This window comes from Coregonus lavaretus, assembly GCF_964263955.1.
Source record: "Coregonus lavaretus genome assembly, chromosome: 9".
Taxonomy (NCBI): Eukaryota; Metazoa; Chordata; class Actinopteri; order Salmoniformes; family Salmonidae; genus Coregonus; species Coregonus lavaretus.
Genome location: NC_139996.1, coordinates 14105215 through 14159915, shown reverse-complemented (window position 1 = coordinate 14159915; position 54701 = coordinate 14105215). Strand labels below are relative to the sequence as shown.

The 54701-nt window shown below is 45.7% G+C and overlaps 1 protein-coding gene across 1 annotated transcript; it reads right to left on the bottom strand.

Moving 5' to 3' along the window:
• Positions 1 to 10943: 10943 nt before the first annotated feature.
• Positions 10944 to 53498, bottom strand: syt9b (synaptotagmin IXb; the record flags this gene model as incomplete). The annotated part of the gene is made up of 7 exons (XM_084168132.1): positions 53303 to 53498; positions 36875 to 37238; positions 36233 to 36773; positions 16444 to 16564; positions 15987 to 16158; positions 13706 to 13835; positions 10944 to 11018 (listed from the first exon to the last, which is right to left on the bottom strand). Exons 1-7 carry the CDS (start codon positions 53448 to 53450, stop codon positions 10944 to 10946), a joined length of 1551 nt encoding a protein of 516 aa, XP_084024258.1. The 5' UTR covers positions 53451 to 53498.
• Positions 53499 to 54701: the final 1203 nt, after the last annotated feature.

Below are 54701 nucleotides of genomic sequence, written 5' to 3'. Positions count from 1 at the left end.
GGACTTCACGTTACGTTGTTTCTTGTTTTGTTGTATGTTTATTGAGGTAATAAACATGTACGCTTTTCACGCTGCACCTTGGTCCTACCCGTCTCTCAACGATCGTGACACACATTTACTCATCTTCTTGCATGCTCCTCCCCTATCAAGGTGTTTTGGTACTTCCCTTATGCACTACGCTTTTCCGCGCGCTTACTATACCACAGGTCAATACAGTCTACCAGTCAACTGTCCGTCCTGCCCTCTATTCATAGTGACGATAGTGGTAGTTGGATCATTTGTCCAGATCTGCAATAGGTTAACTAGAAATCATACCACACATAAAATCATATCTGCACCAATGTTCAATCCACAGATTGGATAGAGGAATAGCTGATAGGCAGCAGAGAGGCCAGGTGCGTCATTGCACATGAAAGAACAGTGAAGACACGGAACTGAAAAAGCTCCCCTATTGATCTTGTTTAGGGACAATAAAATGATCCTACCTAGACTAGCCTACAACACCACAATCCAATGAATAATTGCATTATTGTTTTCAAGTGAGTACAATTGAGGACAATTCTACTCTAGGCTGTAAACTGCAGTAAAAATGTAATTTCAATAATGGCCTTGTTATTTGAATGTTTCATTCCATTTGGATCCGTTGTGGGTCTACTCTCAACAGATTATAAGGAGACACAGTAGTAGGCCAGTCTGGCTGTATTTTTAGTTCTGATACTGATGTGCTTTCTGTTGCCGATCATCATTCTCCCAAGTCGTCCTATATACTGTAGTGTGGCCACATAGGCCTATGTTCCCAGCAGGCCCAGTTATTCAGGAAAGCATAACACTGCGTTCTGCCTCCTTTCCGATCCGAGCGGGTATTCTTCGATTTAGAAGGTAACGTTTCAATATACCCTAAATATTTCTCAACTTTTAAAATACTGTATATTACCTTTTATGTGGGGCATAAACACAACTATTCACAATATTTTAATCTGATTAGGCTACTTCAAAAGTCTCTTGTAGGCTACCTGCATATGTTCATTCACTCCACTCTAATATAATTCCAGCATCCAAACTGCGCAACGGCCATTTGATTAATGGAAAGAGACATCTGTTACAAAACACAAAAGTTTAATGACGTTCAGAGATTGTCAAACCAAGCCTTCAATACTGAGTAGGGAGGGATGTATTTTCTGTTTGTTGAGATTGACATACTCTACTTGATTGTGGTGTTGAAAACGCAAACCATGATGATTAGTGCTCAAAGTCGGTAATTGGTATATGCAGTTATGCGTTGCTTATTGGTTGTCTGTGGTGCATTTGCAGCCAAGGGGCATCTCAGGTCTGCCAACATATCACCTGGCTCTGAGCAGACAGCATCCTGGGAGCGCCTCAGGTCGCCCAACATATCACCTGGTTCTGAGCAGACTGCATCATGGGCGCGCCTCAGGTCTCCCAACATATCACCTGGCTCTGAGCAGACTGTATCCTGGGAGCACCTCAGGTCTCCCAACATCTCACCTGGCTCTGAGCAGACTGCATCCTGGGAGCGCCTCACGTCTCCCAACATATCACCTGGCTCTGCCTGTCTGATGGGGGATTGTCATCCACACTCTCTCTGTTGCTCTGACACAACATTAGGCAAACCAAGACTGAAGGCCAGGGGAGGGGAAAAGAGCTAGATAGATTAAATTACATTTTCATTAAAGTAAGATTAGACTGAAGGGTAAAGAGTGGGGTGAAAAGACACATTTATACATGGATAAAATGCTCTGTCCGTATTCCCTCCTTGCCCCCATGTCCCTTTTCTAAAGAGCGGGTCCTCTCTGCTCTCTGGTGGAGGCTGTGCTGTTAAGGAGCAGTCATGAGAGCACACCCATTTTGGCACTGCTTTGCACTTCAGAGAGATCCTGCTGTTAAACAATTTATTTTCCAAACTGTAATTACTGGAGCATGAGGGCTGGATGCTGTAGTGATTAGTAAGACCGGAGGCACACCACAGACCCCAACCCCCTTCAGTTCTTGCACGACTGCATTGCAGCAAATGCCAGGTCTTACAATGCCTGGATAGATATTAACATATCAGCTAACTACATAATTTGACATAACAATCTGATGCCTGATTGCACAGTCGATGACGTGGCATGCAACCATTGGTTGATGCAATGCAACACCTGCACATCTAGTTGTTTAGGAATTCAACCATTAATTGAGCTCTCCATCTGGCTGCTGGTGGGGTCCCATCCTCCTCATCAGAGTTCACCTGATGACTACCTGCTGACTGATTGATGTGATTTCACTGAGGGAGGGGAGTGGTTCTAAACCTGGCTCCAGCACTGCAGATGGAACCGTCTCCGGTCCTGTGTTGTGTTCCCATCAGCAGCCCAGTGTGCAGCTCCGACACTGATTGGATCACTCCCCACTGGCCTTCAATCACACCAAACACATTGCGTACTTTTTCATCTTGCATCACCCTGCCTCAACCTCATTACTGTTTATTTATTTTTTTAATTAGGGGGTAGATCAGCTTTTAATATTGCAGATAGATTGTGGGTTCTATCAATGTAATTGTTTGCATCATTTTACGGGCACGGTACATTTACCTTAGTTATCCCTCTTTTTCTTCAGTCCTACCCTTCAGCTACCCTCAACCCCTCCCATCTATCAGCTACCCTCAACCCCTCCCATCTATCAGCTACCCTCAACACCTCCCATGTATCTCTGAAAACCATCCAGTTTTGATTTCTACTTGCCATATCTTTTTCAACTGTGCTGTGAGGAAGTTCTGAACCTTTCTATTCTCAGTTTCTACAGATTCTAAATAAAAAATCTAGATTTTTACTAAGAGTATTATGATATTATTGATCGAATGACTATGGTTTTTCAAATCACCCAGCAGTGCTATTCGCAGAAATAGTTTTAGGTAAATGTTGCGATTTTTCATCCATTCCTGAACCTACGACCAAAAAGAAGCTACATATGGGCAGTACCAAAACAAGTGATCTAATGATTGTCTCTTCGCAGCAAAATCTGCAGAGCTGGGATGATTGTTCCCCCATATACAGTAGCAGTCAAAAGTTTGGACACACCTACTCATTCAAGAGTTTTTCTTTCTTTTTTTACTATTTTCTACATTGTAGAATAATAGTGAAGACATCAAAACTATGAAATAACACATATGGAATCATGTAGTGGAACCAAAATAGTGTTAAACAAATCAAAATATTTTATATTTGAGATTCTTGAAATAGCCACCCTTTGCCTTGATGACAGCTTTGCACACTCTTGGCATTCTCTCAACCAGCTTCAAGAGGTAGTCACCTGGAATGCATTTCAATTAACAGGTGTGCCTTCTTAAAAGTTAATATGTGGAATTTATTTCCTTCTTAATGCGTTTGAGCCAATCAGTTGTGTTGTGACAAGATAGAGGGGGTATACAGAAGATAGCCCTATTTGGTAAAAGACCAAGTCCATATTATGGCAAGAACAGCTCAAATAAGCAAAGAGAAACGACAGTCCATCATTACTTTAAGACATGAAGGTCAGTCAATACGGAACATTTCAAGAACTTTGAAAGTTTCTTCAAGTGCAGTCGCAAAAACCATCAAGCGCTATGATGAAACTGGCTCTCATGAAGAACGCCACAGGAATGGAAGACCCAGAGTTACAGTTGAAGTCGGAAGTTTACATACACCTTACTCAAATACATTTAAATTAAGTTTTTCACAATTCCTGACATTTAATCCTAGTACAAATTCCCTGTCTTAGGTCAGTTAGGATCACCACTTTATTTTAAGAATGTGAAATGTCAGAATAATAGTAGAGAGAATGATTTATTTCAGCTTTTATTTCTTTCATCACATTCCCAGTGGGTCAGACGTTTACATACACTCAATTAGTATTCAGTAGCATTGCCTTTAAATTGTTTAACTTGGTTCAAACGTTGCGGGTATCCTTCCACAAGCTTCCCACAATAAGTTGGGTGAATTTTGGCCCATTACTCCTGACAGAGCTGGTGTAACTGAGTCAGGTTTGTAGGCCTCCTTGCTCGCACACGCTTTTTCAGTTCTGCCCACAAATGTTCTATAGGATTGAGGTGAGGGCTTTGTGATGGCCACTCCAATACCTTGACTTTGTTGTCCTTAAGCCATTTTGCCACAACTTCTTCCTCATGATGCCATCTATTTTGTGAAGTGCACCAGTCCCTCCTGCAGCAACGCACCCCCACAGCATGATGCTGCCACCCCTGTGCTTCACGATTGGGATGGTGTTCTTCGGCTTGCAGCTCCCCCTTTTTCCTCCAAACATAACGATGGTCATTATGGCCAAACAGTTCTATTTTTGTTTCATCAGACCAGAGGACATTTTTCCAAAAAGTACGATCTTTGTCCCCATGTGCAGTTGCAAACCTTAGTCTGGCTTTTTTAAGGCGGTTTTGGAGCGGTGGCTTCTTCCTTGCTGAGCGGCCTTTCAGGTTATGTTGATTTAGTCTCCCGAGTGGCGCAGTGGTCTAAGGCGCAGTGGTCTAAGGCAGTGCAGGCTGTGCCACTAGAGATCCTGGTTCGAATCCAGGCTCTGTTGTAGCCGGCCGTGACCGGGAGACCCATGGGGCGGCGCGCAATTCGCCCAGCGTCGTCCAGGGTAGGGGAGGGAATGGCCGGCAGGGATGTAGCTCAGTTGATAGAGCATGGTGTTTGCAACGCCAGGGTTGTGGGTTCGATTCCCACAGGGGGTATGAAAAAAATAACAATGTAAGTCGCTCTGGATAAGAGCGTCTGCTAAATGACGTAAAAAAATATAGGACTCGTTTTACTGTGGATATAGATACTTTTGTACCTGTTTCCTCCAGCATTTTCACAAGGTCCTTTGCTGCTGTTCTGGGATTGATTTGCACTTTTCGCACCAAAGTACGTTCATCTCTAGGAGACAGAACGCGTCTCCTTCCTGAGCGGTATGATTGCTGCGTGGTCCCATGGTGTTTATTCTTGCGTACTATTGTTTGTACAGATGAACGTGGTACCTTTAGGAGTTTGGAAATTGCTCCCAAGGATGAACCAGACTTGTGGAGGTCTACAATTATTTTTCTGAGGACTTGGCTGACTTCTTTTGATTTTCCCATGATGTCAAGCAAAGAGGCACTGAGTTTGAACGTAGGCCTTGAAATACATCCACAGGTACACCTCCAATTGACTCAAATGATGTCAATTAGCCTATCAGAAGCTTCTAAAGCCATGACATTTTCAATAATTTTCCGAGCTGTTTAAAGGCACAGTCAACTTAGTGTATGTAAACATCTGACCCACTGGAATTGTGATACAGTGAATTATAAGTGAAATAATCTGTCTGTAAACAATTGTTGGAAAAATTACTTGTGTCATGCACAAAGTAGATGTCCTATCCGACTTGCCAAAACTATAGTTTGTTCACAAGAAAACACTGCCTCCTACTGCTCTCTCCTCGTCTGACCATGTGTTCTCGCATACCCGAGAGCATCTGGTCAGAGGGGTGGTGGCACAGGAATCCTCATCTCTCCCAAGTGGTCATTCTCAATTTTTCCCCTAACCCATCTGTCTATCTCCTCATTTGAATTCCACGCTGTCACAGTCACTAGCCCATTTAAGCTTAATATCCTTGTCATCTATCGCCCTCCAGGTTCCCTTGGAGAGTTCATCAATGAGCTTGACGCCTTGATAAGTTCCTTTCCTGAGGATGGCTCACCCTTCACAGTTTTGGGGGATTTCAACCTCCCTACGTCTACATTTGACTCATTTCTCTCTGCCTCCTTCTTTCCACTCCTCTCCTCTTTTGACCTCACCCTCTCACCGTCCCCCCCTACTCACAAGGCAGGCAATACGCTTGACTTCATCTTTACTAGATGTTGCTCTTCTACTAATCTCACTGCAACTCCCCTCCATGTCTCCGACCACTACTTTGTATCCTTTTCTCTCTCGCTCTCCTCCAACACTACTCACTCTGCCCCTACACAGATGGTAACGCGCCGCCGCAACCTTCGCTCTCTCTCTCCCACTACTCTCTCCTCTTCCATCCTATCATCTCTTCCCTCTGCTCAATCCTTCTCCCTCCAATCTCCTGATTCTGCCTCCTCAACCCTCCTCTCCTCCCTTTCTGCATCCTTTGACTCCCTGTGTCCCCTATCCTCCCGGCCGGCTCGGTCCTCCCCTCCAGCTCCGTGGCTTGATGACTCATTGCGAGCTCACAGAACAGAGCTCCGGGCAGCTGAGCGGAAATGGAAGAAAACTAAACTCCCTGCCGACCTGGCATCTTTTCACTCCCTCCTCTCTACATTTTCTTCATCTGTTTCTGCTGCTAAGGCCACTTTCTACCACTCTAAATTCCAAGCATCTGCCTCTAACCCTAGGAAGCTCTTTGCCACATTCTCCTCACTGCTGAATCCTCCCCCCCACCCCCCCCCCCCCTCCTTCCTCTCTGTGGATGACTTCGTCAACCACTTTGAAAAGAAGGTTGACGACATCCGATCCTCGTTTGTTAAGTCTAATGACACTGCTGGTCCTGCTCACACTGCCCTACCCTATGCTTTGACTTCTTTCTCCCCTCTCTCTCCAGATAAAATCTTGCGACTAGTGACTGCAGGCCGCCCAACAACCTGCCCGCTTGACCCCATCCCCTCCTCTCTTCTCCAGACCATCTCCGGTGACCTTCTCCCCTACCTCACCTCGCTGATCAACTCATCCTTGACCGCTGGCTATGTCCCTTCCGTCTTCAAGAGAGCGAGAGTTGCACCCCTTCTCAAAAAACCAACACTCGATCCCACTGATGTCAACAACTACAGACCAGTATCCCTTCTTTCTTTTCTTTCCAAAACTATTGAGCGTGCCGTCTTTAGCCAACTCTCTTGCTATCTCTCTCAGAATGACCTTCTTGATCCAAACCAGTCAGGTTTCAGGACTGGTCATTCAACTGAGACTGCTCTTCTCTGTGTCACGGAGGCTCTCCGCACTGCTAAAGCTAACTCTCTCTCCTCTGCTCTTGTCCTTCTAGACCTGTCTGCTGCCTTTGCTACTGTGAACCATCAGATCCTCCTCTCCGAGCTGGGCATCTCCGGCGCGGCTCACTCCTGGATTGCGTCCTACCTGACCGGTCGCTCCTACCAAGTGGCGTGGCGAGAAGCTGTCTCCGCACCACGTGCTCTCACCACTGGTGTCCCCCAGGGCTCAGTTCTAGGCCCTCTCCTTTTCTCCCTATACACCAAGTCACTTGGCTCTGTCATATCCTCACATGGCCTCTCCTATCATTGCTACGCTGACGATACACAACTAATCTTCTCCTTTCCCCCTTCTGATAACCAGGTGGCGAATCGCATCTCTGCATGTCTGGCAGACATATCAGTATGGATGACGGATCACCACCTCAAGCTGAACCCTGGCAAGACGGAGCTGCTCTTCCTCCCGGGGAAGGACTGCCTGTTCCATGATCTCGCCATCACGGTTGACAACTCCGTTGTGTCCTCCTCCCAGAGTGCGAAGAGCCTTGGCGTGACCCTGGACAACACCCTGTCGTTCTCCGCTAACATCAAGGTGGTGACGCGATCCTGCAGGTTCATGCTCTACAACATTCGGAGAGTACGACCCTGCCTTACACAGGAAGCGGCACAGGTCCTAATCCAGGCACTTGTCATCTCCCGTCTGGATTACTGCAACTCGCTGTTGGCTGGGCTCCCTGCCTGTGCCATTAAACCCCTACAACTCATCCAGAATGCCGCAGCCCGTCTGGTGTTCAACCTTCCCAAGTTCTCTCACGTCACCCCCCTCCTCCGCACACTCCACTGGCTTCCAGTTGAAGCTCGCATCCGTTACAAGACCATGGTGCTTGCCTATGGAGCAGTGAGGGGAACGGCACCTCCGTACCTTCAGGCTCTGATCAGTCCCTACACCCAAACGAGGGCATTGCGTTCATCCACCTCTGGCCTGCTGGCTCCCCTTCCTCTGCGGAAGCATAGTTCCCGCTCAGCCCAGTCAAAACTGTTCGCTGCTCTGGCACCCCAATGGTGGAACAAGCTCCCTCACGACGCCAGGACAGCGGAGTCACTCACCACCTTCCGGAGACATTTGAAACCCCACCTCTTTAAGGAATACCTGGGATAGGATAAAGTAATCCTTCAACCCCCCCCCCCCCCCAAAAAATAAAATAAAATAAAAAGTAAAGTAGTTATCCCACTGGCTATAGGGTGAATGCACCAATTTGTAAGTCGCTCTGGATAAGAGCGTCTGCTAAATGACGTAAATGTGCCCTTGAGCAAGGCACTTAACCCTAATTGCTCCTGTAAGTCGCTCTGGATAAGAGCGTCTGCTAAATGACTAAAATGTAAATGTAAATGTAAACAAGAAATTTGTGGAGTGGTTGAAAAACGAGATTTAAAGACGCCAACGTAAGTGTATGTAAACCTCTGACTTCAACTGTACCTCTGCTGCAGAGGATAAGTTTATTAGAGTAACCTGCCTCAGAAATTGCAGCCCAAATAAATGCTTCACAGAGTTCAAGTCACAGACACATCTCAACATCAACTTTTCAGAGGGGACTGTGTGAATCAGGCCTTCATGGTCGAATTGCTGCAAAGAAACCACTACTAAAGGACACCAATAAGAAGAAGCGACCTGCTTGGGCCAATAAACACGAGCAATGGACATTAGACCGTGGAAATTTGTCCTTTGGTCTGGAGTCGAAATTGGAGAGTTCTTATTCCAACCGCAGTGTCTTCGTGAGACACGGTGTGGGTGAACGGATGATCTCCGCATGTGTATTTCCCACTGTAAAGTATGGAGGAGGAGGTGTTATGTTGTGGGGGTGCTTTGCTGGTGACACTGTCTGTGATTTATTTAGAATTCAAGGCACACTTAACCGGCATGGCAACCACAGCATTCTGCAGCGATACCCCATCCCATCTGGTTTGGGCTTAGTGGGACTATCATTTGTTTTTCAACAGGACAATGACCCAACACACCTCCAGGCTGTGTAAGGGCTATTTGACCAAGATGGAGAGTGATTGAGTGCTGCATCAGATGACCTGGCCTCCACAATCCCCCGACCTCAACCCAATTGAGATGGTTTGGGATGAGTTGAACCGCAGAGTGAAGGAATAGCAGCCAACAAGTGCTCAGCATATGTGGGAACTCCTTCAAGACTGTTGGAAAAGCATTCCAGGTGAAGCTGGTTGAGAGAATGCCAAGAGCGTGAAAGCTGTCATCAAGGCAAAGGATGGCTATTTGAAGAATCTCAAATATAAAATATATTTTGATTTGTTTAACACTTTTTTGTTTACTACATGATTCCATATGTGTTATTTCATAGTTTTGATGTCTTCACTATTATTCTACAATGTAAAAAATAGTAAAAATAAAGAAAAACCCTTGAATGAGTAGGTGTGCCCAAACTTTAGACTGATAGTGTACATACCATTCTATTGGTTGCAAGAATTTTGTATAATAATTTAAATAAGAAAAACTCAAAGTTTTGAATCAGGCGTTGTTTTGTGTATTTGTATTTTTTATTTATTTATTAAGGATACCCATTAGCTGCTGTGTATCAGTTCATAAACCATGTGCCATGGATTCGGCACATCGAAAATCTCTTCCCAACTATTTTGCAACCTGTATGGCGCAGCCGTTCATTTTTTGGTCCTTAAATGGAACTGGTATACTTTTTTATCACATTATTTTTGTAAAAATTTTGGTCTTTAATGTAGGGCCGACAGACAAGTTCCTTACCTTCTCCCCTTTCGATTAGCCTCCTCCATTTTTGGTTGTAATTTTGGATAGAGAAGACATTTCCATATATTTTTGTTAGCTCCATGTGTGACATAACTCCACTTCATTACTGTTTGTTTGGCTGTCAACAGGCTCGGCATCACTCCCCCCCCCCCCAGGACAGGCTCTAAGGCCTGTGCGTCTATTCAATTATATTTACTCTCTTCTTCCTGACACAGCAATTCACTGTTGAGATTACCTGTCTGTCTTTGTGTAGTAAACTTAATTAACATACTTTTTTTTGTGATAGTCCATCTTCTCTACAGACTATCACTAACGTTTCAGCTAACGATCCACTAACCCTAGCCCTAACCCTAACCCTTACCCTAACCCTTATTCTAAACCTAACCCTAACAGTGCCTTAGCAAGCAGTTGCTTATCAACAGATAGTTTGCGGATAGTATGAAAATCCGGACTATCCAAATAATGTGTGACCTTTTTTTCTGGCAGAATTGCACTTTGGGTGAAGGTTGGGAGAGTATTGTTGTGTCAAAGCTTTCTAAAAGTATGTGCATTCTTCAGTATGATCACTGGAACTACTATATAAATATTTATTTAGTAACATCTGAATGGACAATTTACATACTAGGTCTTAGTTTCATGGTACATTTTGTGTTTACAGTATGCTAGTATCTCACATGTAATCAACCAAAGAGCATTAGAAATGACAACATTACAGAAAAAAAGAACCCATGCACAGTACCCAAAGAACAAATATCAATGAATTGTAACAATGTGTGATAAAACAAGACATAAACAAGACTATACAGTTACCTCCCAACTGAAACTGGAACACTTTTCTTTTTTTCCCAGTTGTTTTTTAAACAAATAGTACTAATGAATGGCCACTGGACATGCAGTTGACTAAACATGGTCCCCCATGCAAGAATGTCACAGACTCAGCGGTGGGAGCACATAGGGCTGGTTTCCCAGACATGGTTTAAGCCTGGTTCTGGATCAAAATCACTTTTAAATGGAGATTCTCTATTTAGCATGTTTTTTAGTCCAGGACTAAGCTTAATCTGTGTCGGGGAAACCGAGTGTAACATCTACCATCAGCTTAATGCTCTCTCCTCCTCTTTTGATGCTGAGGCTCTCTGCTGTTCCTCTTCTTCACCACCCTGTGTTCTCCTCATCATAATAATAATAATAATAATAATAATAATAATAATAATATCATGGTGAGGGAGGAGTCTTCAGAGAGTTGGTGGAACCGCCCTGACTTCCACCTGCAGTCCCCTGGCCCACCCACTAGAGAACACACAGATAGGAAACAGAAACACAGTCAGAGAGATGAACACAACAACCAGGTTACAGTATATGAGGTCTGGGAATACAATGGACAGCTGAATTGCACAAAGAGGAAAGATTCAGAGGTTAAATCTAATTTCAGCAAATGGAAACGGGGAGGCTGAAGTCACATAATGCACTCTGAAGATTGCATTCGTTTGACCAAAAAATAGTCCTATGTGTGTGTTCGGCCCCCCTTTGCGTTCTGTCGCGCCTCTGTCCGCAAATCAATTGTCACGCACTGTGCCTCAGAAATGCCATGCTCCGTTTAATAAAAATCACACACTAATTTCTCTACTTTCAGAGGACCTCCAATTCAGATTGCAGTTAGTTTAATAACTAGCAAGTATTTTTCAGCTGGCATTTAATAGCTTAAAAAAGGAGAGAGGGAGAGAGGGAGAGAGACTCTGTGTAGAGAAGATGAATAAAGAGGGTGTGGCCGGGGATGTGAATTATTGATGACAACTGTCTGTGGTCTTGAGGGTCAGCGAGTCTTGCACAAAGATTTCAAAACACCAAAGTATGAAAAGCGGCGAGGGAAAATAATGAAAAGTCAAGTGTTTGTGTTTGTGGTTGATGGGTTAGTAAGCTTCCGCTTGGTTCTAGTGAATACACCCCAGGGCTTCTGACTGTGCAGCTACAATGTTAGTCAATGACAGGCACTTCCGTTATTTCATTGTGTAGGCTGCATTACTGTAAACGTTGATGTAGTCCAGGAACTGTTTCTGGTCTCCATTAATGAGGGTGGAGGAGTAGTGTTTTTAAATAGCTTAGTGAATTAAGCCTCTTCCTCTCCTCCTCTCCCACTACATGGATGGATTGTTTTGTTTATACACTGCTCAAAAAAATTAAGGGAACACTAAAATAACACATCCTAGATCTGAATGAATGAAATAATCTTATTAAATACTTTTTTCTTTACATAGTTGAATGTGCTGACAACAAAACCACACAAAAATGATAAATGGAAATCAAATTTATCAACCCATGTAGGTCTGGATTTGGAGTCACCCTCCAAATTAAAGTGGAAAACCACACTACAGGCTGATCCAACTTTGATGTAATGGCCTTAAAATAAGTCAAAATGAGGCTCAGTAGTGTGTGTGGCCTCCACGTGCCTGTATGACCTCCCTACAATGCCTGGGCATGCTCCTGATGAGGTGGCGGATGGTCTCCTGAGGGATCTCCTCCCAGACCTGGACTAAAGCATCCGCCAACTCCTGGACAGTCTGTGGTGCAACGTGGCGTTGGTGGATGGAGCGAGACATGATGTCCCAGATGTGAACGGGCGGGCCAGTCCATAGCATCAATGCCTTCCTCTTGCAGGAACTGCTGACACACTCCAGCCACATGAGGTCTAGCATTGTCTTGCATTAGGAGGAACCCAGGGCCAACCGCACCAGCATATGGTCTCACAAGGGGTCTGAGGATCTCATCTCGGTACCTAATGGCAGTCAGGCTACCTCTGGCGAGCACATGGAGGGCTGTGCGGCCCCCCAAAGAAATGCCACCCACACCATGACTGACCCACCGCCAAACCGGTCATGCTGGAAGATGTTGCAGGCAGCAGAATGTTCTCCACGGCGTCTCCAGACTCTGTCACGTCTGTCACATGTGCTCAGTGTGAACCTGCTTTCATCTGTGAAGAGCACAGGGCGCCAGTGGCGAATTTGCCAATCTTGGTGTTCTCTGGCAAATGCCAAACGTCCTGCACGGTGTTGGGCTGTAAGCACAACCCCCACCTGTGGACGTCGGGCCCTCATACCACCCTCATGGAGTCTGTTTCTGACCGTTTGAGCAGACACATGCACATTTGTGGCCTGCTGGAGGTCATTTTGCAGGGCTCTGGCAGTGCTCCTCCTGCTCCTCCTTGCACAAAGGCGGAGGTAGCGGTCCTGCTGCTGGGTTGTTGCCCTCCTACGGCCTCCTCCACGTCTCCTGATGTACTGGCCTGTCTCCTGGTAGCGCCTCCATGCTCTGGACACTACGCTGACAGACACAGCAAACCTTCTTGCCACAGCTCGCATTGATGTGCCATCCTGGATGAGCTGCACTACCTGAGCCACTTGTGTGGGTTGTAGACTCCGTCTCATGCTACCACTAGAGTGAAAGCACCGCCAGCATTCAAAATTGACCAAAACATCAGCCAGGAAACATAGGAACTGAGAAGTGGTCTGTGGTCACCACCTGCAGAACCACTCCTTTATTGGGGGATGTCTTGCTAATTGCCTATAATTTCCACCTGTCGTCTATTCCATTTGCACAACAGCATGTGAAATGTATTGTCAATCAGTGTTGCTTCCTAAGTGGACAGTTTGATTTCACAGAAGTGTGATTGACTTGGAGTTACATTGTGTTGTTTAAGTGTTCCCTTTATTTTTTTGAGCAGTGTATAATCCTGCTTGTGTTTTATTGTCCCTATACAAGCTGGAGAAGCAGAGCTCTATGGCTTGTTGTTTACTAACACCTTGCTGTCTACTTCCCCTTGAGATGTGTGGTCATAATGTCAAGGATAAAACTTCATATTTCTTCTTCCATCAGTATACATGTTGACTAACATAGAAAGACGGACGGACGGGCGGACATACAGTATAAATGAGTGAATAGATTGACACCCACACACACATACACACACGCACATACTGTACCTCTACTAGGGGGTGCCAGTGGGCGATGGGCTTGCGGGGGTATGACAACATCTCGTTCCAGTGGCAACGACCCAGGCTCTCCGCCTCGTTGCCCACCCTACACACTCCAATGATCTCGTTGTGACCTACACTATGGGATGGGGGTCACATCAAACATACGGTCACATCAAAACCTTCTGTTTCCATACATGCACTCCCATTCATGTTTTTGTTTAAAAAAATATATATAATAAAAATCATATTGTAGGTAGTCCACTTGTCTGACAGAATAAAAAGCCCTGTAGGTTTGGTATCCTAGTGCATTTTCTGTCCAACAGCGTGTTCTTTGGTGTAATAATTATAGTGATGTTTGGCAGATTATATCAACTCCTCAAATATTTACTCTGACCAGCATCAGGAGGCAAGGAGTCTGTACTCTGTTCTCCAGGCTTGTTCGTCAACATTTTCATTTTTTGTAATGTTGTTTTCTCTCTATGGAGCTGGGTTAACAGAATGCCAGCTGCTTTTCAAACCCATGATCAACTAAAACGTGTTACACTTAGGAAGTCTCAGCTACAGTACCAGTCAAAAGTTTGGACACACCTACTCATTCCAGGGTTTTTCTTTATTTTTTATTATTTTCTACATTGTAGAATAATAGTGAAGACATCAAAACTATGAAATAACACATATGGAATCAGGTAGTAACCAAAAAAGAGTTAAACAAATCAAAATATATTTTAAATTTGAGATTCTTCAGATAGCCACCCTTTGCCTTGATGACAGCTTTGCACACTCTTGGCATTCTCTCAACCAGCTTCATGAGGTAGTCACCTGGAATGCATTTCAATTAACAGGTGTGCCTTGTTAAAAGTTAATTTGTGGAATTTCTTTCCTTCTTAATGCGTTTGAGCCAATCAGTTGTGTTGTGACAAGGTAGGGGTGGTATACAGAAGATAGCCCTATTTGGTAAAAGACCAAGTCCATATTATGGCAAGAACAGCTCAAATAAGCACAGAGAAACGACAGTCCACCATTACTTTATGACATGAAGGTCAGGCAATACGAAACATTTCAAGAACTTTGAAAGTTTCTTCAAGTGCAGTCGCAAAAAACATCAAGAGCTATGACAAAACTGGCTCTCATGAGGACCGCCACAGGAATGGAAGACCCAGAGTTACCTCTGCTGCAGAGGATATGTTCATTAGAGTTACTAGCCTCAGAAATTGCAGCCCAAATAAATGCTTCACAGAGTTCAAGTAACAGACACATCTCAACATCAACTGTTCAGAGGAGACTGTGTGAATCAGGCCTTCATGGTTGAATTGCTGCAAATAAACCACTGCTAAAGGACACCAATAAGAAGAAGAGACCTGCTTGGGCCAAGAAACACGAGCAATGGACATTAGACCGGTGGAAATGTGTCCTTTGATCTGGAGTCCAAATTGGAGATTTTGGATTGCAACCGCCGTGTCTTTGTGAGACGCAGTGTGGGTGAACGGATCTCCGCATGTGTAGTTCCCAACGTAAAGCATGGAGGAAGAGGTGTTATGGTGTGGGGGTGCTTTGCTGGTGACACTGTCTGTGATTTATTTAGAATTCAAGGCACACCAGCATGGCTACCACAGCATTCTGCAACGATACGCCATCCCATCTGGTTTGGGCTTAGTGGGACTATCATTTGTTTTTCAACAGGACAATGACCCAACAAATATTCAGGCTGTGTAAGGGCTATTTGACCAAGAAGGAGTGATGGAGTGCTGCATCAGATGACCTGGCCTCCACAATCCCCCGACCTCAACCCAATTGAGATGGTTTGGGATGAGTCAGACGGCAGAGTGAAGGAAAAGCAGCCAACAAGTGCTCAGCATATGTGGGAACACCTTCAAGACTGTTGGAAAGCATTCCAGCTGAAGCTGGCTGAGAGAATGCCAAGAGTGTGCAAAGTTGTCATCAAGGCAAAGGGTGGCTATTTGAATATATTTTGATTTGTTTCACACTTTTTTGGTTACTTCATGATTCCATATGTGTTATTTCGTAGTTTTGATGTCTTCACTATTATTCTACAATGTAGAAAATAGTAAAAATAAAGAAAACCCCTTGAATTAGTAGGTGTGTCCAAACTTTTGACTGGGACTGTATGTGTTTGTATACCGCTAACATACTGCTTTCTCATTTTATTTTCAGTGTATCGTAGTCACCACAAACCTGCAGGCTATTTGCAGAAAATAAAACATAAACTGCTGCCATAATGATATGGAGTTCAGTTCATAAAAGCTTTACAAAAATGAAATGTATTTACCGATCGTAGTCCATCACTGCTATTAGGAGACTGATCTGATCAATGTTCTCGGGAGGTACATCAAATACTATGGCTTCGTTGTAGACAGGATTCAGAGTGTTTCGCTTGGTGGATGTTTTCCTCTTCTTCAATCTCCGTCCCTCACACATTAAAGACACCTTCACATAGGGATCTAGAGAGAGTTGGGACACAGTGGGGGAAAGGGGAAACCCAAGGAGTAACTGATGGGGTACGTCCACATAGGCCTATGGTCAAAATTTGTGCACTATATAGGGAATATGGTGCCATTTCGGATGCAGACATGGCCTCTTCAACAGTCGTGCTACATTGATATGTTTTGTCATGCCTTCTGCTCAATGGACCATGTTATTAAAAGACTGGGAGACAGAAATTCCATTTGATATATTACCCTGTCATATTAGACTAGACCCCAGTCCCTACATTATTGACCCCCTACCTGAGGCTCCAGTGATGTCCATGGCTTTGAGGTTCCTAGCCTTGATCATTGTGATGGTCAGCCTTCCAGCCGTTGGTAGGTAACAGAGGGAGAACATGAGATCGCCCAAGTCCACATTGTCCTAAAAAGTATTGAAAACATCAGTGAAAAATGTTTAGTAACCGAATGTCTCACAATGTCATCATACATTATAGCTCTGGCTTCCCTGTTAGAGATTCTGCAGGTTCACAGTGAGTTAACAGGAAGAGCAGCGTTCCAATTATCACTTTCGAAAATAGCTTTTCTGTGAGAGAGTAATGTGTTCGTCAGACACCAGCATCACTCACAAGGTTAGTTACCGGCAGGGAATATGGAGGCCACAAGTCTCACCTCCGGTTGAGGCATGCACCTCACAATGGTAGGTAACCCTGACAACCCTGTTAATCCTGTAGGTTTTTGAAGCTGGGAGCCCACTAAATAAGCAGCATCTTCAGGCTTGGCTAGCACTAGCCTGACATCTGAATAAGGCTTTGTGTGCGTGCGTGTTTGTGCATACCCATGTGGTTGTGTGTGTGTGTGTGTGCGTACGTGTCACAGGAGATTGGTGGCACCTTAATTGGGGAGGACGGGCTCATGCTAATGGCTGGAGCCGAATAGGTGGAATGGTATCAAATACATCAAACACGTGGTTTGATGTGTTTGATGCCATTCCATTCACTCCATTCCAGCCATTATTATGAGCCGTCCTCCCCTCAGCAGCCTCAACTGGTGCGTGTGTGCTCCTTAGCCTTTAGCTGTACAGGCCTGTTATAACAGATCATTCCCCCTGTGTGAAGATTCCCGTCAGCAGGCCCCTGGGCTCAGTGTGAGGGAAGCCCCATTATTCTGCATCAGCAGGAAAGGTCAGTCCAGCTCTCCACAGAGAACCACTCATTATCAGGACTGCCCTGGTCACCTCCTGCCTGGTCAGTGGTCAGTCCCAGTATCACAAACACACACACACACACAGCCTCCCCAAGAAGCTAGCTAGCTCACACCCTGCTGGAGCTCTGTTGCCAGGGATATCAGGCCATTCTGCCTGGCTGTCATGGCTCTGACAAGCCCATCGTCAACATTGGCAACTGGGTTTAGTTCCTCATATAGCACACTGTGTTCTCTAAGGGAATATGTTCACTGATGAAGTAACTGAAGTTTGAATATACTGAAAGGCAAACACAGCTCCATTTATGCTCATTGCTCACTCAACGTCGACGGACCTGAATTGGAAAATGTATTTCTGTAGGAATAGTGTCCCAAACTGTAACTTCAAAGCTCAAAAGTTAAGCTCAAAGTTTAAGAATAACATGCTGTCTGTTGCGCTACATTGTTCTAATGTGCTGTATATGAAAAATGCATGTTGCTATAAGTGGGTCTCAACTCTGATAGTTACTTTGATGTTCCATTTCAAAGCCTCTCTAAAACACCTCACATCACATCCACCAGAGATCAATGGACATGGTTGCTAAGGACTTGCACTAATAATGTATGCTGTTTGTTGTGTTCTTCTTTGTGCATTGTAATTCATGTCCTGTCCTGCAAGGAATGTGAAAGATTTTGGAGGTTGTTGTTGACTTTTAGTTTTTAGACAAGGACATTGATTGGGAGTTTGAAAAAGGTCAGGTGCAACGGTGGAAAATGTAGAATTGGGACATTCATTCAAGCATCAATAAGTGTTCTATCTGGATAGTTGTAATGGCAGATCTAATGCAATCTACTGTATCCAAAACAACATTAGGGCGCGCTAATACTGCTCTCTGGCCCGTCCAATATCACTATCAATTGAATCAAACAAAATAGTTGATTTATCAAGGCTGTCAACATAGGGCAAGGAACCACAGTGACCTCTAACCTACAGCATCATCAGTCCACACTTTGCAATACAAACACACACAGACACACACACACAGACTCTCAGCCTCTACACACACACACACACACACACACACATATTAGGGGTGGAACCATGCAACCCATCCCTCTCAGGCTAAATAATCAAATTACCCACTTCCATCTGCAGACTATAGGATAACAGTCGCCTCTTACTCGTTGAAGCACTTAAATCAAGTCTGTGGTGGAATTATGGTCACTTGTGCTCTTTCAATGAAATTACACTGGAGCTCTAAAGGCCTCCAATATGGCTGAGCGAGAATGTTGGCAGTCTATCTTCTGTAATTATCCATCACCCTGGGATCTCTCTCTCTTTTTAAAGGGCCTCTTAATAGACAGGGTGTGTTGCTACCATGTTAGTAGAGAGAAACAGAGGGAGACAAAGAGAGAGGGAGATAGAGAGGTGAAATAGCCACCGTGTGTAAGGCCATGTCGTGCCATGTCATTTTATTACATCAGCAGACAGTAAGTCAGCAGTTGTGACCCACTGTGGAACGACATGAATCCCCACTTTAGCTGTGCGACCCGGGCTGGTATCTGCTAAATGTACACTGACAGAATCAGGGTAAGCTAACACATTAGAACTACCTAAGACAGTACTCATGTTTAACTAGTTAACAACAACAGAGTTTGGGATGTTGTCATCTTGTGAATAAAACATTCTTAAAGTCCCAATGCAGCCGTTTTTATATCAATATCAAATTATTTCTGGGTAACAATTAAGTACCTTACTGTAATAGTGGGAAAAAATTATATTGAGCAAAAATGACTGTGGGAAACTGAAAACTAGCTGTTATTGGCAGAGATGTTCGAAACACTCTTTGTTATTGGGCTATTAACCAATTTACGCATGGAAAGCCAAAACTCCCACCCATGCATACCTGCTGATTAGAAGGTCCTGTGTAGATTTTATTTTCAACCAGCAACTATCAGGAAATAACACTGATCACATTTTTGGTAACACTTTATTAGTATAGTCCATCTGTTGATGCTCTACAGACTATCAGTAACATTTCAACTAACTATCTACTAAACCTAGCCTTAACCCTAACCTTAACCCTAATCCTTACCCTAAACTTAACCATTACCCTAATCCTAACCCTAAACTTAACCTTAACCCTTACCCTAACCCTTATTCAAACCTAATCCTAACCGTAACCTTAACAAGCAGTTGCTTATCAACAGATAGTTTGTTGATAGTATGGCCATCTGTAGAGCATCTACATGGACTATCCGGACTATCCAAATAAAGTGTGACCAAATGCTTTTATAGTGTTAGTTTCATCAGCTGTTTTATAATATTATATAAAACACAGGAAAAACTGAATTTTGACTGCACTGGGCCTTTAATACTCAATGGACCTGGTGGAAATGTGAATAAAATCTGGATGTGTTTTTCAGTGGTGACCGCTCTTCTCTCAGCAGTTGGCCTAGTAAATCATCCTGATTCACCTTTTCCTCTTCCCTCTGTCATTCTCTCACACTGATAAATGGATTGCCCTTTACGTACTTTACTCCTCAATGTATTTATCTTACTTACTTAATTCTCTTCATTACTGGAGGAACAACGAGGCCTGAATATATTTACAGATGACCTTAAAATAGTTGAAAAACAAAAATGCAGTCCTGCATCACTCGCATAGGCCTAGATAATGCCATAATGCTGGAATCAATAATGGTGGAAGTGCCACGTCCGTTTGCAATATTACAACAACAAAGAAGTTACTGCAAACAACAAACACTGTTTTTTCCCCCCTCTGACATCATTGCATGCAGGATAGAACAGCAGAATATGTAAAGACATTTTATTTTTTTTACATTGTGCGACGCTCCCCACCTCCGCTTCGTCAACAAAACAAAAATAAAAACCATGGCGGTGGGGCGGAAGTACATTATGCTGCAGTGGTGGTTATTGTGGAGCTAGGTAGTAAACCTGCTGCAATGGATCATGCCACACACAGTCATGCTAATTACAGTATGTCCCAAGTTGGCTCAGATCAGTACTATTGACTGTCGTTGCAGGGACACAAATTACTGTGCTCTTTGTAATCTTTGTTATAACAGCCTGACAATTAATGTGAACCTGAAGAGGCTATTGGTCTGAGTTCTAGAATAGATGAGTTAAGCTGTGTCTAATTAAAAGTGTTACCAAAGTGGTAAACAGCAACAGGTCCCTCCATCCATCCAGATCCAGATCCTTTATCTTCCTGACAGAATAAACCGTAAGTGATCCTGTTCTATTGTCTAACGGTTCAATTCAACACTCAAAGGTGGCTTTCTGACCTAGAGGCTTATAGAGACCAAGTAAAAGGTTTGGAGCTGGTGCACTTGTATGGGTATTTGTGTCTCTCTCTGGCCCTGGAAGATGTGGAATAAGGAAAAAACTAACATTTTTCATTGTTATCGAAGAAGTACAGGGGCTTGCGAAAGTATTCACCCCCCTTGGCATTTTTCCTATTTTGTTGCCTTACAACCTGGAATTAAAATGTATTTTTTGTGGGTTTGTATCATTTGATTTACACAACATGCCTACCACTTTGAAGATGCAAAATATTTTTTTTGTGAAACAAAAGAAATAGGACAAAAAAACAGAACACTTGAGCGTGCATAACTATTCACCCCCCAAAGTCAATACTTTGTAGAGCCACCTTTTGCAACAATTCTAAAATTAGCCGCCGAAATTGTCGCAACCCCTATTACTAGCTTGTTCAACCTCTCTTTCATAACGTCTGAGATCCCCAGAGATTGGAAAGCTGACACGATCATCCCCCTCTTCAAAGGGGGTGACACTCTAGATCCAAACTGTTACAGACCTATATCCATCCTGCCCTGCCTTTCGAAAGTATTTGAAAGCCAAGTTAACAAACAGATCACCGACCATTTAGAATCCCACCGTACCTTCTCCGCTATGCAATCCGGTTTCCGAGCTGGTCATGGGTGCACCTCAGCCACGCTCAAGGTCCTAAAAGACAGTACTGCGCAGCCGTCTTCATCGACCTGGCCAAGGCTTTCGACTCTGTCAACCACCACATTCTTATTGGCAGACTAAATAGCCTTTGTTTCTCTAATGACTGCCTCGCCTGGTTCACCAACTACTTCTCAGATAGAGTTCAATGTGTCAAATCGGAGGGCCTGTTGTCTGGACCTCTGGCTGTCTCTATGGGGGTGCCACAGGGTTCAATTCTCGGGCCGACTCTATTCTCTGTGTATATCAATGATGTCGCTCTTGCTGCTGGTGACGCTCAGATCCACCTCTATGCGGACGACACCATTTTGTATACATCTGGACCTTCATTGGACACTGTGTTAACAAACTTCCAAACGAGCTTCAACACCATACAACACTCCTTCCGTAGCCTCCAACACTCTTAAACACTAGTAAAACGAAATGCATGCTCTTCAACCGACCGCTGCTTGCACCCGCCCACCCGACTAGAATCACTACTCTCGACGGGTCTGACCTAGAGTATGTGGACAACTACAAATACCTAGGTGTCTGGTTAGACTGTAAACTCTCCTTCCAGACTCACATTAAGCATCTCCAATCAAAAGTTAGATCTAGAATCGGCTTCCTATTTCGCAACAAAGGCTCCTTCACTCATGCTGCCAAACATGCCCTCGTAAAACTGACTATGCTACCGATCCTTGACTTCGGCGATGTCATTTACAAAATAGCCTCCAACACTACTCAGCAAATTGGATGTAGTCTATCACAGTGCCATCCGTTTTGTCACCAAAGCCCCATATACGACCCACCATTGTGACCTGTACGCTCTTGTTGGCGGGCCCTCACTACATATTCGTCGCCAAACCCACTGGCTCTAGGTCATCTATAAATCACTGCTGGGCAAATCCCCGTCTTATCTTAGCTCACTGGTCACCATAGCAACACCCACCCGTAGTCTGCACTCCAGCAGGTATATGTCACTGGTCATCCCCAAAGCCAACACCTCCTTTGGCCACCATTCCTTCCAGTTCTCTGCTGCCAATGACTGGAACGAACTGCAAAAATCTCTGAAGCTGGAGACTCTTATCTCCATCACTAACTTTAAGCGTCAGTTGTCAGAGCAGCTTACCGATCACTGCACCTGTACACAGCCATTCTGAAATTAGCCACCCAACTACCTCATTCCCATATTGTTATTTATTTTGCTAATTTGCACCCCAGTATCTCTATTTGCACATCATCTTTTGCACATCTATCATTCCAGTGTTAATTACGAAATTGTTACTATTTTTGCACTATGGCCTATTTATTGCCTTACCTCAATAACTTACTACATTCGCACACACTGTATATATATTTTCTGTTGTATTTTTGACTTTATGTTTTGTTTACCCCATATGTAACTCTGTGTTGTTGTTTTTATCGCACTGCTTTGCTTTATCTTGGCCAGGTCGCAGTTGTAAATGAGAACTTGTTCTCAACTGGCTTACCTGGTTAAATAAAGGTGAAATAAAATACAATAAATAAAAAATTGTCCTGCTGGAAGGTGAACCTTTGCAAAGTCTCAAATCTCTGGAAGTCTGAAACAGGTTTCCCTCAAGAATTTCCCTGTATTTAGCGCCATCCATCATTCCTTCAATTCTGACCAGTTTCCCAGTCCCTGCCGATGGAAAAACATCCCCACAGCATGATGCTGCCACCACCATGCTTCATGTGGGGATGGTGTTCTCGGGGTGATGAGAGGTGTTGGGTTTGCGCCAGACACAGCGTTTTCCTTGATGGCCAAAAAGCTAAATTTTTGTCTCATCTGACCAGAGTACCTTCTTCCATATGTTTGCGGAGTCTCCCACATGCCTTTTGGCCAACACCAAACGTGTTTGCTTATTTATTTTTTAAGCAATGGCTTTTTTCTGGCCACTCTTCCGTAAAGCCCAGCTCAGTGGAGTGTACAGCTTAAAGTGGTCCTATGGACATATACTCCAATCTCCGCTGTGGAGCTTTGCAGCTCCTTCAGGGTTATCTTTGGTCTCTTTGTTGCCTCTCTGATTAATGCCCTCCTCGCCTGGTCCGTGAGTTTTGGTGGGCAGCCCTCTCTTGGCGGGTTTGTTGTGGTGCCATATTCTTTCAATTTTTTTATAATGGATTTAATGGTGCTCCATGGGATGTTCAAAGTTTTGGATATTTCTTTATAACCCAACCCTGATCTGTACTTCTCTACAACTTTGTCCCTGACCTGTTTGGAGAGCTCCTTGGTCTTCATGGTGCCGCTTGCTTGGTGGTGCCCCTTGCTTAGTGGTGTTGCAGACTCTGGGGCCTTTCAGAACAGGTGTATATATACTGAGATCATGTCACACTTAGATTGCACACAGGTGGGCTTTATTTAGCTAATTATGTGACTTCTGAAGGTAATTGGTTGCACCAGATCTTATTTAGGGGCTTCATAGCAAAGGGGGTGAATACATATGCACGCACCATTTTTCCGTTATTACTTTTTTAGAATTTTCTGAAACAAGTTATTTTTTTCATTTCACTTTCACTATTTTGCGTATGTCCATTACATGAAATCCAAAAATAAAAGTCAATTTAAATTACAGGTTGTAATGCAACAAAATAGGAAAAACGCCAAGGGGGATGAATACTTTTGCAAGGCACTGTTGGTGGTGTGTAAAATTTTCAAAGTATTCTTGACCTCCCTACTCTTCATGCGATCCTACAGTTTATTTATGGAGATGTACCACTTTAATGCCAAATGTGATGCCAGTTTACAGCTTTTATGTTACATATGGGATGTTTGAAACCTAACTTCACCCTGAGGTATGATTTATGCATGGACTAGTGCTTGGACTTCTGATGTCCCATGCTCTGTTCCCAGGGGGGCTGGCCCAGTTGGCTGAGTGGCTGTGTGTGCGTGTGTATTTGTGTACATTATGTTTGTGGCCGCGTGTGGCCGTTTGTGTGTGTATGTGTCTGTGTGTTTGTACTTGCTTCCACTTTAAAGCAAACCCATGGCTCCCAAGTGAGCTCACCCGCATGACACAGGAAGTAGATTTTTATTTTATTTTTTGATCTAGGAAGTCGCCAAGCTTGACATTCTCTGAGAGTCAACATGTGAAAGACTGGCCTCCTGAGCAAAGCTGTGAAAATATCTACTCTATAGTATTTTAGCCTATATTTCTGACCTTATTTAAAGTGACTGGCTGTTAATGGATTGATAGCTTTTAGATCTCAATCTTTAATTTGCCTTCAATCTTCCACTAACCCTTCTCCACGTTATAGCTTTTAGCAATTCTAATCAAAATGCACAAAAATATGTACCTGTACAGGTTGTTCATCTCAATGGGTACTAATTATAGATCTATATTAACGTGCAACTTGCCCAGTGTAGAGCCAATGACAGAAAGTACCTAGCCCTAGACTTAATTGTCCTCAAGGCATTGTCTAAGCCTTACCATACTATTGATTAACTGAAATCCCTACACTGGTGGTAAATCATGGGATCATGGGAAGTGAAAATGAACACAAGTAAAAAAAGAGCATGGCCCTCCAGGCAGACAGTAAGTAGATAGATGTATGCACTCACTAACTGTAAGTCGCTCTGGATAAGAGCGTCTGCTAAATGACTAAAATGTAAATGTAAATATACAGTACAGTACTGGACTCGCATTGTCAGAAAAGCTCTGGAGTCTTAATTGGCTATCTCAATAGAAGTCTACAGTCTCATTGGAGTCTCACTGAAGGAATAAAGACTATGGTGTCATTGAAGGATTGTAAGTTGTCTGCAGTCTCAAGGGAGGACTGTAGTCTCAATTTTATATATATATATATATATATATATATATATACTACCGTTCAAAAGTTTGGGGTCACTTAGAAATGTCCTTGTTTTCGAAAGAAAAGCAATTTTCTGTCCATTAAAATAACATCAAATTGATCAGAAATACAGTGTAGACATTGTTAATGTTGTAAATGGCTATTGTAGCTGGAAATGGCTGATTTTTTTATGGAATATCTACATAGGCGTACAGAGGCCCATTATCAGCAACCATCAGTCCTCTGTTCCAATGGCACATTGTGTTTGCTAATCCAAGTTTATCATTTTAAAAGGCTAATTGATCATTAGAATGTCACGATCGTCATAATGAGTGGACCAAGGCGCAGCGTGATATGCGTACATCTCTTTAATAGTGTACTTAGCAACACGATACAAATAACAAAACAACAAAAACGATACGTGAAGTCCTCGGTCATATACACAAAACCTACACGGAACAAGATCCCACGAATCACAAGTGCACAAAAGGCTGCCTAAGTATGGTTCCCAATCAGAGACAACAAGCAACAGCTGATTCAGCTGATCCTCTGATTGAGAACCACCCCGGCCAACATAGAAACACATAACCTAGAACAGAACATAGAAAACGAAACATAGACACTACACAAAGAAACTAACACCCTGGCTCAACATACAAGAGTCCCCAGAGCCAGGGCGTGACAGTACCCCCCCCCCAAAGGCGCGGACTGCGACCGCGCCAACATAAACCCAACAGGGGAGGGGCCGGGTGGGCATTCCACCTCGGAGGCGGATCCGGCTCCGGGCGTGACCACCACCCTCTAACAACCCCCCCGTAGCGCCCCTGGTCTGGTCTGGCCACGCTGGCTGGAGCTGGACTGGACATCGGTGGAGCGGATTGCTTAGGCTCCGGTGTGGAGCAGCTGACCGGTACCTGACCAGGCACCGGTGAAACAGGCACGGGCTGTGCCGGACTGACGACGCGCACCACAGGCTTGGTGCGGGGAGCAGGAATGGGCCGGACCAGGCTGACGACGCGCACCACTGACTTGGTGCGGGGAGCAGGAACGGGCCGGACCGGGCTGACGATGCGCACCACTGGCTTGGTGCGGGGAGCAGGTATGGGCCGGACCGGGCTGACGACGCGCACCACTGGCTTGGTGCGGGGAGCAGGAACGGGCCGGACCGGGCTGACGACGCGCACCACAAGCTTGGTGCGAGGGGCAGGAACAGGCCGGACCGGGCTGGCGACGCGCACCACAGGCTTGGTGCGGGGAGCAGGAACAGGCCGGGCCGGGCTGGCGACGCGCACCACAGGCTTGGTGCGAGGGGCAGGAACAGGCCGGGCCGGGCTGGCGACGCGCACCACAGGCTTGGTGCGGGGAGCAGGAACAGGCCGGGCCGGGCTGGCGACGCGCACCATTGGCTTGGTGCGAGGTGCAGGAACAGGCCGGGCCGGGCTGGCGACGCGCACCATTGGCTTGGTGCGAGGGGCAGGAACAGGCCGGGCCGGGCTGGCGACGCGCACCACAGGCTTGGTGCGAGGGGCAGGAACAGGCCGGGCCGGGCTGGGCTGGCGACGCGCATCACAGGCTTGGTGCGAGGGACAGGAACGGGCCGGACCGGACTGGTAACACACCTCAGTACCTCTCGCCGTGCCTCTACACTCTCCCTCCCTCTAACGACCAATGGCCCCCGTAACCTGGTGGCCTTCTCTCCTCGTCCACAAACTCGCCCTGTATCTGCCTCCAGCAGCCCCGTCGTCCATGCCGTGTGCCCCCCCAAAATGTTTTATTGGGGGTGCCTCTCGTCTGTCCAACGATGACACTGTTGGCGCCGTACCTCCTCTCTCGCCAGGGCTTTAACTTTAGCCCATGGCCCTTTACCTGCGAACATGTCCTCCCAGGACCACCATTGGCCCACCTGGGCCATCGCCAACCTCTCCAGCTCCTTACCCGGCGTTTGCTCCTGGAAACGCTGCTTGGTCCTGTTTTGGTGGGATCTTCTGTCACGATCGTCATAATGAGTGGACCAAGGCGCAGCGTGATATGCGTACATCTCTTTAATAGTGTACTTAGCAACACGATACAAATGACAAAACAACAAAAACGATACGTGAAGTCCTCGGTCATATACACAAACCTACACGGAACAAGATCCCACGAATCACAAGTGCACAAAAGGCTGCCTAAGTATGGTTCCCAATCAGAGACAACAAGCAACAGCTGATTCTCGTTGCCTCTGATTGAGAACCACCCCGGCCAACATAGAAACACATAACCTAGAACAGAACATAGGAAACGAAACATAGACACTACACAAAGAAACTAACACCCTGGCTCAACATACAAGAGTCCCCAGAACCATGGCGTGACATAGAAAACCCTTTTGCAATTTATGTTAGCACAGCTGAAAACTGTTTTGCTGATTTAAAGAAGCAATAAAACTGGCCTTCTTGAGACTAGTTGAGTATCTGGCGCATCAGCAATTGTGGGTTCGATTACAGGCTCCAAAATGGCCAGAAACAAATAACTTTCTTCTGAAACTCATCAGTCTATTCTTGTTCTGAGGAATTAAGGCTATTCCATGCGAGAAATTGCCAAGAAACTGAAGATCTCGTACAATGCCGTGTACTACTCACTTCACAGAACAGCCCAAACTGTCTCTAACCAGAATAGAAAGAGGAGTGGGAGGCCCCGGTGCACAACTGAGCAAGAGGACAAATACATTAGAGTGTCTAGTTTGAGAAACAGATGCCTCAAAGGTCCTCAACTGGCAGCTTCATTAAATAGTACCTGCAAAACACCAGTCTCAACGTCAACAGTGAAGAGGCGACTTCAGGATGCTGACCTTCTAGGCAGAGTTGCAAAGAAAAAGCCATATCTCAGACTGCCTATCTTAATCTTTTATTTTTATTGGCCAGTCTGAGATATGGCTTTTTCTTTGCAACTCTGCCTAGAAGGTCAGCATCCCGGAGTCGCCCTGCCCTGCTAGAGCTGCCCCGGTCAACTTTATGTGCTGCTGTTGTGAAGTGGAAACGTCTAGGAGCAACAACAGCTCAGCCACGAAGTGGTAGGCCACACAAGCTCACAGAACGGGACCGCCGAGTGCTGTTGCGCAAAGCGCGTACAAATCGTCTGTCCTCGGTTGCAACACTCACAAACAAGTATCAAACTGCCTCTGGAAGCAACGTCAGCACAAGAACTGTTCGTCGGGAGCATCATGATGTGGGTTTCCATGGCCAAGCAGCCGCACACAAGCCTAAGATTACCATGTGCAATGCCAAGCATAGGCTAAAGTGGTGTAAAGCTCGCCGCCATTGGACTGGAGCAGTGGAAATGCGTTCTCTGGAGTGATGAATCACGCTTCACCATCTGGCAGTCCGACGTACGAATCTGGGTTTGGCGAATGCCAGGAGTACGCTACCTGCCCGAATGCATAGTCCCAACTGTAAAGATTGGTGAAGGAGGAATAATGGTCTGGGGCTGTTTATCAAGGTTTAGGCTAGGCCCCTTAGTTCAAGTAAAGGGAAATCTTAATGCTACAGCATACAATTTCATTCTAGACAATTCTGTGCTTCCAACATTGTGGCAACAGTTTGTGGAAGGCCCTTTCCTATTTCAGCATGATAATGCCCCTGTGCACAAAGCGAGGTCCATACAGAAATGGTTTGTCGAGATCAGTGTGGAAGAACTTGACTGACCAGCACAGAGCCCTGACCTCAACCCCATCGAACACCTTTGGGATGAATTGGAATGCCGACTGCGAGCCAGGCCTAATCGCCCAACATCACTACCTCACTAATGCTCTTGTGGCTGAATGGAAGCAAGTCCCTGCAGCAATGTTCCAACATCTAGTGGAAAGCCTTCCCAGAGGAGTGGAGGCTGTTATAGCAGCAAAGGGGGGACCAAGTCCATATTAATGCGCAGGATTTTGGAATGAGATGTCCGACGAGCCGGAGTCCACATTCATATGGTCATGTAGTGTGTGTGTGTGTGTGTGTGTGTATATATGCAGTTGAAGTCGGAAGTTTACATACACTTAGGTTGGAGTCATTAAAACTTGTTTTTCAACCACTCCACAAATTTCTTGTTAACAAACTATAGTTTTTGCAAGTCAGTTAGGACATCTACTTTGTGCATGACACAATTTTTCCAACAATTGTTTACAGACAGATTATTTCACTTATAATTCACTGTATCACAATTCCAGTGGGTCAGAAGTTTACATACACTAAGTTGCCTTTAAACAGCTTGGAAAATTCCAGAAAATTATGTCATGGCTTTAGAAGCTTCTGATAGGCTAATTGACATAGTTTGAGTCAATTGGAGGTGTACCTGTGGATCTATTTCAAAGCCTACATTCAAACTCAGTGCCTCTTTGCTTGACATCATTGGAAAATCAAAAGAAATCAGGTACAAAAGTATCTATATCCACAGTAAAACAAGTCCTATATCAACATAACCTTTAAGGCCGCTCAGCAAGGAAGAAGCCACTGGTCCAAAACCGCCATAAAAAAGCCAGACTACGGTTTGCAACTGCACATGGAGACAAAGATCGTACTTTTTGGAGAAATGTCCTCTGGTCTGATGAAACAAAAATATAACTGTTTTGCCATAATGACCATCGTTATGTTTGGAAGAAAAAGGGGGACGCTTTCAAGCTGAAGAACACCATCCCAACCGTGAAGAACGGGGGTGGCAGCATCATGCTGTCGGAGTGCTTTGCTGCAGGTGGGACTGGTGCACTTCACAAAATAGATGGCATCATGAGGAAGGAAAATTATGTGGATATATTGAAGCAACATCTCAAGAATTCAGTCAGGAAGTTAAATCTTGGTCGCAAATTGGTCTTCCAAATGGACAATGACCCCAAGGATACTTCCAAAGTTGTGGCAAAATGGCTTAAGGACAACAAAGTCAAGGTATTAGAGTGGCCATCACAAAGCCCTGACCTCAATCCTATAGAAAATGTGTGGGCAGAACTGAAAAAGTGTGTGCGAGCAAGGAGGCCTACAAACCTGACTCAGTTACACCAGCACTGTCAAGAGGAATGGGCCAAAATTCACCCAACTAATTGTGGGAAGCTTATGGAAGGCTACACGAAACGTTTGAACCAAGTTAAACAATTTAAAGGCAATGCTACCAAATACTAATTGAGTGTATGTAAACGTCTGACCCACTGGGAATGTGATGAAAGAAATAAAAGCTGAAATAAATCATTCTCTCTACTATTATTCTAACATTTCACAGTCTTAAAATAAAGTGGTTGTCACGATGTTAGAAATGGTGTGGTGTGGAATCAGGCGCAGAAGCAGAGAGACAGTCCAACAAGGCTTTACTGGAGAGTGCAAAAATAATCCAAAAACAGCCAGAGGCCAAAAGACGCACACAGGCGTCCAAACACGAGCGCACAACACAGGGCGCAAAACTCTCCTCAACCGAGGAGGAAGCTAAATAGCAAATGGCGTGCCGAAACACGGGACACGCATAAACACCTGACACAAAACAATTACACACAACACTACACTAACAACAAGGAAACTAAATAGGGTGCTTAATGAGACATAACACAAGACAGGTGTGGCTAACAGACAAAACTAAACAAACAGGAAACATGGAGCGGTGGCAGCTAGTACTCCGGAGACGACGACCGGCGAAACCCGCCCGAACAAGGAGGAGGAGCTGCCTCGGCCGAAACCGTGACAGTACCCCCCCCTTGACGCGCGGCTCCAGCCGCGCGCCGCCTCCGGCCTCGGGGACGCCCAGGAGGACGCGGAGCAGGGCGCGTAGGATGACCACGATGGAATTCGGTCATCAGGGACGGATCCAGAATGTCCCTCCTCGGCACCCAGCACCGCTCCTCCGGACCGTACCCCTCCCACTCCACGAGATATTGGAGACCCCCCATCCGGCGTCTCGAATCCAGGATGGTCCGAACAGTGTACGCCGGAGCCCCCTCGATCTCCAACGGGGGCGGAGGAGTCTCCTCAATCTCGAAGTCCTGGAGTGGACCAGCTACCACCGGCCTGAGGAGAGACACATGGAATGAGGGGTTAATATTCTTGTAATCAATAGGTAGTTCTAACCTGTAACACACCTCATTCAATCTCCTCAGGACTTTAAAAGGCCCCACAAACCGCTGACCCAGCTTCCGGCAGGGCAGGCGGAGGGGTAGGTTTCTGGTTGAGAGCCAGACTCGATCTCCAGGTGCGTACACTGGCCCCTCACTGCGGTGTAGGTCGGCGCTCGTCTTTTGTCGACGTATGGCACGCTGCAGATGGACGTGAGCAGCGTTCCACGTCTCCTCCGAGCGCCGTACCCACTCATCCACAGCGGGGGCCTCGATCTGGCTCTCATGCCACGGTGCCAGAACCGGCTGGTACCCTAATACACACTGAAAAGGGGTTAGTCTAGTGGAGGAGTGGCGGAGAGAGTTCTGTGCCATCTCGGCCCAGGGCACATATCTCGCCCACTCCTCCGGCCGGCCCTGACAATATGACCTCAGAAACCTACCCACATCCTGGTTGACTCTTTCGACCTGCCCATTACTTTCCGGGTGGTAACCCGAGGTAAGGCTCACCGAGACCCCCAAACGTTCCATAAATGCTCTCCAGACTCTGGAGGTAAACTGGGGGCCTCGATCGGACACTATATCCTCGGGTACCCCGTAATGCCGGAAGACGTGAGTGAATAGAGCCTCAGCGGTCCGTAGGGCAGTAGGAAGACCCGGCATGGGAAGGAGACGACAGGCCTTAGAGAACCGATCCACAACGACCAGGATGGTGGTATTCCCCTGTGAGGGGGGAAGATCGGTAACAAAATCCACCGATAGGTGAGACCAGGGTCGTCGTGGAACGGGCAGGGGCTGTAATTTACCCCTGGGCAAGTGTCTGGGTGCCTTACACTGGGCACACACTGAGCAGGAGGAGACATAAACCCTCACATCCCTGGCTAACGTTGGCCACCAGTACTTCGTACTAAGGCAGTGCACTGTCCGACCAATACCCGGATGTCCAGAGGAGGGAGACGTGTGAGCCCAATAAATCAACCGATCCCGGACCTCGAGCGGGACGTACGTCCGACCCACCGGACACTGTGGAGGACTAGGGTCGGTACGTAACGCCCGCTCGATCTCCGCATCGACCTCCCACACCACCGGTGCCACCAGACAAGACTCCGGTAGTATGGGAATGGACTCCACGCACCTCTCCTCCGCGTCATACCGGCGGGACAGAGCATCTGCCTTCCCGTTCTGGGACCCAGGGATGTAAGTGATCTTAAACACAAACCGGGCGAGAAACATAGTCCATCGAGCCTGGCGAGGATTCAGTCTCCTAGCTGCCCGAATGTATTCCAGGTTACGGTGATCGGTCAGAATGATAAAGGGTGCTGAGCCCCCTCAAGCCAATGCCTCCACACCTTTAGGGCCTGTACTACGGCTAACAGCTCCCTGTCCCCCACGTCATAATTCCGCTCCGCCGGACTGAGCTTCTTAGAATAAAAAGCACAGGGGCGGAGCTTAGGTGGTGTACCCGAGCGTTGAGATAGAACGGCCCCAATACCGGCCTCAGACGCGTCCACCTCAACTTGGAAAGGTAAAGTGGGATCCGGGTGCGCCAACACCGGAGCCGAGGTAAACAGGTCCTTCAGTCTCCCAAAAGCCCTGTCCGCCTCAGCCGACCACTGCAAGCGCACCGGACCCCCCTTCAGAAGAGACGTAATGGGAGCTGCCACCTGTCCAAAACCCCGGATAAACCTCCGGTAGTAATTCGCAAAACCCAAAAACCGCTGCACCTCTTTAACCGTCGTTGGGGTTTGCCAATTACGCACGGCGGACACTCGGTCCACCTCCATTCTCACCCCTGACGCAGACAACTGGTAACCCAAAAAGGAAACTGACTCCTGGAAGAACAGACATTTCTCAGCCTTGACATACAGGTCATGCTCCAACAGTCTCCTCAATACCCTGCGCACCAGGGCTACATGCTCGGCCCGAGTAGGGCTGTACACCAGAATATCATCGATGTACACCACCACTCCCTGCGCCTGCATGTCCCGGAAAATTTCATCTACAAACGATTGGAAGACTGATGGAGCATTCATTAACCCATATGGCATGACGAGATACTCGTAATGGCCGGAGGTAGTACTAAATGCTGTCTTCCACTCATCGCCCTCCCTAATGCGCACCAAATTATATGCGCTCCTGAGGTCCAATTTTGTGAAGAACCGTGCCCCGTGCAATGACTCCGTCATAGTCCCAATCAGCGGAAGTGGATAACTATATTTAACAGTCACCTGATTGAGACCGCGGTAGTCAATACACGGACGCAGGCCTCCATCCTTCTTCTTCACAAAAAAGAAGCTCGAGGACGCGGGAGAAGTAGAGGTCCGTATGTATCCCTGTCTCAGAGACTCGGCAATGTAAGTTTCCATTGCCCTTTTCTCCTCCTGTGACAAAGGATACACATGGCTCCGCGGAAGCGCGGCTCCTGTCTGGAGGTCTATCGCACAATCCCCCTGTCTATGAGGTGGCAATCGTGCCGCTCGGGTCTTACTAAACACGAGTGCCAAATCCTCATACTCAGGAGGAATGTGCAGTGCTGACATCTGGTTCGGACTTTCCACCGAGGTCGCCCCTACGGAAACACCCAGACATAACCCCTCACACTGAGCAGACCACCCTTTAAGAGCCTTCTCTCGCCACGAAATAGTAGGATCATGGGTAGTCAACCAGGGAAGCCCCAGTACCACCGGATACGCAGGAGAGTCAATCAGATAGAGTTGAATCATCTCCTCATGACCCCCCTGCGTCATCATTCTAAGTGGCGCTGTGAGCTCCCCACTCCACCCAGATCCTAACGGACGACTATCTAAGGCATGTACGGGGAAAGGCTTATCGACTGGAAGGAGGGGAATCCCTAACTTAACACAGAATTTACGATCTATAAAATTCCCAGCTGCGCCTGAATCGACTAGCGCCTTATGCTGGGAACGAGGTGCAACCTGTGGAAAACAAACAGGTAATGTAAAGTGGACGACAGAAAGCTCTGGGTAAGTAGGGCGCCTACTCACCTGGGAGGACTCCCCACTGTATGGCCTGCCATCTCCCTCCTCAGAGGACCCTCCCCAGCACCTAGCCGCGGTGTGCCCTCCGTGGCCACACCTGGTGCAGGAGACTGCCCCCCTCGGGTTCCTACCTCGTCTCCCTCTAGCGCCAGCCCCTCCAAGCTCCATCGGACTCTGCTCGGAGGCGCTGGAGGGTGGAATGGGAGGCCCCCATCTGGGACGTCCGCGAGTCGTGAGTAGGTTGTCCAGACGAATAGCCATGTCCACAAGCTGGTCGAACGTTAATGTAGCGTCCCTACAAGCTAACTCCCTGCGGACGTCCTCCCTAAGGCTACACCTAAAGTGGTCTATGAGGGCCTTCTCATTCCACCCCGCATCAGCCGCTAGAGTCCGGAACTCCAGCGCAAACTCTTGAACGCTCCTCATCCCCTGTCGGAGGTGGAATAGACGTTCCCCCGCCGCTCTTCCCTCTGGTGGATGGTCAAAGACCGCACGGAAACGGCGGGAGAACTCCGCATAGGTGACTGTGGCGGAGTCTATTCCCCTCCATTCGGCGTTGGCCCACTCCAACGCCTTGCCGGTGAGACAGGAGATGAGGGCGGAAACGCTCTCGTATCCCGAGGGCGCCGGGTGTATGGTGGCCAGGTAGAGCTCCACTTGCAAAAGGAACCCCTGACACCCGGCAGCGGAGCCGTCGTACGCCCTCGGGAGCGAGAGCCGAATTCCACTGGGTTCCGGTAGAGGGGTGGGCTGGTTGTCTGGTGGTGAAGGAGCGACAGGTGGGGCTGTGGGAACACCGCTGGTCTCCCATCGCCGAAGGGTGTCCATGACGCCCTCCAAAGCGTGCCCGATCCGATTGATGCGATGCTCTTGTCCCAGGAGACGTTCCTCCACGCTGTCGACGTGTGCTCCTGCTGATTCCATCGGTGGTGTGTAATTCTGTCACGATGTTAGAAATGGTGTGGTGTGGAATCAGGCGCAGAAGCAGAGAGACAGTCCAACAAGGCTTTACTGGAGAGTGCAAAAATAATCCAAAAACAGCCAGAGGCCAAAAGACGCACACAGGCGTCCAAACACGAGCGCACAACACAGGGCGCAAAACTCTCCTCAACCGAGGAGGAAGCTAAATAGCAAATGGCGTGCCGAAACACGGGACACGCATAAACACCTGACACAAAACAATTACACACAACACTACACTAACAACAAGGAAACTAAATAGGGTGCTTAATGAGACATAACACAAGACAGGTGTGGCTAACAGACAAAACTAAACAAACAGGAAACATGGAGCGGTGGCAGCTAGTACTCCGGAGACGACGACCGGCGAAACCCGCCCGAACAAGGAGGAGGAGCTGCCTCGGCCGAAACCGTGACAGTGGTGATCCTAACTGACTTAAGACAGGGAATTTTTACTAGGAGTACATGTCAGGAATTGTGAAAGACTGACTTTAAATGTATTTGGCTAAGGAGTATGTAAACTTCCGACTTCAACTGTATGTATATATTTATATATATATATATATTTCACTGAGACTACAGTCCTCCCTTGAGACTGCAGACAACTTACAATTTTTCAATGACACTATAGTCCTTATTTCTTCAGTGAGACTCCTATTAGACTTTTATTGAGATAGCCAATTGAGACTCCGGATCCTTTCTGACATGTCAGTGAGAGTCCAGTGAGATTCAATGGAACAGATGAAACCTTCAGTATGTCACATCTCCCTATAGTGATCCATGTGGTTCATGTGAATAATCTAGAGAATCTCCAGCTCTGTATCCTCTCATGTCAAAGCAGCCTCTTTACTGCCAACTCAAATTTAGGTTACTACCCCATGTGTTTCCTGGTGTGATCATGTATTATTCACCCATATAAGTATATTTTTATGTCAGCCTTCTTTTTACACCATAGGGGTGGTTCTTTGGGAACAGTGACTCTCCACTAAACGCTCTTAGATAATGTCCCAACTTTACTAACTCATTAAGTCACAATAGTGCATTTATTGTTGCTAGTCCATGTACCTAAGACAATATGAACATACTGTATTGAGAGACATAAAGAGGTTAGCTTACCGTGGTGACGTACTGGATGTCCCTACAGAGTTTAGTCTCTCTGGGGAAGTCTGCTAGGTCCAGGAAGTTATCCACCACCACCTGGCCAATGATGTCATGGCGGGAGAAGCGGTCAAAGTCGTAGACGCTGAAGTGCAGTTTGCGCGTGGGCAGCTCAGCGTAGGCCACAGGGAACAGGAAGACCTCATCGAACACGGGGTTGAGGGTCTTGCGGTGCACCTTAGTCTGGTGCTTGGTCTTGCGGTCGGGGAGCAGGTAGATTTTGATATAAGGGTCAGAGGTTCCGGTGAAGTCCTTGGCCGGTAAGTCCTGGGCTTTGTGGATCTTGATGATGAGCTGCTCCAGGTCACAGTCAAACTTGAGGATGAAGTGTATCCGGCCGCAGCTGTCAGCCCTCCTGCCGTCGTCCGTGTCCACAGAGTGCTGCTTATAGAGCTCAGGTTTGATCCGGCCCAGAGTGGCCAGGGACTCCTGTCTCTGGAACTGGCCCGTGTTGAAGTCTGGGTTGGACAGGTTCATCTGGCGGCGGAAGGAGTTGTGCCTACAGAGGGTAGAGAAACCAGTTATCATTAGCTATCTATAGACATAATGCAACAGGGTAGTTCAATTGCCTCATTATTGTTTCTGTGTTGTGGGGCTGACCGGACAGAGGAGGTGGGCTCTGTGATCTGGCGCTGCACGCGGGCGATATGGCTGACGTGGTTTTCCTTGGGCTTGGACTGGACCTCCAGGGGGATGTCTGGGGACGTGTGGCTGATCTTCATGGCTGACTCTGGGGCTAAAAGGCCTGAGGGCTCCTTGACACAGTCCTCGCTGTACTCATTCTCCACCCCATCCATCTCCATCAGGACTGGTTGCTGGTCCCCGTGGCCATCCTTCAAGCCCTCGGGAAGGCCACAGTCGCACCATGGCACCCAGCACAGCTTCCATGAGAAGAAGAGTGAGACCCCGAAAAGGGCCAGGCCACAGGTGGTCACCAACAGTGACAGCAGGCTCACTGACACATCTGGACAGACATAACCAAGGATAGATGGAATTAGGGCAAGTCAGGGGACAGTACAAATATATTTTTTGTATTGATATCAACATATTATTTATGCTATTAACTTTTCTTTATATCTCTCTAAATGTGTTCCTCAACTTGATATTACACAAAAATGTGTACTTTATTATCAACGTCACTGTAAGGAAAGACTGTAAGGCATTTTGATGGACATTGTCCTCTGGGTTTTAGGCCTGCAATTGTATCAATTAGCAAAGGAGAAAAAAAACTCAGATTGGTTTTAGCAGTTTACAGAGTACTGCTCAGTCAACATTTACTCATCAGTAAGTCCTCCCATCTCAAATGGCCTCTCACAGACAATGAAAGGGAATTGGCTTTTGTCTGAGATAGCCTGGTGTGTTCTATCAGTATACAGTTGTAGTCTGAAGTTTACATACACCTTTTAAACTCAGTTTTCCACAATTCCTGACATTTAATCCTAGTAAAAATGCCCTGTCTTAGGTCAGTTAGGATCACCACTTTATTTTAAGAATGTGAAATGTCAGAATAATAGTAGAGAGAATGATTTATTTCAGTTTACATACACTCAATTAGTATTTGGTAGCATTGCCTTTAAATTGTTTAACTTGGGTCAAATGTTTTGGGTAGCCTTCCACAAGCTTCCCACAATAAGTTGGGTGAATTTTGGCCCATTCCTCCTGACAAAGCTGGTGTAACGGTTTGTAGGCCTCCTTGCTCGCACACGCTTTTCAGTGCTGCCCACAAATGTTCTATAGGATTGAGGTCAGGGCTTTGTGATGGCCACTCCAATACCTTGACTTTGTTGTCCTTAAGGAATTTTGCCACAACTTTGGAAGTATGTTTGGGGTCATTGTCCATTTGGAAGACCCATTTGCGACCAAGCTTTAAATTCCTGACTGATGTCTTGAGATGTTGCTTCAATATATCCACATAATTTTCCTTCCTCATGATGCCATCTATTTTGTGAAGTGCATCAGTCCCTCCTGCAGCAAAGCACCCCCACAGCATGATGCTGCCATCCCCGTGCTTCACAGTTGGGATGGTGTTCTTCGGCTTGCAAGCGTCCACTTTTTCCTCCAAACATAACGATGGTCATTATGGCCAAACAGTTCTGGCTTCTTCCTTGCTGAGCGGCCTTTCAGGTTATGTCGATATAGGACTCGTTTTACTGTGGATATAGATACTTTTGTACCTGTTTCCCCCAGCATCTTCACAAGGTCCTTTGCTGTTGTTCTGGGATTGATTTGCACTTTTCGCACCAAAGTACGTTCATCTCTAGGAGATAGAACACGTCTCCTTCCTGAGCGGTATGACGGCTGCGTGGTCGCATGGTGTTTATACTTGCATACTATTGTTTGTACAGATGAACGTGGTGCCTTCAGGCATTTGGAAATTGCTCCCAAGGATGAACCAGACTTGTGGAGGTCTACAATTTCTTTTCTGAGGTCTTGGCTGATTTCTTTTGATTTTCCCATGATGTCAAGCAAAGAGGCACTGAGTTTGAATGTAGGCCTTGAAATACATCCACAGGTACACCTCTAATTGACTCAAATTATGTCAATTAGCCTATCAGAAGCTTATAAAGCCATGACATCATTTTCTGGAATTTTCCAAGCTGTTTAAAGGCACAGTCAACTTAGTGTATGTAAACATCTGACCCACTGGAATTGTGATACAGTGAATTATAAGTGAAATAATCTGTCTGGAAACAATTGTTGGAACAATTACTTGTGTCATGCACAAAGTAGATGTCCTAACCGACTTGCCAAAACTATAGTTTGTTAACAAGAAATTTGTGGAGTGGTTGAAAAAACGAGTTTTAATAACTCCAACCTAAGTGTATGTAAACTTCCGACTTCAACTGTATGTTCCGGTTCTCAGAAAGAGCATCTCACTACCTGATGAATGAGCTCACCCTGTCTCCATGTGGTCTCGTGTGGCTCAGTTGGTAGAGCATGGTGCTTGCAACGCCAGGGTTTGTGGGTTCGATTCCCACGGGGGACCAGTACGAGAAAATGTATGCACTCACTACTGTAAGTCGCTCTGGATAAGAGCGTCTACTAAAATAGAATGTCTCCCCTCCCCAGTCATTGTGAATCAGGCTATACAGACACAAAGAGGGCTTTTAGTCCACAGTGAATAAGCCCCTGTCAGAGTGTCCTGCCACTGCCATAGCTTCCAATCAAATCTACTGTCTACACTGTCTCTCGGCCGTACTTCCCTTTGATTATCTAGAGCAGTGGAGGGAAATGGAGCCTCATTTGGTGTAGAGTTATTCCTCCCACCACTCCATCCTGGTTGAGCTCTGCAGCTCTACATTCACAGTGTGCAGCCAGGGATCAATGGGCTCATTGGGCTGGCCCACATACTGCACTGGAGACCAGCTGGGGCTTCTGCACTAAGCCACAGAGAGATGGCATGCCAAGATATTGTGGGACTTCAGTTTTTGAGGATTCACTCATTTGGTTGTCTGCTATGTTGACAATCCTTGGTATATCTGAATTTGGCTGTTCTAAAAAGAGAAGAAATCAAGGACACTATATGAGGAGTTTGGAAGCAGAATATATCTTTCCCTTGCTAATTGAATGTATGAAATGTGTTGTCCCACCAAACTCCTGGGACTACTCTGCTCTTCCTATCCTAAAACTGACAAGGTGCAAGCAACAGAATGAGCTCTAAATACCACTGCCTCTAATTAGATCTGTAGCTCAATTAATTACAAACACGACACAGGGTTAAAGTAAAAAGAAATCTCAAAGCAACACTGACTGACGTGTAATTAGCACTGGCTTAATTACTTTAATTATTCATATTATATTAATCAACCACCCAGCAACCACCCAACACTAGCACTCCCACGCACATCGACACACACACACACACAACCCAAATGTTTAGACATGCCGATTTCACATGTGCGCATTTTTTAAAATAATTGTATATCTAGTATATATAGGGGTATGCATATTCAATGTTGGTGATATAATGTACTAATTAGGCAGCCCTGCTGTGGTTGCGTTTGCTCATACTGTGGATTAGAAAACAAATTATGGTGCAACAATATGTGATGCCCTTGATAGGGTCTATCCATATAAATGAATTGAACCTCTCTGATATATCACACTGTAAGCATAATAGGTCCTGTGTTCCATTTCTGACAGGCAGAAGTTCAGACAGGCTATGAGAGCAACGTGTGAAAACAGCTTTTAAAAAGAAGCCAAGGTTAAAATTACAAAGCACACTCCTACAATTCAAGCTCCACAGATTGTCTGTCAAAGAATGTGTGAAAAATTATTTATTTACAGTATATCTGCTAAACTATGAAATTAGTGTCTGACAGCTTATGGAATTACAAATTTCTCACATATTCCAATACTATACAATACAATATTTTATAAACGGGTTGGAACCGAAATTATTTACCAAAAGATTTGTTCTAAACAGAACCACATAATTATTTTTTTTGTTCCACTGTTCCGACCAGCAAAATAAAGTTCTGAACAGCTTAGAACCAAAAAAAGTAATGTTGTATATCATTCTTTTGTTTCTTTTTAAACCTCTGAAATCATTTAGATCGACATTAAATTACTTTACCAATGGATAGAGCAGGTTTCTATGGAGCGGGGCAAGCTATGTACATGCAGTGGACAGACAAGTGTAGTGTAGGGTTACGAGATGCGACTGAAATTTGCGGGTGAGGAGAGCGCTGTGATGAAGCACTGGGCATCTTGTTGTTATATCATGCATTATTTGGATTAGGTCCACAGAATTATACCTACATACAGTGCTATGAAAAAGTATTTTCCCCCTTTCTAATTTTCTCTACTTTTGCATATTTGTGATACTGAATGTTATCAGATCTTCAACCAAAACCTAATATTAGATAAAGGGAACATAAGTGAACAAATAACAGAACAATTACATATTTATTTCATTTATTTCCTAAACAAAGTTATGCAACACCCAATTCCCCTGTGTGAAAAAGTAATTGCCCCCTTACACTCAATAACTGGTTGTGCCACCTTTAGCTGCAATGACTCCAACCAAATGCTTCCTGTAGTTGTTGATCAGTTCCATGCAGAACTGCTTTAACTCAGTGATGTGTGGGTTTTCAAGCATGAACTGCTCGTTTCAAGTCCTGCCACAACATCTCAATTGGGATTAGGTCTGGACTTTGACTAGGCCATTCCAAAACTTCCAATTTTTGCTTTTTAGCTATTTTCATGTAGACTTGATTGTGTGTTTTGGATCATTGTCTTGCTGCATGACCCAGCTGCGCTTCAGCTTCAGCTCACAGACGGATGGTCTGACATTCTCCTGTATAATTCTCTGATACAGAGCAGAATTCATGGTTCCTTCTATTAAGGCAAGTCGTCCAGGTCCTGAGGCAGCAAAGCATCCCCAAACCATCACACCACCACCACCATGCTTGACCTTTGCTATGATGTTCTTACTGTGGAATGCAAAGTTTGGTTTTCACCAGGCATTACTGGAACCACTGAGTTAAAGCAGTTCTGCATGGAAGAGTGGGCCAAAATTCCTAATAGCTAAAAATAGCTAAAAAGCAACATGCTTGAAAACCCACACGTCACTGAGTTAAAGCAGTTCTGCATGGAAGAGTGGGCCAAAATTCCTCCACAGCGACGTGAGAGACTGATCAACAACTACAGGAAGCATTTGGTTGGAGTCATTGCAGCTAAAGGTGGCACAACCAGTTATTGAGTGTAAGGGGGAAATTACTTTTTCACACAGGGGAATTGGGTGTTGCATAACTTTGTTTAGGAAATAAATGAAATAAATATGTAATTGTTGTGTTATTTGTTCACTTATGTTCCCTTTATCTAATATTAGGTTTTGGTTGAAGATCTGATAACATTCAGTATCACAAATATGCAAAAGTAGAGAAAATTAGAAAGGGGGCAAATACTTTTTCATAGCACTGTAGGAGTGCTTCTATGAAGGAACTTTGAATGTCTTTGAGTTGGCTTAACTAACGTTGGACCAGAGCTAGCCCTTGATCATGACTCTCAGTTCCATTACATTACACATAATGCCGCCTAGAGTTGATGAGAGCTAGACCAGAGATAAATAAAATAAAAAATAAAATAAAATGTCACATGCACCGAATACAACAGGTGTAGACCTTACAGTGAAATGGTTACTTACAAGCCCTTAACCAACAATACAGTTTTAAGAAAGAATACAAAAAAAATCACACAAAAAAATACAACATAAAATAATACGAAATAAAAGTAACAAATAATTAAAGAGCAGCAGTAAAAATAAGGCTATATACAGGGGGTACCGGTACCGAGTGAATGTGCGGGGGCACCGGTTAGTTGAGGTAATTGAGGTAATATGTACATGTAGGTAGAGTTATTAAAGTGACTATGCATAGATAATAAACAGAGAGTAGCAGCAGCGTAAAAGAGGGGGGGGGGGGGTAGAAGCTGTTTAGAAGCCTCTTGGATCTAGAATTGGCACTCCGGTACAGCTTGCCGTGCGGTAGCAGAGAGAACAGTCTATGACTAGGGTGGCTGGAGTCTTTGACAATTTTAAGGGCCTTCCTCTGACACCGCCTGGTATAGAGGTCCTGGATGGCAGAAAGCTTGGCCCTAGTGTTGTACTGGGCCATACACACTTCCCTCTGTAGTGCCTTGCAGTCGGAGGCCGAGCAGTGTGCAACCAGTCAGGATGCTCTCGATGGTGCAGCTGTAGATACTTTTGAGGATCTGAGGACCCATGCCAAATCTTTTCAGTCTCCTTAGGGGGAATAGGTATATCAAATCAAATCAAATTGTATTGGCCACATGCGCCGAATACAACAGGTGCAGACATTTCAGTGAAATGCTTACTTACAGCCCTTAACAAACAGTGCATTTATTTTTAATCAAAAAGTAAAATAAAACAACAAAAGTGTTGAGAAAAAAAGAGCAGAAGTAAAATAAAATAACAGTAGGGAGGCTATTTATACAGAGTCAATGTGCGGGGGCACCGGCTAGTTGAGGTAGTTGAAGGAATATGTACATGTGGGTAGAGTTAAAGTGACTATGCATAAATAATTAACAGAGTAGCAGCAGCGTAAAAAGATGGGGTGGGGATGGGGTGGGGCAGTGCAAATAGTCCGGGTAGCCATGATTAGCTGTTCAGAAGTCTTATGGCTTGGGGGTAGAAGTTGTTGAGAAGTCTTTTGGACCTAGACTTGGCACTCCGGTACCGCTTGCCGTGCGGTAGCAGAGAGAACAGTCTATGACTAGGGTGGCTGGAGTCTTTGACAATTTTGAGGGCCTTCCTCTGACACCGCCTGGTATAGAGGTCCTGGATGGCAGGAAGCTTGGGCCCAGTGATGTACTGGGCCGTACGCACCACCCTCTGTAGTGCCTTGCGGTCAGAGGCCAAGCAGTTGCCATACCAGGTGGTGATGCAACCAGTCAGGATGCTCTCGATGGTGCAGCTGTATAATTTTTTGAGGATCTGAGGACCCATGCCAAATCTTTTCAGTCTCCTGAGGGGGAATAGGCTTTGTCGTGCCCTCTTCATGGCTGTCTTGGTGTGTTTGGACCATGATAGTTCGTTGGTGACGTGGACACCAAGGAACTTGAAGCTCTCAACCTGTTCCACTACAGCCCCGTCGATGAGAATGGGGGCGTGCTCAGTCCTCTTTTTTTTCCCTGTAGTCCACAATCACCTCTTTTGTTTTGATCACGTTGAGGGAGAGGTTGTTATCCTGGCACCACACGGCCAGGTCTCTGACCTCCTCCCTATAGGCTGTCTCGTCGTTGTCGGTGATCAGGCCTACCACTGTTGTGTCATCGGCAAACTTAATGATGGTGTTGGAGACGTGCCTGGCCATGCAGTCATGAGTGAACAGGGAGTACAGGAGGGGACTGAGCACGCACCCCTGAGGGCCCCCGTGTTGAGGATCAGTGTGGCGGATATGTTGTTACCTACCTTTACCACCTGGGGGCAGCCCATCAGGAAGTCCAGGATCCAGTTGCAGAGGGAGGTGTTTAGTCCCAGGGTCCTTAGCTTAGTGATGAGCTTTGAGGGCACTATGGTGTTGAACGCTGAGCTGTAGTCAATGAATAGCATTCTCACATAGGTGTTCCTTTTGTCCATTTGTGAAAGGGCAGTGTGGAGAACAATAGAGATTGCATCATCTGTGGATCTGTTGGGGCGGTATGCAAATTGGAGTGGGTCTAGGGTTTCTGGGATAATGGTGTTGATGTGAGCCATGACCAGCCTTTCAAAGCACTTCATGGCTACAGACGTGAGTGCTACTGGTCGGTAGTCATTTAGGCAGGTTACCTTAGTGTTCTTGGGCACAGGGACTATGGTGGTCTGCTTGAAACATATTGGTATTACAGACTCAGAAAGGGAGAGGTTGAAAATGTCAGTGAAGACACTTGCCAGTTGGTCAGCGCATGCTCGGAGTACATGTCCTGGTAATCCCTCTGGCCCTGCGGCCTTGTGAATGTTGACCTGTTTAAAGGTCTTACTCACATCGTCTACGGAGAGCGTGATCACACAGTCGTCCGGAACAGCTGATACTCTCATGCATGTTTCAGTGTTACTTGCCTCGAAGCGAGCATAGAAGTAATTTAGCTCGTCTGGTAGGCTTGTGTCACTGGGCAGCTCGCGGCTGAGCTTCCCTTTGTAGTCTGTAATAGTTTGCGAGCCCTGCCACATCCGACGAGCGTTGGAGCTGGTGTAGTACGATTCGATCTTAGTCCTGTATTGACGCTTTGCCTGTTTGATGGTTCGTCGGAGGGCATAGCGGGATTTCTTATAAGCTTCCTTATAAGCTAGCTAACTAAGAAGCTTGTGTTTGCAGAGCGGCACGAGGGGCGTAGGCATGGGTGGGCCTGAGTGGACACAGGCCCACCCACTGGGGAACCAGGCCCTGCCAGGCCCATCCAATCAGATTGAGCATAAACAAAAAATATAGATGGTTTTCGGTTCTGTTCCCTGAACCGGTTCCAACCCCTGCTTATAAATGATGTGTGTAAAAACACAGTCAATTGTAAAGGCACCAACAGTCTTGAGAAATACTGTATTGGGAACTATAAGAGCAGCATAGCATATCTTTTTTAAACGAAGCAAATTTAAATAGATCTCTTAGCGAAGATGTTTAATCGCTTTTGAAGTGACCTAAACTACTCAACGTTAGCAGACTTCACTCACGGGAACTTGTGTTGACTGTGCCTAACTTTCTCTACAATTGAACACAAAAAGCGAGAGGTGCTGTTGGCCAAGGTTGTCTGATGATCAAACAAATATTTCACATGCCTGATTGGTGTTGATCTTCAAAAAGAGAGCAAAAAATCTGAGTTGCAGGATGGATTTAAAGAGGCTACATGCATTTTTGGACTTATAAATTAATGTACCCATTGATTCTTGAAGAGTATAACTTACAAATGCCTCATGAGCTTATTTCAACTGCCGTAACCAAAATATGAGTTTGTTTTACTCCAATGTTTTAACCCTTCCCTTGTGTTCGATCCGGCCTACACCATTTGTGTTTCGGGTCAATTTGACCCGTACAGTAAGTACATCAAGATGATAAATATATTATTTTAACCTCCCAAAATGTATTTTCCAGTAGCTGAGAATGTCCTATTTCATATGCTTTTTTCCCTGAGTTGATAGACCCAACTGTTAAAAATGTAGAGCCAAATCTTTGATTACTGTACCAAAGTCGTAAATCAATCAAATTATGACATTTTATGACATTCATGATTTTTTTTACAATTTCTTTGCCAAACTTCAGGTAACTGTCCCCTTGGCCTCTGAACATCACCTGGAAAACATACTTATATCCTTGTGATCATCTTGGATAGATCTTTACTGCACAGAATATAATTTGTCTCTAGCACAAAGGTCAAGGTCAAAGGTTGAGGTTAAGGTGAAATTGGCTTCACAGTACTTATACAGTATCTATGTGATCAGCACCATTCCTGTGAAAGTAGCTTGTTTCTAGCACACACCATTCAAAAGTTACAGTTGAAGTCAGAGGTTTACATACACCTTAGCCAAATACATTTCAACTCAGTTTTTCACAATTCCTGACATTTAATCCTAGTAAAAATTCCCTGTCTTAGGTCAGTTAGGATCGCCACTTTATTTTAAGAATGTGAAATGTCAGAATAATAGTAGAGAGAATGATTTATTTCAGCTTTTATTTATTTAATCACATTCCCAGTGGGTCAGAAGTTTACATACACTCAATTAGTATTTGGTAGCATTGCCTTTAAATTGTTTAACTTGGGTCAAACATTTCAGGGAAGCCTTCCACAATAAGTTGAGTGAATTTTGGCCCATTCCTCCTGACAGAGCTGGTGTAACTGAGTCAGGTTTGTAGGCCTCCTTGCTCGCACACGCTTTTTCAGTTCTGCCCACAAATTTTCTATAGGATTGAGGTCAGGGCTTTGTGGTGGCCACTCCAATACCTTGACTTTGTTGTCCTTAAGCCATTTTGCCACAATTTTGGAAGTTTGCTTGGGGTCATTTTCCATTTGGAAGACCCATTTGCGACCAAGCTTTAACTTCCTGACTGATGTCTTGATATGTTGCTTCAATATATCCACATAATGTCCCTTCCTCATGATGCCATCTATTTTGTGAAGTGCACCAGTCCCTCCTGCAGTTTTATGGCAGTTTTGGAGCAGTGGCTTCTTCCTTGCTAAGTGGTGTTTCAGGTTATGTCGAAATAGGACTCGTTTTACTGTGGATATAGATACTTTTGTACCGGTTTCCTCCAGCATCTTCACAAGGTCCTTTGCTGTTGTTCTGGGATTGATTTGCACTTTTCGCAACAAAGTACGTTCATCTCTAGAAGACAGAACGCGTCTCCTTCCTGAGCGGTATGACGGCTGCGTGGTCCCATGTGTCACACTCTGGCTCCGGGACTGTGTTGTTTGAGCCAGGGTGTATTCATTTGGTTGTGTTGGGTTAGGGTGTGTTCATTTGTTGTGTTTGGTTTTGGTTTTGTTTCCGTGTTTGGTCAGTGACTCCCAATCGGAGGTAACGAGTGTCAGCTGTCGGCTCGTTATCTCTGATTGGGAGCCATATTTATACTGTGTGTTTTCACCTTGTGGTTGTGGGTTTTTGTTCCAGGTTCAGTATTTTGTCACTGTTGGACTTCACTATCGTCTTTTGTTTTGTAGTTACGTGCTTTCTTTATTAAAGTCATCATGTTCACTCAACGCGCTGCGTATTGGTCTGCTCCCTTTATAGACGGTCGTGACAGAAAAACCCACCATCAAAGGACCAAGCAGCGTATACGGGAACACCCGCAGGAGAGAACGCTGGTGGATGTCCTCCTCGGCTGGGGACATATTACGCAGGAGGAGGCCGTCCGGTACCGGAGGGCGATGAAGGGGGAGAACCTGACAGGAGAGGAGCAACGGCGTCAGCAGGGCCATCGTTGGAAGGACGTGAGGCAACCCCAAAAAGTTTTTTGGGGGGGGCACATGGCTTGGGCGGTTGGGCAGCAGGAGGCTGCCACAGGGAGATGTGGAGAGAAGGCTATCGGATTACGGGAGCCATTGGCGAGTAGAGGAAGGGAAGTTGTTGCGGCACGGCGTGAGAGACTGATGTGTGTTACCAGTCCGGTCCGGCCCGTTCCTGATCCCCAGTTAAAGCCAGTGGTGTGTGTTCCCAGTACGGACCGGCCTGTTCCTACTCCACGCATCAAGCCTACGGTGTGCGTCGCCAGCCCGACCCGGCCTGTTCCTGCCACTCGCACCAAACCTACGGTGCGCGTCGCCAGCCCGGTCCGGCCTGTTCCTGCCACCCGCACCAAGTCTACGGTGTGCGTCGCCAGCCCGGTCCGGCCTGTTCCTGCCACCCGCACCAAGTCTACGGTGTGCGTCGCCAGCCCAGCCCGGCCTGTTCCTGCCACCCGCACCAAGCCTACGGTGTGCGTCGCCAGCCCGACCCGGCCTGTTCCTGCCACTCGCACCAAACCTACGGTGCGCGTCGCCAGCCCGGTCCGGCCTGTTCCTGCCACCCGCACCAAGTCTACGGTGTGCGTCGCCAGCCCAGCCCGGCCTGTTCCTGCTCCCCGCACTAGCCCTGAGATGCGTGTCCTCAGCCCGGGACCACCAGTTCCGGCACCACGCACTAGGCCTTATGTGCGTCCCCAGGGTCCAGCATGCCCTGTTGCTTCTCCCCGCACTAGCCCTGAGATGCGTGTCCTCAGCCCGGTACCTCCAGTTCCGGCACCACGCACCAGGCCTACGGTGCGCCTCAGACGGCCAGAGTCTGCCGTCTGCCCAACGGGGTCTGAACTGCCCGTCTGCCCAACGGCGCCTGAACTGCCCGTCTGCCCAACGGCGCTTGAACTGCCCGTCTGCCCAACGGCGCCTGAACTGCCTGTCTGCCCAACGCCGTCTGAACTGTCCGTCTGCCAAGCGCTGCATAAGCCGCCCGTCTGCCATGAGCCTTCAGAGCCGTCCGCCAGACCGGAGCCGCTAGAGCCTTCCGCCAGACAGGATCAGCCAGAGCCTTCCGCCAGACAGGATCAGCCAGAGCCTTCCGCCAGACAGGATCAGCCAGAGCCTTCCGCCAGACAGGATCAGCCAGAGCCTTCCGCCAGCCAGGATCCGCCAGAGCCAGCCAGCCAGGATCCGCCATTCAGTCCGGTGCTGCCCCTTAGTCCGGTGCTGCCTCTTAGTCCGGTGCTGCCCCTTAATCCGGTGGGGGTCAGTTGGAGGAGGCGACGAAAGCGGGTAGTGACTATGGTGGGGTGGGGACCACGACCGGAGCCGGAGCCACCGCCGAGGAGGTATGCCCGCCCAGCCCTCCCTTGTTTAGCCCGTATTGAGGCGCGGTCGCAGTCCGCGCCTTTAGGGGGGGGTACTGTCACACTCTGGCTCCGGGACTGTGTTGTTTGAGCCAGGGTGTATTCATTTGGTTGTGTTGGGTTAGGGTGTGTTCATTTGTTGTGTTTGGTTTTGGTTTTGTTTCCGTGTTTGGTCAGTGACTCCCAATCGGAGGTAACGAGTGTCAGCTGTCGGCTCGTTATCTCTGATTGGGAGCCATATTTATACTGTGTGTTTTCACCTTGTGGTTGTGGGTTTTTGTTCCAGGTTCAGTATTTTGTCACTGTTGGACTTCACTATCGTCTTTTGTTTTGTAGTTACGTGCTTTCTTTATTAAAGTCATCATGTTCACTCAACGCGCTGCGTATTGGTCTGCTCCCTTTATAGACGATCGTGACACCATGGTGCTTATACTTGCATACTATTGTTTGTACAGATGAACGTGGTACCTTCAGGCGTTTGGAAATTGCTCCCAAGGATGAACCAGACTTGTGGAGGTCTACAATTTCTTTTCTGAGGTCTTGGCTGATTTCTTTTGATTTTCACATGATGTCAAGCAAAGAGGCACTGAGTTTGAAGGTAGGCCTTGAAATACATCCACAGGTACACCTCCAATTGACTAAAAGTATGTCAATTAGCCTATCAGAAGCTTCTAAAGCCATTACATCATTTTCTGGAATTTTCCAAGCTGTTTAAAGGCACAGTCAATTTAGTGTATGTAAACTTCTGACCCACTGGAATTGTGATACAGTGAAATAATCTGTCTGTAAACAATTGTTGGAAAAATGACTTGTGTCATGCACAAAGTAGATGTCCTAACCGACTTGCCAAAACTATAGTTTGTTAAAAAAAATCTGTGGAGTGTTTGAAAAAAGAAGTTTAATTACTCCAACCTAAGTGTATGTAAACTTCCGACTTCAATAGACCAAGGTCATATCGCCGGGTTAAAATTGCAGGTCAAATTGACTTCAGATATGTGTTGCTCAGCCTCTGAGTATAATAGGGAAATCATACTTATATCTATGTGATCAGCATGGTTGCACCATTTCTGTGCATAAAGCAGCTTGATTCTAGACCAAGGTTATATACGGTAGAACAAGGTCATGGTCAAATTGTGTGTGTCAAATTGCAGGGGTCAAATTGCGGGTCAAATTGACCCAGATCATCATGTATGTCACTATTCCGGCACTGGATCTAATTTTGTATTCATTTTTTTATTACGTATTTTACAAGTTTGAGACCCATACTTAGGAAAGTAGATGAAGGATCATAGTGGAAATGGTTACGTAAAATAGTATTTTAGTGATTTTAAACTCTGTTCTGGGTCAATTTGACCTAGAACATAAGGGAAGGGTTAAACAACGTAAATGTACACAAACATTGTATAGCCTCAAAACATAGTTAGAACTTTATGTTTGATATCATGGAGGCTCAGTCCTTGCATCCATAGCTCTGTCTATGAATTTAAGAGTGGCTACATTTCTCCAGCCCTAGTCTCGCGTTGCAATACCTCCAGGGAAGCTACTCCAGCCCCATCTCTCAGCCTTTTACCAAAACAGTGATGGGCCAAGTGAATCTCCTGCTGTCAGGGACTAGGGAATATGTGTTTACTGATTGATCAATTATTACTGGTACTTTGGCACTTCACATGGATGCTGCATAAAACCCATTAACTTATTGTATTCAGTGGGTGCTAAAGTAGCATACAAGCTGACAAACCTCTGATTTAATCCTGAGATTTTGTTAAGGAAATGTTGGATAATCACTGATATAACAGGGCTATAGCAAAAAAGATTAGATTGAGAACCACTGTGACGTGAAGTTTTATGCAGGACTTATGCAGAAGACAGAGACCAACTCAGTGGCCTTGTGGTTAGTGTCCCCTGAGATTGGATGGTTGGAGTTCGATCCCGAGCCGAGACATACCAAAGACTGTAGAAATGGGAGCCAGTGCCGCTCTGTTTGGCACTCAGAATTAAGGAAATAGATTTGGGGTAAGGTCCTGCGATAGACTAGCGTCCTGTCCAGGGGGTGTGCTTGTACATCAAGCTGCCTCACACATAAACATGTTCCTAAGAAGCTTCTTGAAGTGCCTCATTCTGTTGAGAGTACACTCGTAGAAAAAAGGCTTCCAAAAGGTTTCTGCGGCTGTCCCCATAGGAGAATGCTTTTTGGATACAGGTAGAACCCTTTTTGGATACAGGTAGAACTTATGTGGGTTCCATGTAGAACCCTCTGTGGAAAGGGTTCCACATCAAACCCAAAAGGCTTCTACCTGGAGTCAAAAGGATTCTACCTGGAAAACAAAAGGGGTTCTCCAAAGTTTTCTCCTATGGGGACAGCCGAATAACTCTTTTTGGTTCTAGATAGCACTTTTTTTTCTAAGAGTGTAGGGATTTCATCACTGAATGATCACATTAGTTCTATATAATGTTTGATAATATTCATCGTCCTCACAGATCCGTACACATCCACAACACTTAGTAGGTTTAGATCTACTAAAGTTTAGATTTTCACGAAGGTGAGTTAATAAATTGCCTACTGAGGGTCTTAGCTGCCCCCCTTGTGGTCTCATTATAGAAGACTCCTACACCATACAGGCCTGCAGGCAGTTGGTCATATTGGCCCTCCCATTAGACCCATTGTGTTGTTTATATTGGTCTGCTACTCATCCATAGAGAGGGGAAGTCCAGGTTGTGGCCTTTCATTAAACTGTTGTCTAGTTCCTCTGGGGAAGCACACTGACTGTCATGGTTCAATAAACCTACAGCAGCAGCACCGCCAACCTTATGTCAATAAGGCACAATTGCAAAGGTGAGAGGTCATTTTGATATGGGGGATTGAGAGACTAAAGACAGTAACAGACTGTTGGATCCACAGAAAGCTACTGGTGACTGACAATGCTATCCCACTGCCACAGAGAGAGGCTTTGTTTAGCAAGAGAAGATTGTGTGACAAACACGGACTGAGAGGTTTGCTTAACCTCATCTCTGTCCTTGATGGATTTGTATGCCAAGAAGCTTTTTATTGCATTACCAGAGGATTTGATATGGACTTCTCCCATCTGTCCAATTACATTACACCTGCTGTTTCTATATTCTTGTAAGTAAGCCCGTTGCCCGTAGGCATTTCATGACAGCAGTTTATGTAGCTATATGGCCACTTATTTTCCTACTAAAAATCCCATTTGTAACTGTCCAGACCAGATTAGACTCTCTCCTCAAGTGAGCCTGACCAAAACATAAAGTTTCATAGTGGTCAGATATTATTCAGATATGGATGGCAACATGGGAGGGTCAAAACCAGTTCCCACCCTTTCCTTTCATCTATACAACCTTGCTTATGTGGAGCAACCTGCAGTAAATAGGTCACAAAGTTAACCGGGAAAAGATCTGTTGGCAGAACTTCCGTAGGATCATGCATGTTTAATGGCATTTGTAACATGTTTAATAAACGCATCAGTCAAGCCCAGTAGCTAACCTACAGTAACAAGAGACCTCACAAACCACTCTGGTCTGTGACTTGATAGTGTGTGGTGGTTGGACTGAGGTACCAACTCAATTTCCATTTGATCAATCATCACTTTGTCACTTTAAGGTAATTTAGTTGTGAAAGTCAATATACAGCTTAAATAAATAATAAATAAACTGTCAAATTAACCTTTAGAATATAAAACACTTAGAATAATTTAGAGTGCTGCTGCCACTGGATGGTTGTGTGAGCCAGTGAGCAGGAACTTCAAAGCATTATGTTATCTGGGCTATGGTAAATGGGTGGGGCTCCTATCCCCTCCACGCTGTCAAAACACACAAAAAACGTCATTTTGTGCTGCTGTAGACGCTTTGATGAACACAGGCAACCTCGTGTAGGATATTATTATTATTTTTAATGACTTATTTAATCAGAGAAGTCACTAGCCTAAGTGTGTGCCATTTGTCTAAGTATTTTACATTGTTTAAAAGGAAATGCACTATGCACTGCTTTCCAGTTCTGGATAATATTGATATAGACTACTACGCAACAAGTTTCTAAACCTCACTTTTCACTGGAAAAAGTGTCTCGCAAAATGTTTTAAAACGGCCGAATTTGCTATTATAACGCTCGTTTCTCTGATATTGAGTAATTGAAGAAAATGTCAATCTCACCATCCTGTACAAAATCTATCTCATAATTGTTTTAGTTAAATCAATGCGTTGTATTTCACATTATTGCACAACATACCTGAGTCTGAGTATCTCGGTCTGGCAAGATCTCGAAAATAGTATATGAAATCCACACAATTGTCGTTTTGCACTTCGCCCCTAGAACATAGATCCGACAGCAGTTCCAGAGCCTTTCGACAAATCTCGTCCTCTCTGTCTCCAGGCATTTCCCACCAGCATCCTTCTGAATGGAGGGGCTCTTCCGCAGCTCCACACCACTCCTAACGCCTATCTAGACCCAGGTGCCCGGCGCAGACAGTCATCCCAAAGAGCACTTTTTGCCTACACCAGCATCACGCGAGCGGAGAGTGGAGAAAAGCTTTATCCAACGAAGTTTTGCTCTGAAATATTACTTTAGTTAGAATATAAAGTGTGGAAATATTGTGCCACTGGTTGAATCCATCCACTGGCATTCGCTGTCCTTCGTTGTGCCCTGCGTTGTGCGCTGTTCACTAGACTGTGGTGCTGAATTACTGAGCTGCGCTCATCAAGGTCTTGAATGAATGGCTTTGACAGCGCTCAATTATTTCTCAATGCACACTCACAGGAATCTCCGTTCTGCCTACCCACCCCCCACTATTGTCCACGAATTACAGCCCGTCCTATCGTTCTCTGCAGAGCAAGTGATGGAACAAGCAATACAAACACAGACATTGTGGTAAATCAATCTTTCATGGTTTGTTGTTATTAAACGCTCAATCGTGGATATTCAGTGTGATGATTCAGTGTGATGAAGGATACTTTCTGTTAAGTAATGAAGTAGAGCTTTGATCACCTGACACTTTTCAGTCTTTTTGTTATAGTCGACATAATATTTATATTTTCTTTAACCCTCAAGCTAATCGGTTTATATTTTGCTATGATTCATGCTTTCTCCAAAAGTTTCTTCTTTTGAACCCAGTTCGTAATCTATGTAAAATATGTTGGTAACTTATTGCTGTGTTTGAAGCCTCTTGACAAGGCCTTCAATTAAATGTGTGTGTTCTCAATTGATGTACATGTATAAACATGGATAAACCCCCATGACTCTCTGAGTTGCACAGTAATTCCAGCATTGATTTGTCACTTTGTAAAGCTCCATGTCTGACCTCTAGTCACTAAGCTAATTAGGGGAAAAGACAGTAAATGTCAGCTAGTTGGAAAATAAGTAAATGGACAAATAAATGTTTCATGTTCCCTAGCTATTCAACATGTAAGATATCAAAGAAATACCTTTTGTAAAGGTATTAACTTGAAAGATGTCAAAGAAATTTCTCGGAAAATATGCTTTTCATTCTCCAGCCTCTGCTATACGTTTTTTTTATTGTGTTTTTTCCATGAACCGTGGTCTCCTAAAGGCCTACATTCTGCTTGTGCACTCATCTTTATCGATAAACACTGGCTGTGTGTGTGTGTGTGTGTGTGTGTGTGTGTGTGTG